Here is a 72089-nt window from a genome sequence, read left to right as displayed (position 1 = left end):
GAATACTATACTTTTTCTACGACCAAATTAACAAATGGAACACACAAACGAAACAAGCAACTTTTTTATTAAACGTTAATTTAAACATACAAACTAAATGAACATACCAAATAGGAATATATATATATTTCTCAGGATACAAACTGTTGGTGGCTTCAGGTCCATATTTGAAAAATACAACGAATTATTCCACTGCAATGACGTTTTCTTTCACGTCGGATGCGAAACTGATGAACGTCAAAATACCAACTTGATCTAGAGCTAAATATGTCCAAAAAATTCAAGCCGTGTTTAAAGAAACTTCGAGCGTGTTTAATATGGCGAACAATCGTTTTTAAAGTGACGTTTTATACACTATTTATCAGTGCAAAATGTGACACTTTAGAGAAGGAAGTAGAAAAAAGTATTTTTTAAATTTCATTAAAAAAAGTTGACTATTTTTCATTGATTTTAGTGTTAGAAGTATCACTTTTTTTCACTTAGTGAAAAAAAGTTATGATGTCAGCAACTTTTTTTAACTGCTTGGTTTTAATCCATGAATGAACGATATACCTACGTATTCTACAGAGAAGTGATTTATCAAAATGAAAATTGAAATAACGATTAGAACAATTAGTAACATTAAACCCACCTTTCTTTAGTCCACTAGTAATTTCAGCATCTTCATCTGAATCACTCATTTTGACTTTTATTGAGATTGACATCAAACTGACAAATTAATTTTACAACAATAAACATATAATGTTTCCTTAGTTACCACAACCGGCCACCGTACCTGACCAAAATGGAAGCACAAATTACAGTTAAAATAGGTTTGGATTTATGAAATTTAAAAATTTTTTATAGACAACTCGTGTTAGCCTGCTTTTTTTTCATGCGTGTGGATTATTTAACTCGTCTACGACTCGTTTAATAAACTTCCACACTTATGAAAAAAAGTTGCACTTCTAACACTCGTTGTCTAAATAACTATTTTAACACTAGTAAAAAAAAAACTTTTAACACTATAGTTATTTTTTATTTATTTATAAATGTTAAAGTGGCTCTATTTGCCGCTTTTTCAATATCTGCGGGAAATCTGTCGTCGATATCGGCATCGTTAACGTCGTTTTCTTTGCATTCCATGTTTACGAATGCAATAATGTGGAATTGAAAGTGTTTTACAAAACGTAATGAAAACTTTTTTGACGTTTCTAATAAACAAATGTCAATACAAGACTAGCTACCTGATTTTTGCCGCAGAAATTAAAATAAACATCAAAAATACGACTGCGTTTTTTAATGCAATGCAAACCAGTTGTACATATAAAAAATACATGTATGATGGACGTGTTAAAAGTTATTTTATTTTGTTCGTGGGGTTGGTCAACTCGCTGCGCTCGTTTCCCAATCTACCCCACTTACAAAATAAAATCTCACTTTTAACACATCATAAATAACTATTTTGTTCGACACTGTCAGAATTTGAGAATTTTCTCCTATGTGAACGGATTTTGATAAATGTGACAACTTGTCAAAACGAAACGTGAAGCTAATTTTAAAGGTTTTAAGCGATTTGGAGCCTTTAAGGGGCTCGTCGAACAACGTTGTATTCAACTCGTTCGTGTGTAAATTGGGCCTTTTTTGGCACTCGTGGGCCTATAAAACGCTCGTTCCACTCGCGTTTTAAAATGGCCTACGCGTGCCAAAAAAGACCCAATTTACACACAAACTCGTCAAATAAACTATGTACTAATTTTTTGTTCGACACTGTCAGAATTTGAGAATTTTCTCCTGTGTGAACGGATTTTGATAAATGTCAACTTGTCAAAACGAAACGTCAAGATAATTTTAAAGATTTAAAGCGATTTGGAGCCTTTAAGGGGCTCGTCGACCAAAAAAACGTTGTATTCTACTCGTTCGTGTGTAAATTGGACCTTTTTTGGCACTCGTGGGCCTTTAAAACGCTCGTTACACTCGCGTTTTAAAATGGTCCACTCGTGCCAAAAAAGGCCCAATTTACACACAAACTCGTAAAATAAACTACTCTCGTGTCAAAAATAAATTACTCCCCAGTGGCGGCTTGTAACATTTTTGGCTGGGTAGGCAGACATTTTAATACTTCCCTCCACCAATGTTATTATTGTTATTACATATTATATTTTTTTGCGCGATTGTACTCTATTTGGTTGTTTACCACGTCTGTTTCCAAGATGGTAAGCTCTGTTTACTCGTTGCTAACGATAAACTCGATGGTAAGTAATTTTTGGTGTTCTAGAACGGTAAGTAAAGTTTATTCAAAATTAATCGATTATTATAATAATTTTTATGTAGACAGAAGTTGAAGACAAGATGTGGGGGCACTTTCTGGAAACTCACACGGCTCTTGTAGTCGACTTTCCTTGCTGCTGCAATGAAATAACATTAGCAAATTTGCCGCGACATTGGCATTGTCCAAATTTTCATACCCCGCATTTTCCTTGTCTTCTTGATTACAAATTGAGATCGTTGGTTTCGAAAATTCTTCATTTATGTAGACGGAAGTTGAAGACAAGATGTTAGCACTTTCTGGAAACTAACACGGCTCTTGTAGTCGGCCTACCTTGCCGCTGCAATGAAACAATTTTAGTAACAGACTTGCCGCGATATTAGAATTGTCAAAATGTTCATACCCCGGATTTTCCTTGTCTTCTTGATTTCATATTGAGTTCGCTGGTTTCGAAAATTCTTGATTTATGTAGACAGAAGTTAAAGACAAAATGTTAGCACTTTCGGGAAACTCACACGGCTCTTGTGGTCGGCATTCCTTGCTGCTGCAATGAAATAATATTAGCGAACTTGCCGCGACATCAAAATTTTCATACCACAAATTTTCCTTGTCTTCTTAATTACACGTTGAGGTCGTTAGTTTCAAAAATTCTTTATTTGTGACGCACCCCACATTCAAAGTTTCTTCTACAATATCCACTTCGTCTTCGGAATCACTAATATCACTCATTTTACTGCTTGTTTTTCAACACAACTGGCGATATTTGCGCACAAAAACTGCAGTGGCGGTAGTTGTTTGCAGATTGCCTTAGAAACGCGATACAAAAATCGACATTGTGGCAACACGATGTGAAGGGCGTCGTATCGCATTGCATTCTAGTTAGGAATGTAATAAATATTCAATCGCGCAAAAAATTTCATAAGCATGACGAACGTTAATGACAATGTACGGATCGAAGACAATTGTCTGAGATCCGTACATTGTCATTACCGTTCTTTATACTTAATATACTATTTTTTATGTTTGTCGTAATTGCTGGAAAGGAATTTATATGTTGGTCACTGCTAATTGCAGTGTCCAGCAAGAACCTACGGGAAGGTCCAGAAAATCTCTTGCCGGGAAAGGAATTAGGAAGCGTTATTTGTTATTATGGAAGTGATGAGTGTTAGTATAGTCAACAAAAATAACAAGATTTTCACAAATATAAAACAAAAAATAAATTCTCAATAAAATAAATAAAACAAATTCTCAATAAAGTAAATAAAATAAATTCTAAATAAAATAAAAAAAAATGACGTTACATTTTTTTATAAATTAAATCGATTCTTCTGTCTTTGGCTTCGGCGAAATGATCAATTACCTGGTCAAAAAATGTAGCCGTTTTACGCAATGATTTTATTAATTCTTTTTCTATCGAAATTTGACCGAGATTATTTAGTCGAGATTGATCAATTGTGTTGCGAGTTAAACTTTTAATACGTTTAAAGGTGCAAATCCACGATGAGATATTTTCATGCAATTTTGGTCACATGATACAAAAATTTCACGAACAACTAAATTTCATTGTGGAAACACTCGTGAGAGACATGAAACACTGAAACATAGCACGAGATATTGTCTAAATTAGTGTTAAAAAAAACTAATTTTCCAGCTGTGTTCAAAACAGAGTTTATGCGTAAAAAGTTGTTACGAATTTGTTTCACAGATTACTCATTTTGCAGCAAATAATTTAGATACATTGCATGCATTGTTATCTTATTTAAAATTCTTTTATTTCTGAACTATTAGGTAAAATACAATAAAAATTCAAATACGTATGTATGTACAAACCCCGGTGTAGGTACGTCTGCATCCTAGGGATCAGTCTTCTCTGGAAAAATTTACTTAAACTATTTTAAAGTAAGTTTTCAATAAAACGAATTTAAATGTTATTAATTTTATTTTTTAAACAATGAATCATGGGGTACCCGGTACCCTCCTAATTTTTTTGTTTTTATTTATAGAAGTGGCTATTATGGAAGTGGGTGCGTCAAGCTTAAAGAGGGGGTGAATAAGGTGAATAAATAATTTAAGCACATCCTAAATAATAACAATTAAAATATCTGCAATAAATTCAACAATGTAACACAATTACCATTAAAGAAAATTTAAAAAATGTACTCAAAATAATTGTAACTAAATAAGATGCTCAAAATTTATTTCGACCATTAACTTCCACACACCTTTCAGTTCTGGAATAAAAACTCCCTGAAGTTGCAGTTGCAGGATCATTTCATATGGATGAAATTTCAAAGACTTTAAAGTTCTAATAATCGTGCTTTGTGAGACATTCAGTGTAGCCGCTACTGCTCTTGTGCTTGTGTGTGGATTTTCAGTTACCTAATCAACAACGGCATTTTGAAAGTTAATATTTTTGGGGAGTGCATCCCTTACTCGTGGCAATTTTTTACACTGCCAGTATCTTCAAACAGCTTTACAATTCATCTGATATTCATTTCGGAAAATTTATCATTTTCTTGACGGGCCTGAAGAATTCGTGACACTCTCCATACGTAAAAATAATATTACTTTTCTCTTGCTGTGAGAACAACATCTTGTATAAAAGATTATTTCAAAGATTTCACAAACTTTTTTACTTTGACGTTGTCAAATAATAAATTAATTATGTTTTTTTTTTGTAAATCAGTAAGCCGTGAAGTACTTTTTTACGTAAATACACATTGGTGAATGAAGTCTGGAAATTGTCTTTATTTAACATTAATTTATTGGTCAATAATAAGCACTAGGATGATTATTAGGCAGAAAATCTACACAGAAACATTTGATATGCATGTTAAAAGTTATAATGTTAGAAAATGCTGAAAATAAATTTTTTTCATTAATTTTTTTCTTGAATATTCCTTTTCTGTCCAGATCCTTGTTAATTTTTGTAGTGCCTATGTAAAGAGGGCAATACAGCCTTTATTAAGACTAAATATCATTGAGCAGTCATTTAAAATAACGAAGATATTCAAATATAAAGTTTAAGCAGACGCACCCTGTATGTTTCAGTGTTTCATGTCTCTCACGAGTGTTTCCACAATGAAATTTAGTTGTTCGTGAAATTTTTGTATCATGAGACCAAAATTGCATGAAAATATCTCATCGTGGATTTGCACCTTAAGAACGGAAAAACTTCTTTCTACCGACGCGGATGTAGCTGGAATTGTTAAAATTAAACTGATTAACTTAAATATTTCTGGAATATCTTCCTGAAGAGAATTGTCAGTTATAAATTTTAGTTTTTCTCGAATTTCTACAGTCGCCTAAAATTCCAGGATCGGAATATAAAACACGTATAGTCCAATTTTTACCCTTTTGAGGTGACGTCACGATTTCCTTCGTCGCTTTCTCTTTATTGAAACGACAGAAACAGAAAAAAACAATTTGAATTAAATCGATTTTAATGGAAAAATTGCTTTTATTGGTACTACTCGTTGACTTTTAGTGTTGTACATTTTCTTTAACAATGACTACCCTGCAAAACTGACCTGCTTAGGTGAATTTGTTCGATTTTACGAATAGAGTTGTAACCCACTAACAGTGGCAATAAAGATCCCTTAATAGATCTTATTGTTAAGATATTGGGACATTATTTCGTAAATTATGAAGTAAATATGAATTTGAATATCAAAATGCGTTGATTTCAATAATACCATTATGCTAAAATTAATTAAACATGGTAAAATTGTGTGAAAATAGCTATGTGTGCATATGCCACAAGGTTGAATAAATTAAACAACTAATAATTGAGAAAATGCCAAAATTTGACCTAATTAACTTATACATTTCATTTTCCGATATTATGTGCCCTATGAATAATAAATTAGGTCTGCAAAATATGAAAACGAAATTATAATTTTTAAGGTCAATTTTGCCACCGGCGGTAAAAGATGAATCACCCTGTATATGAAAACCGATAAATCTGAATAAAACCGCAGGCACTACTTTCCGTTTTTAAACACTGTCAAAGTGTTTGCAAGTTGTGGCACTGCCGTTCTGACACTAGTAATTTTTACTTTAACGTTGGCGCAAAAATTTGAAATTTCACATTTGAACTTAAGTTTAATAAATTTTTGACTTTTTCATTTTGGTTCGTATACCACCCGCACTACGTCTGCTTGGTTACAAAGTTGCCTAGTCTAAGTCACTTATGGCTAACTTCACACATGTGACACGTCACAGATAGTGGTTTCATGCCAACTTACCTAACGTCGAAGCAAAAATTCACTACATATTCACTAGAATTGGGTAAAATTAGTAGTGTTGTGAGCTGGTTATTTACTTGGATATTAACTGGTCAACTAACCGGTCAATAACGTCAAGATTTTTTCATTTTTTACCAACCGGTAAATTATTTTGAATTTGCCGCGCAAAAATTAGAATTAGAACAGAACACTTTACCCTCACGATGGTTTGATTAACGGGATTAACCTTAGATATTCAAATAATGAAGAACAAAGCGACGACGATACAATCCATGAAGAGGAATTTGAAGAATTATTGATTCAAATGTCTGATGATACTGAAGATGTTTGATGAAAGACTTTTTATGGTTTTTTATTATTTTTTGTCTGTGTTCTATTTTGAATATACAGTGCATTTTTTTAACTATTGCCATATGGAATTGCATGGTAAAACTTATACCCCCTGTTAACTTTTGTTCTGATGAAAAATATTTAAACCATTTTTGGGAAAAAGTTGGAAGATTTTTAAACTATCTAATAGATTAGGTACAATTCAATATCCTCCTAAATTGTCGAAAAAGTTGTGAAAAAAGTATTTTAGTAAAAGTGTCTTCTTGCTACTATCATTTTTAGCTGAATACTTTCGTTTAAAAAATAAATAGCGAGACCTGCTCGAGGCTATGATTAAAGTAAATAGGTAATAAATAAAAAATAAATTAAAATATAAAACCTAATTTTTGTTCCCATTTAGCCTAGGTACTATTGCGGGCAAAAAAAGTGGGACATCAAATTTCTGTCAGTTTTGAAAAATTCGATGTAGTTCAAGCTTTATTGTCATTTTTTTGACACTATTCCAGCTGACAGTTTAAAAATTTATTTTATACTCCTATTTTCCTTTTCGAAATGCCTTCTTCTTTTGATAAAGGTAGAGTTTGATTGCAACTTTGCATTAAATAAATATTCACTACGTGCTTACTTACAATCATTCCCTACAACCTACAATACTTAATGACAACGTCAATCAATTCAAAGTAGGGTTAGAATCAGGTAAGGGTTATTTCACATTAAAAGTCAAGACAATGACGTTGATGTCCCACTTTTTTTGCCCGCAATAGTACTCCGTTTCTTGTCAAATTATTTACGTTAATTAATTTCAACTTTGAAGAGTAAAATTAGTCAAATGAAACTGCTTGGGTTGTTCATGTATGCATTACGTAGTCTTATTAATGATTTATTACTAAAATAAAAATTAGCACCAAAGCTGCATTGGATCATAAGTTAACAGAGGGCATACATTTTACCATGCAATTCCCTATGGCAACAGTTAGAAAAAACGCACTGCATATTCATTATATTTTATAGTCTTTTACATTATTAATATAAAAAAGCTCTTACTCTTATTTTACTTTCTACCCTTTCCCTCATTCATTTCAACTTGGAAAAATTCGATTCCTGAAATGGGCAGAGAGGTACCTATACTGCTATTTAAATGGTAGATAACAAGATAAGATTTTAATTTTCTAAATAATTGTTTCTTAAGAATATAAAAAAAAAAGTAGAAGTTATTTGGAAATAGTCTGCCTGTGCTTAATTAAATATAAAAACATAACCTCACAAAATATAATAGAATGTCGAAAATTGATTATTTTTGGAATTCATCCAGCTATAACAAGATATGGTATGTATGTGAAGTACGAAACAAAACAAACAGTATACTGCTATTGAATTTGATATTTATTGTTTACTATAATGACTGGTTAATTAACCAGTAAAAAATCCGGTCAATTTAGCTAAAATACAGGGTGGTCCAACACTTACCATTTTTGCGATTACGCGGTTTCTAATTATCGAAAAAATTTTACGCTTGGCTAGGAAGAGACACACATTATGGAACTATAAGCCTGTGCCATTATTTTATTTATTATCAATTGGGTTTTGCGTCAAGAGGCGATAAAGTGAAATTAATCAAAATTCAAAAAAAAATTTTAATCTAAATAGGTTCAAACTAATACAGAAAACAGAAATCTGAAAATAAAAAAAATTAAAACGCATCACATTGCCGATTTATTTGCAATTAAAGAAGGTGCCCCACAACTGACAGGAATTTATGACGCAGTTACACTAAGTGCCTAATCACAAACCAAACCAGAAGTAAGATTTACAATACCCCATTGCCAAACTGCAGGTACTTACCCTGTCAGGGCCGAACTCGACTATTTTAAGCCTAGCAATTTCGGCAAACATTCTGAAGAAATTTTCAAATAAATTACGCAATGAAGTTGAAATTATTCAATACTCAGTTTTCTAAAATATCTATTTTTCATTTAAAGAAAAATCCTTTACTTGCTGCGAATCGTTTCTATCATAAACTGCAATTTCACCCTTACTGACCTGAAAAATGGTTTCGGGGGAGCCGACAGCCCTGCGTCAAAAAGATTTATTGGGGGGCCATCACATTACGAGCTGTCCTATTCAGCTCTACCATAAACGGTCTTGGATTCCAGCTTTCTTTAACTTGATATTTGATCGCAATTTTCACTATTACCTAATTATAATTCAAAGTCGGAAATGGATCAATCAAAAAGGTGAGGAGTTCTGTAACTAGTAGAGCAAAAAAAAGCTTTCAATATTTGGACCAATTTGATATTAAATCGCTATAAAGTTAGCTCCATCACAAAAATTTAATTGAAAAAATTGATCATGCTCAATCATAGAATATTAATTATAGATTGTGCCTACCGAGTTTCAGAATTTTTGGACAATTATTAAACGTGTAATCGCAAAAATGCTAAGTGTTGGACCACCCTGTATAATTGACCGGTAAATTTACACACTAAAAATTAGTACCGGGTGATCAAGAAGGACTGTTTAAGTTGGCAGTACAATTAAGAAAATTTTTTAATTCGGTTATTTATAACATTGCAACTGGATATGTTTTGTTGGTTTATTTGACAAATATCTAATATAGGTATAGCATTAACAACGACAAGCCACCAACAACCGGAAGTTACTCCTGTTATACGATTTAAAATACGATCCAGTGTCACCAACTTAAACAGTCCTTCTTGATCACTCCGTATATTAAATAGAGTTGGCTCCATCCTGGTTCCTTGGAGCGTTTTTCGATTATAATTGGCTGCACTTTTATTGTCAAAATTATCATTATATATCTGCGTTTAAATAAAATTGCTCATTAACAAAATGTTTCTAGAGTGAAAATAAAATATAAATATTATGTTAACTACTTGCTTGAATTAGTTGAATTATACCTTCAGAAATTTTGTGAAAACCAGGTTGCCAACTCAAATCTAACCCTCAAACACTCCCCTAGGAACCACGATCGAGCCTACTTTCTCTTATACTCGTATACCTACATACCACTCTCGAATTGGGCACATCATGGCGGACCCATGCGGGGGAGTGCGGGTGTCATTTTTTAACCACAGCGCCTATGGTATTGGCATCTTTATTTAAGAGGTTCGTGAGCAAACCCCACCAACACTCTATCTAGAACGTAGTACAATTGCGGCCACGGAATTTTGGCCGTCACTTTCATGTCAATTAAAAAAAATGGATGTAGTCCATGCTTTATTGTCATCATGACTTTTGGAACTGACATCCAAAAATTTGTCAATGTCATTCTACTTATGGCCCCAAAAGAGGAATTTATGGGCAGCAATTTTGGGAGTCCATATTACTGGATCATTGTTTTTATTTCCCTCCACCACCCGGCGGCACGGCAATTTTGCCGGAGTACATACACTATTACGGATATTACTATCAAGTAATAGTGCAGTGCTAATCAACATAATTACCGGCGTCTCGCCTCCACATTTTGACTTTGTTGTGTTTTATTATGTTCTGTGTCAATGTTAAGAAACTTCCTCACGATATGACATGAGTATTATAATATACCTTTTTGAATTTCAACTACCAATGTGTTCCCTAAATCCAGAATTTTTAAATTTTTAAAAAGAGATTGCGGTACTATTCCCGTTGCTGAAATTATAAGTGGTAAAATCGAAATTTTTTCTAAACACCAAAGATTTGTCATAGCAACGGAGAGCTCTAAATATTTATTAATTTTTGTGTTATACATATGTCTGTGTTATATTATGTGAATTTGAAACAGCTATATCTAAAAGATATGCTTGCTTTTGTTGTTTATTTAAAATAATAATGTCTGGTCTCTTATGCTTAATAAATATGAATGTCAGTTAAAACTGTGCGATCAAAATATAATTTGTAATTGTCATTTTCTAAACAACTTGCTGGTTTATAAATGTAATGTGGTTGTGTATCCTTTTATAAATTGAATTTAACAGCTAAATTCATGTGTATAATTTTAGCGAATACATATATCATGACGTTTCTTATATTCCCTTTGAGCAAAAATGGTATAATATAATATTAATAATTTTATTAATTTTATTATTCGATCATTTTAGGACCGATCAGGTTACTGTTGAACGGCTTTTAGTAAAGAGTTTGAGTATTTAAAACAGCAATACAGGGTGCGTCTACTAAAACTTTATATCCGAATATCTTTTTTAATTAATTAATTATCAATTAAGGTAAACAATATTTAGCAATATTGTATTTCTCAATGACCTCTTGACATGTGCTTAACAAAAGTTAACGAAACCTGCAAGGATACAGAGTTATTTGAAAAAGAACCGCAGTAAATTTTTTTTTTTTGGCTTTTTCTCAGATTACGGAGTATAACATATTCAGCTGTGGCCTCTGTATCTCCCTGCATTGTTTTTATTACACTTTTACTGATGACTACGCAATAAATTAGTGTTAAAAAGAACTAATTTTCCAGCTGTGTTCAAAACAGAGTTTATGCGTAAAAAGTTGTTACGAATTTGTTTCACAGATGACTTATTTTTCAGCAAATAATTTAGATACGTCAACTTGACGGGGCATTGTTATCTTATTTAAAATTCTTTTACTACTGAACTATTCGGTAAAATACAATAAAAATTCAAATAGGTATGTGTGTACAAACTCCGGTGTAGGTACGTCTGCATCCTAGGGATCAGTCTTCTCTGGAAAAATTTACTAAACTATTTTAAACTAAGTTTTCAATAAAACGAATTCAAATGTTATTAATTTTATTTTTTCAACAATGAATCATGGGGTACCCGGTAGCCGGTACCCTCCTTATTTTTTTGTTTTTATTTATAAAAGTGGCTATTATGGAAGTGGGTGCGTCAAGCTTAAAGAGGGGGTGAAGGTGAATAAATAATTTAAGCACATACTAAATAATAACAATTAAAATACAGTGGCGGCCAAAATAAAGTAGGACAATGTTTTTTTGGCTAATGTAAATTTGCTTGCCCTTTCTATGGTTACTATGAAAATATTTATTTATTTATTATAGTAATTGAGTTGAGTAAACCGGGGTGGTTTACTCATCTCAATTTTGGCTAAATTTCTTAATAAGACTTGTCCTACTTTTTTTTGTCCGCGACTGTATCTGCAATAAATTCAACAATGTAACACAATTAGCAGCACAGAAAATTTAAAAAATGTCCTCAAAATACTTATAACTAAATTAGATGCTCAAAATTTATTTCGACCATTAACTTCCGCACACCTTTCAATTCTGGAATAAAAACTCCTCAGTGAAGTTCTTGTTGCAAGATCATTTCATATGGATGAAATTTCAAAGACTTTAAAGTTCTAATAATCGTGCTTTGTGAGACATTCAGTGTAGCCGCTACTGCTCTTGTGCTTGTGTGTGGCTTTCAGTTACCTAATCAACAACGGCCTTTTGAAAGTTAATATTTTTGGGGAGTGCATCCCTTACTCGTGGCAATTCTTTAACACTGCCAGTATCTTCAAACAGCTTTACAATCTGATATTCATTTCGGAAAATTTATCATTTTCTTGACGGGCCTGAAGAATTCTTGCTGCGGCTCGATAGCACCGGTGACACTCTCTATACGTAAAAATAATATTAATTTTCTCTTGCTGTGAGAACGACATCTTGTATAAAAGATTATTTCAAAGATTTCACGAAATTTTTACTTTGACGTTGTCAAATTATAAATTAATTATGTTTTTTTTTTGTAAATCAGTAAGCCGTGAAGTATTTTTTTACGTAAATACACACTGGTGAATGAAGTCTGGAAATTGTCTTTATTTAACATTAATTTATTCGTCGATAATAAGCACTAGGATGATTATTAGGCACATAATCTACACAGAAACATTTGATATGCATGTTAAAAGTTACAATGTTAGAAAATGCTGAAAATATTTTTTTTTCATTAATTTTTTTCTTGAATATTCCTCTTCTGTCCAGATCCTTGTTAATTTTTGTAGTGCCTATGTAAAGAGGGCAATGCAGCCTTTATTAAGACTAAATATCATTGAGCAGTCATTTAAAATAACGAAGATATTCAAATATAAAGTTTAAGCAGACCCTGTATATTGGTCCACCTCTTTAGTTTAAAATTTACAATTTAGGTTCTAAAAGTTTCATTAAATAAAATTGTTTTCCTGGGTCCTTTTTTATCTTTCGAATTAGGAAATCTTTTAATAATAGGGGTTAAAATGTTTGCTTTTCAGTTTTAGAACTTCGTAATTTATTTCGTCACTGGACACGGACTACTAACTTTAATGAAATTTAAAAATGGGTTGAAATTATCAAATTATTAATGTAATGTAATACAGGGTGAGCAACAATAACTGTTTCAGTTGGCAAAAAAAATATTACTTAAAATTTTCAAGACTGTGAATTCTACCTATTTCGGTTTGTTTTATTGACATTATTGACAGCTGGTATACATTTCAAATTTAAACGTCTTGGTTTTTGTAATCTCACTCACGGTACACAGCAAGTTAAGTGATTTTGCTGTTTTTTAACACGTATGTACTTACTACATACTACAAATGTTGTGGTCAAGTCGCTTGGTGGTTATTTTGGTTTCTGTTAATGTATGGCGTACGGCGTACCTTTATTAGTTGTCAAGTATTTCGTGAAACAGGAACTGTAGGACAAAAAAATAGAAGTGAACAGACAGTATTTTCCCCCCATAAATTCACGAGCTGTCTATTTACTCGCATTTTCTAGTTTTTTTGACCCAATGACAGTGACCGTGAAATAATACTTTTTTGTTCGCCACTGTCAGAATTTGAGAATTTTCTCCTGTGTGAACGGATTTTGATAAATGTCACAACTTGTCAAAACGAAACGTCAAGCTAATTTTAAGCGATTTGGAGCCTTTAAGGGACTCATCGAACAAAAAAAAAGTTGTATTCAACTCGTTCATGTGTAAATTGGGCCTTTTAGGCACTTGTGGGCCTTTAAAACGCTCGTTTTACTCGCGTTTTAAACTGGCCTATTCATGCCAAAAAAAGGCCCGATTTACACACAAACTCTAACGAGTTTAACAGTAAACTACTATTGTCTGTCATGGCAGTTTTCACATTTACGAGTATATTAACTTTTGCTCGTAACCTCAATAAAGAGAACGTGTCATGATTAATCTTATTCGCCAAGCTACTTGGATTGCTAACTTATTTAGAATTAAACAAAATATCAAGTTCTAGAGGTTTCTTGTATTTTGGGTTGCATATAACGAAATTTTCATCGGAAGTCTCTCGTGAATAACCCAGCAGAGGTCTTTCAATCTCTCATGGGTTGTGAGTCATATCTGCGCAAACGAGGAACATCGGTTTCAAGTACGCGCTACAAACCGACCGGAAAACATCGCCATTCGTGGAAACTTTATTATATCTGAAGTAGCAAATCTGCAGCATTTTCATTTCTCACAGCAGGCTTGATCATTAACAAACCATTGTTTTGTGTCATTATGAAATTTAACGCGTGTCTAGAATAGTCGACGTTTTCAGTTTTCATTTACCAATTCTTCACTGGTTTATCGCTCCGCCTTCGCGCAGATATTTCCAAGGTCAAAACCCATGAGAGATTGAACAACCTTCTACAATGGTGTAGTTTCAAATTCTTGAAGGATTCCATTAAATAATTCTAAAATGCCAATTTTTGTTTTTGGGAATGCAAAAGTATGTACGCGCGATCAATTATTTAGAAATTTAAATCAAAGAAGCCTATGGAATTAGGAACGTGTATCCGAATTTAGACAATAAGATGGTCTGGATGCACAGAAGTATTTTCGGTTGCATATTCAATTTAAATTTGGATTTTTTTTCCAAAATTCGGGCAGACAGGCCACAGCAGTTGCCGTTATTGAAAGCACCATTACAATCCAATGATGAATCTTTTATGTTTTAAAGTAAAAACCACTTTTGCGTTAAAATTTGATTCATATTGACAGTTGTTTGACGTTTATTAACTATGCAGTTAGCAAAAATACGAAAAATCTGGCATTGTCAAAGTCATAGCCGCCCCTTATCTAAGTAATTGTTGATTGCACGGTATGTACTAAGGCATATTAAATGGCAAATAAATGAATCAAAATGGAATACCTAGACCTACCATTTTTTAGTGAACCGAAAAACTATAGACCGTAAAATTTACAATGATAAAATTCTACGCTAAAATGTCTACTATTCAATGGTAGGGTAACAAAAATCATCATATGTTACTTTGGCAGTCACGCAGCATCTCGCCCTCCTGTAGAGATAAATGTACAACATGAAATAAATGGAAAGGATCAGTTGAGCCGCCGCATGTGTCATCTATGGGGCGTGACGCGCGCCGTGACGCATGTCGTCGATCCGCTATCTACCTGAATCTGTCTCACTAATGACGATCTAAATAGAAATCGTCTTATCTAGATTATAATCAAGCTCAATCAGAGCATATCTAGTGATCTATGGGATCTGTGTGCCAAAACATTGCCTTAAATTAATTAACATGGAGATGTTACGTCTAAACTCGTTTAAATTGTACCTATTATTTTCAAACTATACTGAATAATTTTTTTCAGGTATAATTTTAATATACCATTATTCACAATGGCGAATAACTGTATGAGGTCACAAAGACTGCCTTAATATTTTTTCTTTATTTTTAATTGAAGTTTATAAAACTTAATGATCTATCAGTAGTTAATTTAAATGTTGAACTTCATCAAACATCTTTTTTTTATATTCTTGTAATTAAAAGAAATGAGAATACTATGGTAGGTATCAGTGCCGACACAATGGCTCAATTGGAAGGCTAAAATAGTATATTAAATGACAAGTTTCATAAGACCAGTCTTGAAGCACGAATTCAAGATTAAAAAACGAGTGGCGTAGCCACGAGTTATTTTAAAGAATGAGTAATTCAAGGTCTTATGAACCGAGTTTTTTATACTATTTTTTGTAATTTGCCCTTTTTAAGTCGTTTTTAAACAAAAATGTTTACTTTCCTCGATTTAGGCTTTTTGTGGCGGTTGGTAATGTCTTAATTTTAAAAGTGAAAATTGGATCAAGTCTTCAAAGTCGCCTTTTGTTTTATTCAAATTCTGTCACAAAACACGAATATGGAAGATAATCTTTCATGTACGCCCGCTGAAATACGTGAAATTGCCAAAAATACGGTCGCGAATTTGTTGCCTGATAAATCCTGATAAATAATTCTTTGCACATTTTGTAATTTAAACTGACACGCATGACGGATCAAGCTTTGCCAACGTAAAAATTTTTGTAAAATGTTCCGTGAAATAATGGCTATAAGGACATCCCAGATGATGACGTCGCGTTCGTTAATATGTCTATTAGAGAATGAAAATGGAGGCAAATTACAAAAATACATTTATGCACTAACTAAAATGATATACAGTCGGTTGCAAAAAAATCGAGTCCATACATCATAAAAATCAAGAGTACTGAATTTTCTTATTTTTAACACATGGAAATCCGTCTTTCTGACTTTTAATGGTATGCTTTTTCAAATAAGTTATGTCTGACACAAGGAATGAAAAGTTTTGACATTTTGCTTGTCTCGGTAACGTCAAAATTTACAACAAGAAGAATGAATTAAACTATAGAAAATTTGATGTACTCGAATTTTTTGCAACCTATTGTAGATACCTACATATACTGACGATCTATGGGAAAAGAATTTTTTTGTAGTTACGAGTATATACAGGGTAACTAACGAAGAACCTTTGATGCTGTATCTTGCTTATTTTATCCGATTTGAATAAATGACACATCAAGTGAAATCGTTTTGAAAGCACTTCGATACCAACTAAATTTAAAAAAATTGCACTGTAGATTTTTGTTATTGTTATTATTGCAGAGATTTGTTTTCTGAATACAAAAATGCAAAGAACTATACCCATACATTAAACAAAAGTCAAGAAATTAAAGAGTAAATGTACAAAATTTAAAAATCAAGTGATCAAAGTAAACAAAAGAAAAGTTTATTCTAAATGCTCGAAATGACTAAGTTAGCTCTGGTAAAGTGAAATTAAATATGTAAAAAACTAAAAAACATAGTTTTTATTCGAAATTTTAAAGTTAGTTTAATTATAGTAAAAATAATGTAAGAAGTCCCGCGGCAAAAATGCGAAGTAATGAATGTTTCTATGGTAATTAAATGAGGAAACATTTTGAAACTACATTCAAAAGAATAAATCTACGTTTAAGAGGTTGTCATTTCTTTAAACATTTCATACCAAATCAAACTCTAAATGTCATTTTTGTAGGACGTCGAAATGTAAGACACTTTAAAAATGTATATGTTCAAGATAGACATTGGGTAGTATGAATAAGAATAAGCATTTGCTTATACTATACACGGTGTCCCAAAAATGGCGTACAAACTACTTACTACCATATCCAGGATGTTTAAATGTACACGAAAAAAATATGGAAAAAATTTTTCAGACAAAAAAATTCATTATTATTATTTTTATTATTAACGGTAATACAATGTAAACAAAGATGTACTCGTACATCATTATCTTGCAATATTACCGTAGTGGATTTAAAATATTTTTTTCGATTTCCAAAACTTCTAAATTCACTATTGTGCAGGATTAGATATTGGTAGTGAGTAATCTTGTACTTTGTGATAATATGTACGATTAGAGGTAGCTGTCATGACAATTTAATACATATGTATATTTCAAAATAATTTTCCTGTTAAGTGCCACTTTCAAGGACCGCCAAATCAACAATTAAGTCCAATAGAATTTTTTAAACATTCTTCTGACGTTTACGGTAGTCTCTTCTACACCGTAGTGCACCGTTAGTACGCCATTTTTGGGACACCCTGTATATTTGTCTTTTTCTATCTAATAGAGTCCATGTATTTCTGTCTCTTACTAATACAAGTAAAAGCATTTCTGTTATTAAAAAGTCTTTTTCAACACAGAGGAAGACTTAACATTAAAATCAAAGAAAATGCAGAAAAAATATGTTCCTTTTTTTTTTAAATCAAATTATAATTGAATATAAAACTATTCTATTAACTATGCGCCGTTTTCTGTACATAATTCAACCCTGTATCAAAGTTTAAGCTTCTGAACACCCATGCCTGATACATAACTGTTGGGAAATTTTTCATTAAATTTTGTAATTATGTGACAAAGACCGGTCCAACATTGGATTAAATAAATTCTTTGTTCTAAAGACAACATTTTGAAACAGTAATAAGTTGTTTGCCAAAAAACCAGGCCAATTGTAATAAAATTTATAACTTAAAAATTAATTCCAATTAAGTCCAAATTTTAATAAAAAATGTTAATTTAAGAATACAGTGTATCAATACTGAGATTTTAATAACGGAAATGGGGGTTTCAGATGAAGCAAAAAATGTTATTCCTCTGAAGTATTTACGTAAAATCAAAAATAAAAATGTTTTTCCTCTTGTAAACTCAATCCGGGGACATACTGTATATAAATGTAAATTCACAACCGATGAAAAAATTGAGCTTCTTTTAATTATTATTATTCTTCATCAACCTTTTTCACCTAATTTTATAATCATTACTTATCTAATAATAAACACGATAGTGGCATACCTACTGGTAAATTGTATTAAAAAAAAACATATTAATGAAAAGTTTACAAACATTAATTTTATTAAACAAATTTTGTTTATTTCTGAAGCAGATATTTCTGATTTATCAAACATCTACTTATTATCTTGCTTAGCACTTTCAACATTTTGTAAATTTAGCCTTTCGTTGACAGAAAATTTAATGTTTTTCTATGAAATTATAACACAAGTTAAACAAATGTGTCGATATTTTGTTTCAAAAACCTAAAAAAATCCTATTATGTAAATAAATTTAAGCAATACCTATGGCAATCGTTATTACATACTTAAAAGAATTCGTGTTAAACTTGTTTTTTGGTGACAATAATATACAGACTGATTCACATAACTTTCCGACCCTAAAGACGGATTTATAGTTCCGTAACATGTACGTATGGTATAACATATCAAAATATTATCCTACTGAATCAAATGTATTCATTTATAGATCCGTTAACACAACATAAGTCAGTATCCGTTTACATATGAATTGGCCAATTTCAATTATTATGTTATGTACAGTCGATGGACAAATAAAACTGGGACAAAAATGACAATCACATAAGTCAAAATTTACAAATTTGCATCGTTTAATTACGGCTTTATCACAAATAGGTTAACTTTGGTATGACATATTGAATACACTGACAAATATATTGACAATTCAATGGTCTGATTTACATAGACTAAATTTTAAGTGTCCCAGTTTTATTTGTCCACCGACCGTACCATGAAAGTTACGGAATTTTAATATTTTTCCATAGAAACAGTTACGTGTAGGTACGCTGTCAATAAATTCAATTTAAAAACATTATTGAAAAGAAAAGGTGGAAAATATGAAGAAAATTCTAATCATACAATGTGTTGAAAGGTTCAAGGCACTGTACGATAAGTCTTCCAAAGGCTTTGAGGACGGTGCAACGAAGGAAATGATTTGGAGTATAGCTGATTTATCCGTGTTTTTGTAACGCGTTTTTTTTTCGTGGTTTCTTTCTTTTTTCTTTATTACGACCTATCTCATGTACTATTGCGGGCAAAAAAAGTGGGACATCAACGTCATTGTCTTGACTTTTAATGTGAAATAACCCTTACCTGATTCTAACCCTACTTTGAATTGATTGACGTTGTCATTAAGTATTGCAGGTTGTAGGGAACGATTGTAAGTAAGCACGTAGTGAATATTTATTTAATGCAAAGTTCCAATCAAAATCTACCTTTATCAAAAGAGGAGGGCATTTGGAAAAGGAAAATAGGAGTATGAAATAAATTTTTAAACTGTCAGCTGGAATAGTGTCCAAAAAATGACAATAAAGCTTGAACTACATCGAATTTTTCAAAACTGACAGAAATTTGATGTTCCACTTTTTTTGCCCGCAATAGTACATTGTTGCTGGATCTCTTATATCTGGTTTGTCCTTTTTAAATTGGAAGTAGCATCGTTTAATGGAAATTTTGGAAATTATTTTGGCAATGCGGTGGCCAGAAAATGTCGAACAGACACTGACAGAAAAAAAAAGTTGCATCCGCTGCATCACTGAATCAGTTAGTCCAGGATGAAAAGAAAAAATCATAGCCAACTCAGTCTCAAAAAGATCGTGAATGCCTAATATGTATTGCCGCGAGCAAAAAATTCTGGTCGTCAATGTCATTTTATAATTTGGTTAAATTGTCACAAATTAAAAATTTTTCCCTGCCTGATTACGCCCACGTCAACAAAATGACAAAAAAAAAGACAATTAATATCATACGACATGATGATATAGGCCGTGCCAAACCCAAATAACCACCACCTGTTGAATTATGTTGGTGAAAACAAAATTACACTAAGTGTATAATGGCAATTTTGATATTACTAGGATGCTAGACCAATCAAATCTAAGTGTACAACGTTGCCGGTTGATTTTTTGAGTAGAATGCAGTGTTGGTGGTTATTTGGCTTTGGCAAAGACTATAGGTTATGATATTTACGACCGTTTTACAATGGAGCATTTTCTGTTGTGTCAAAGCATGACTTTGACGACCAGTTTTTTCTGGTTGTTTTTTCAAAATTTGGTTAGATTGTCACAAATTTAAAAAAAATTCCTGTCTGATTATGCCCATGTCAACAAAGTGTCAAAAAAATGAGGAAAAAATTACAGTTAATGTCACACAACCTAGGTCATGATATTTACGAACGTTTCAAACCGTTTGACGTTTTGACGACCAGTTTTTTTTGCTGTCGACAGTACATATTACCTCAAATATATTATTTATTTCTACATGGAACTTTTTTCAGAGTTAAATTGTCTATAATATTTTTTATAATAAACCAAAATTGGATTAAAATCTATCATAACGGACTGGATAAAAAATGTTTCTTTTTGAGCTAAGTGTGTGTGTTGGAAAATAATATTCTCGAATATCTTCAAACATGCAATTTCCGAATGGTGTTAAATCACTAAGAGAACTCACAAGACGGATATTTAACACTCACAGGCGGTTCTGTCCTTTGTCGGTATTGGCCCAGGTGTAAACACTCAGGCACGGGTCATCATGAAGTCTATAAACGATGGATAACTGTCACTTATGAATAACATATTGACATCAAGGAATGTAGAGGCATTCCACGACTGATAGATGCCTGCAAAAAGTAATTTACAGTAAATTTTACAATATGTAATTGTTAGATATTACCAAATATATCACCATAAAAATATGTTTATAAGTTTATATCTACGTACGAGGACTTATGTATGGTTATACAGTGTGGAACAAAATGATTTTCATTTAGTTACCTTTGCATTACCCTTGTAAAAATACGATGTGCCGCTCTACGAAAAAAAGGAAGGCAATACTCCAACCTCAAAATATACATCAAAATTCCAAATGTGATTTATTTCGAAGGGATGAGATCGGAAATACGCCTCAGTAATGACAGTGTTTTCTTGCATGGTATACATTTTAATCGTTTGTTAATGCAATTCAATAAATTGTAATAGTTGTCAATTTGATTGATGATATTTATTGACACAACTACATAGCCATGTAGAGTAGAGCGAGTAGTAGAGAGTAGAGTAGTAGAGAGAGAGTAGAGCGGTACAGGAAAATTTACATTTGAAAAAATTCCAAAGCTAACTAGATGATAATCATTTTGTTCCACACCGTATAAAGTTAAAAAAAAATATAGTCAAGAGCGGCCCTGAAAAACAAAATCATTGAAAACGTGCGACGTATTTTTACATTATTGCATATAACCGCATATTAAGATTCGAATAACTTAACTTTGAATTGGCGAATTGCAGATAAGACCGTACTTTGGGGAAAGTGATTCATTCTCGAACCAAAATCATTTTTGACTTTGCGTAAATTGTTGAAACACATGTTGCTTAGTCCTAATTGTAATTGCATCAGTATTTTATAAAAACATATTAGCGTAATGTGAGAATATCATGTAGAATAATTCGGTTAGATTTCTTCAGAATAAACGTTTTGGGCATACTTGAATATTTTTTGCATAAGTAAAAGAAAGTACAGTTGGGAGCACGGAATTTCGCACACCAATTTCTATGTCATTTAAAAAAAACTATCTAGTCTAAGCTTTATTGTCATTATAATCAATCATGACATATGTGATCATGACTGACGTTTCACCTAAACTGTTACGAAAATGCCGCCAGTATCTCATTTTAAAAAATTAAGATAATCACTGTCCAATGTGTGCGAAATTCCGTGCTCGCCACTGTACCTCTAATTATTATTTATAAGTAATAGCTAATTGTATCTCACGTAACGTTTTGTAAAGTTTTGATAGTTTATTTGTTTTATTTTTTAATTGCATTTCAAAACTCGCAACGGCTGCTTGTAGTTGCATTTAGAAAATGTAAAAAAAATATATAAAATGTAATTTCGTAATACATACGTAATTGAATTTTATTTAGAATGTCACTAAAAATTAAAAAATGTTGTTACAGAACATTTTAGACCATGTAGGTGCAGGAATGTTAAGTTATGTGCAATTAATTATTGACAGAGAATTATTAAGTCTCTCCAACTCTTACGGTTCTCTTCATATCAGAAAGTCCAGTTAGTACCTCTGTAAACCTATCCAAAATTTAAATGCAGATTGAACAAAAAATAAAAATATAATCAACCAATAGCCTATAACATATGCGTTTATAGGCGTTGAGTGTGGTATGGACGGTGCTCATTGGTTAAGCTTTGCGTCAGAACATCTTAAGGCACGATTGACTCAAATATCTCATCTTTCTTTACCTCATACACCAAAAAGAGACGGACTGCACACGTAGAATTCACATCTTCAATCTTCAACAAGTGCGTGGTTTAAAGAAACAGCTCTGGGGTTTTCAAAGCACTCTTTGATTTGTGTTCTAGTAGAAGGTGTCAGTGCATGCAATCCGAACAGGACTTTATTGTTTTATAATTGTTTGTCGTCAGGTGGCCGAGATTCATTCATAAATTTCTCGTACGAATATCAGTGACTGATATTATCTCTTTTTCAAATGTTATCCACAAACTCGATGTCGCGGAGTTCATCTGTTTCTATTAACTCGTCAACTGCGACGAGCGTCGCGGCGGCCGCCGTTTCAGTTCTTCAAGATAACAAAGGAACTTCGCAACCTTCTGTGATCAATAATAGTTCTTCCAATCCACAACAACTCGATAAAAGTGAAATAAATGATGCTGTTACAAAAGTATTGCAAGGTTATGATTGGACACTGGTTCCTATCGCATCAAAGTAAGTATTTTTTAACGTTTTTTTTTTTTTACGAGGACGGTAGTTAAATATGCAACATTAGGCAATTATTTGTGTAACTTTAGATATCCAAGTTTAAATGGTAAAATCTATAATATTTGTATGAGCTTATCGATAGCATTATAAGTGTGACAACAAGAAAAAAAAACGTTAGAGGTACATATATTTAAAATGTTATGAAACTAAGTTCTGAACCGTATTATATTTATTTGTCGGAACGAAATCATAATCTAAACTACAAGTAAAATATAGGTGTTCCAAAAATCAACAAAACAATAATCTTGCCAGAAATTAATTGTTTGTCTAAAGCAAATAGAACTTGTGTATAAAATATTAACAACATTTGAGTACCGTTATTGTTGACAAGAATTTACATAAACATTTTCAAAAGACAAAATATAAAAAGCAGTATGAATTATAAATGGTTATATATATTTAAACTAAATATGTATGTAACTCATGTTTAAGTCCTAATTAAATACATAATTTATAAAATACATACTTCTATTTATTAGGTGTTCAATGTACACTGCTGAGCAGAAAAATCGCGTACATTTTAAAAATCAAGCCATCAAATTTTCAAGTACTTTTTGCTTTGTAAATGTAGATTTTGACATTATATTTATAAATAGGTTTATAAACTCTCAGTAAGATTGTCACTATTTTATTTGTTATTAGGAAAATAAAACAAATAAAATTTTTCTGTACAGCAGTGTACAATTGGTGGAAAATGTAAATTTATGAATTATCAGTAATCACGTAGTAATTAAATGGAATGCTCGTAAGTAGAAAAACAATATTGCTAAAATTTTTGGTGGAAATTAAGAACATATTATCTATTCAACTCCCTTATAGAAAGTCAAAATCAGCTTTTGTTTACATTTTTGTATATCGATTGTTAAACAACTTAGTCAAGTTTACAGGGTATATAAAATTAAATCATTATTAATTTAACTGCAAATGTAATTTAGAGAAAAAAAAACCAATTTAAACAATTCTCAAATGCTCTGTTCCTCTATGAATTATTTTATTTCAGTAGAAATATTATATTATACTTTAAATAATTTAATGTAAATAGTACAAATTGGGGTAAATATTTGTACCAAAATCAGTGTCGTATACTGAATAAATAATTAACTGAACGCAGGTAGAAATTTTATAGTTTATAATTCAAAAAAGGAAACAGACTGTTTATATTTCACATAACTTGTTTACTTATGCCGTCGGTTGAAGAAATTATCTTAAATAGATTATACCCTACACTCCTGTGTCTTTTGAAAATCCAAAATAAGTTCGAAAGACATATCTATAGGCGTTAGAAATAATTTATTAGGATAATTTCTTAAAGTGCAATATTATTTTTTCTTAAAAATGAAATTATGCTGGAATAAAAAACATTCGAAATAATTTACCACATAATACAGGATGTATTACAAAGTACAAACATATCTGATAATCTTAGAACAACAATTAAGTAACACATGCAAAAAAGTATTTTTTTAAACCATTCAAATCGCATACAAAATATCAACGTAACGTTGATTAACATAGTTCATATTGCTAATCCTTCTGTTGTGAATTACAAGATAGGTACTAATTTAGATTATAATGCATCGATGTAGTAATAATAAATACTCCTAATATTTTATAAAATATGTACATATATAAATTTATCCGGACAAAGGTAATGTTTAATTTCATTCGACGGCGATGTGTCTAAACAAATACTGTTACAAAATCAAATGTGAAAATTTGATCGAATACTTTAATTTGAGACAAAGATTAGACAACATTAACAAGTACCTAACAACACTAAGATTTTTTAGATTAATAAGTTGCTGATAATAAAATAAATACATATCACAATCAAATTAATCAGTCATACTTTTTACAGTGAAGAATTTTTACATGTGTTTTCGAATGTGAACTAAGATGCAGTTTCGTGGTAGTAAATTTAAAAGTGTTTGAAAGTTCCGCCGCAAACAAAAAGATTTTAAAGGCGGTTAATTAAGGTACAGATGTTAATGAGCCTTAACCGACGGTACCTTTTATCTTTTGTAAAGTGTATTAACAGATTTTATGTAATTGCAAACATAATATGGCTCTGTTTGTTAGAAATATTTATTTGAAAATATATCTGTTTTATTTTCCTCTCATATGCTGTAAATTGCTTTTTAAATGAAAATTAATTCTGTTATTCCAAAATTGATAGGTTAATAAAATAAAAATATTTAAAAATATAATATTGATTCTTTATCTATGATTTGTTTAATACAATCTTTTATGTGTATAGAGCATTGGTAAATAATTGTTCATATTCTCTGTAAAACATTTAGTTTTAGTTTTTGGAAATACCTACTGTTTTCTCTTGTATTTTAAGAAAATAATATACATATTTCATAAAGAATTGTGCACTTCAAATATAGTTTTCATATACCGGGTGTATTATGAAAAACCTTTGGTGCTATAACTTCCTTATTTTTTATTCGATTTTAACAAATGATACGTCACACAAAATCGTTTTAGAAACACTATAGCCCGACATGCTATGATTTTTTTTAACGTTATATTTTTTGACAGACCGCAGCTAACTTTGTTTTTTTAAGTTGCACTGTATATTTTTTTATCTTTATTCTGATAGATGTTTATCTTCTGAATACATAAAAATTAAAATAAAAAAATCAAAAATTTGTTTTTAATAAGAAAAAATAGAATTTCCAAAAATCAAGTAACCATAACTTTACTATAGCAAATGTTTGAAATTACCTCCATTCTCTCTAAGGCACATTCGACACCTTCCACTGACGCCCATTGCGGCGTTTAATAAAAATTCTGGTGGTATTTGTTCACATACTGCTACGATTCTTTTTATTAAATCATCTCTGTTATTGGCCGGAGTCAAATATAGGTACATTGTCTTGAATGTCCATAGCTGTCGTAGTCACTTAGCAAAATTAGAATGCACTTTTGTTACTGTATAATGTGATTGCTTAATTTTAAAAAAATACATCATTTTTTAATTTCTTCTTTTTGTTTCTATGCATGAGCATGGTTGTTTACATTTTCATATTTAAAATGAAAATCTCTATAAAACTGAGCAAAAAAAGTTAATAGTGCTATTTGAAAAAAAAAGTTGACTATCATTTGTCAAAAACAGAACTCAAGAACAAATATTGGATCAATTCAAATTGTAGCCCATTTAAAACGATTGTATTTGACATATCATTTATTAAAATCGGATAAAAAATAAGGAAGTTATAGCACCAAAGGTTTTTCATAATACACCCGGTATAATCTATTAAGAGCCGTTTTAATTTCCGGAAATTATTTCGACCTGTCGAGTTCTTTTTGCGTATTAACCACGAACGCCAGTGAGTGGTGATTACGCTAAAAAAAACGAGACAGGGAGAAATAATAATTTCTGGAAATCAAAACGGCTCGAAATAAAGTCGACTCAAGTTGCAAAAAACCACTTCTCATTTGCAACAGCATTTTTTCAATATTTTTAAACCAAATAAAGGCACAAAAAGGCCAGAAAATCATAGTTTGGATTGAATATTTTCCATATAAGTACAGTTTTAAAGTAATTTCAAACGACTAATGCCATAAAATTGCTGTTGCAAATCCAAATTGGTTTTTTGCAACTTGAGTCAACATTAGATTCAGCTAGAAAATCACATAAATAATAGTAGTTTTTTGTTCGACACTGTCAGAATTTGAGAATTTTCTCCTGTGTGAACGGATTTTGATAAATTTGACAACTTGTCAAAACGAAACGTCAAGCTAATTTTAAAGATTTTTAGCGATTTGGAGCCTTTAACGGGCTCGTCGAACAAAAAAACGTTGTATTCAACTCGTTCTTGTGTAATTTTGGCTTTTTTTGGCACTCGTGGACCTTTAAAACTCTCGTTTCACTCATGCCAAAAAAAGCCAAAATTACACACGAACTCGTTAAATAAATAACGTTTATTTGACGAGTTTGTGTGTAAATTGGGCCTTTTTTGGCACGCGTGGGCCATTTTAAAACGCGTTTTAAAATGGCCCACGCGTGCCAAAAAAGGCCCAATTTACACACGAACGAGTTGAATACAACGTTTCTTTGTTCGACGAGCCCCTTAAAGGCTCCAAATCGCTTAAAACCTTTAAAATTAAGTATGTATGTCAAATGTGTGAAAATTGCTTTTTATAAATTTTTAAATTGTTGTTAGTTTGTTAGAGTTGCCTTTTTCTATAAATTTACGAATAAAAGTTTGAGTTGTGTTTGTAGTAATTCAGTAATTGGTAATGCTTGCCTAATAAATAAGGCACATTAAAATCTCTGAAAAACACATCGATAAAATCCAGCTATCAGCATGGGTTTTGTTACAGGTTTCTAAGTACTCGTAACAACAATTAAAGGATAGGTTGACAATATGACAATTTAGCCAAAATTGTGCTCACTACTTGTACGCTTTTTTTTTTGAATAGAAGTGTACATATTTCTTTTTCTTGAAATGAAAACTTCGCTAATATGGCCCATGTTCAACAAATGCAGGTAAGGTGTTAATTAGCATTTACACTTGACGAAGCACTGTCGTAAAGTTTAATGAAATTAAAGTTAAGTGGATGTATACCGCAAACTCTTAAAAACATATATTAACAGTAACTGTGTTTTAATTAGTGGTACACTTAAATGATTCAAAAAGTAAATATGTTTTTGTTTTAAGAATTGTCGCAATTTAACTACAAAGCGATAAAACTTTTTACTTAAAAGTACAGTACTTAACACGGTTTAATTAGTAACTGAGATGATCAGAAAATTATAGGTAGGTACGAGAGAAATTTCGACAAAAAGGATTCGTTATTGAACATCAACAAAAATTTCTGAATAGTCCTACATAATATGTTATGTATTTAATAATGTTTGTCTTTTCTTGTTTGAGATATGAGATTAAAAATTGAAATAAAGCGATATTGCAAAATATTGTTACAACATTATTTTAATACATATATGAAACTGCCCTAAAAAAACTGAATTAATTAAGTTTTAAGAAGAATACAAAAATACATTTATGTACTTAGTGCATAATATTTTTAATCGATGTACGTAGTGTGTACTACTAAATAAACTGAATACTGTACTGATATGTACTGATACACGAAAAACACTGCTGACAGATAACTCTAATACTGACTTTTAATTACAGAGCAGCATCAGATAAAAGAAAATTACACGTAAAGAGACCCATGAATGCGTTCATGGTATGGGCCCAGGCTGCCAGAAGAAAATTAGCTGATCAGTATCCACAACTGCACAATGCGGAACTTTCCAAAACACTTGGCAAGTTATGGAGGTGGGTTTAGTTTAGATGTTATTCATATATTCTATTAATAATACAATTGAAATAATGTGATTTTTGAACACTATAAAATGTGCTTGAGTGGTGATGGGCAACATGTTGCCCACAAAAAATACTTCTTTACTACTTACCACATTAACAATGATGTAGTACACGACTTTTAAATCGTGCATTAAATGGTTAAAATAAATGTAAAAGAAAAAACGCAAAAACGAGACAAGATACATACATTTAAAAGCTTCTTAAGAACAGACGAAAAACAATTTGCTCCGTAATTCTCCCTTTATAATAATTATTTCTAGTTACAGTACTCATCGTAACTAGTTACTAAATGCTAATAACTGTTGTAGAATTAAATAAATAAATAGGTCAATTATTCGGTGTTATATATAAAAATCTCTTAATTCATCCAACATTTACTATTTTAGTTTTTATAATTAAAATTTTTTACCAACGTTTTTAATATTCATATCAATAAAGGTCAAGATATAAATTACCCTGGCCAGACCAGATGCGTCCTGTTTGACGGTCAATGATCGACTCTAGTTGACTTTCCGTTGACTTATCTCTTACAATATCCTCTACTTTATTACGATAACAACTCATTCATATAGTGTGTTATATTTTATGAATGAAATTCTATTACTCGATATGCATAATATTTCTGGAAAATAGGTTTAACAACAAATAGTAAATATGTTTATTTAATATATCTGATACTGTTAGTTGCAATAACATAATATTGCTACTATTTCTTCTAACTGTTAGGTAACAATATATTTGATATACATACATGATAGGTACGTTATTCTTCTATTTAATTTTAAAATAATGGAAGAAGCGTCTGCTTAAGCATGATTTTTACAACATGACATTTAGGTAAAATGTTACAATTTATAAATGTCAAAGAATCGAGTAAACATGAATTAGAAATAGAGTCTTAACTTTTATTTCTGCGGTTGTCGCAAATGTTTTTAAATTAAAAAGACAATTTTTTAAACATCAATTTATTTATAACAGGTGTAAATAAATATTAACTTTAATGTTTTTAAGCACAATTAATAGTAAAGCGATTTGCAACTCACGTAATAAATTGAAATGTAACTTACTATAATATATAGATATACATAATAATCTTAAAATCCATGATACACCAACGGCTAAGATATACCTACGTTGTTTCAAATTTATCAAGGAAGGAATAAATATAATTGAAACCTGATGCGCTCCAGATATTAATTAAATTAGATTCAGTTCTTCAATTCTTAGAACTGTTTGCTTACTTGATATTTGCAAACACATGAAAAAGATAAACAACTTAGTGACTAATAATACTTCATAGCTGCAAAATGAACAGTTTATCAATACTGCAAGTAGCGGCTTCTCGAAGGAGGCAGGGTTTTCCCCATAAAATTCACGTGTGTTTTTCAATTTCACATAATGATATAGCCATGATTCAATTTTGAAATAATCTTTACAAGCAGCGTTTTTTTTAGTATCATTTATTGTGGTTAATTTTAATAGTCATAACATTTTCATATGTTATGTAAAATTTATGTTTAGTGTTTGTTTAGAATTTACATTGTGTTTTTGTGTTATACTTATACATAATATATTTATGTACCTATACAGTGTGTCAAAAAAGTCTGGAAACACCCAAATGAAAACGTAACGCATAACTTTTTGAAAAAAATCTAAAGACAAGTCAATTAGTGTTTTAAAAAAGCTTTCTGCTGATAGTGCCTGTTCGGTGTTTTCGATAACCTTGAAAAAGTTATTGTTATTAAAAAAAATTGCTGAAATAATAGAAAACGTCCAAAACGAATTTTATTATTGTTTATCGTCTTATAACCAATTAGGTTTTTTCAGGAAATTTCTTATGTAAATTGAAATTTTTTTTGACCGTCGGGTAGACAATTAAAAGATCAATTAAAAACGGAAGTAAAAATGTGACGTTGTCATTTAAAAAAACCTCTCATCACATCATAACTAAAGAGTTATGATGACCTGGAAAGCCAGGTCATCAAAAACAGCAAACAGATACCATCAATAGGAAGCTTTTTGAAAACGCTAGTTTACCTGTTTTTGCGTTTTTCTGTAAAATCATTCGTTTCTATTTTATTGGGGTGTTTACAGACTTTTTGAACACTGTATATTTTTTGTATACAGGGTCTATCAGAACTGGCGGACCAAAATAATACGGTGAATTCATCATCTTCTGGGAATAATAGGAAAAATCTATCTTAAATAGTGATTAGGAAAGAAGCAATTTAAACTGACCAATCCTGTTGTTGATGTTAGGTTACCTATAAATTAGTTTTCCTGCTTTATTTGTAACTATGGATGCATTTCAAATGGTGTATATGCATTGTTGGGTATCCGCATTGTTTGTGCAATGACGGACAAGCATATCAAAATATTCTGAAGAAGTAAACATTAAGCGTTTTTAATGACTTTTGTAATTGTCAGAAATAATTTATTATGACATAATATTCAATTATTATGTCTTTGTAACAATCAAATTTGTTTCGATAGTTCCTAATACATATAATTTTTTATATCTACACGCGATTGGTCCAATGAGGATGGATTTTTTAAAATATTTTTCTTATTACATATTCCCAGAAGATGATGATTTCACCGTATTATTTTGGTCCGCCAGTTCTGATAGACCCTGTATACATATTATATTGTTTCTATAGGTTTTCTATATTTTCACAAGAGAATTAATTTTTTTATTTTATATTTTATTTTACTACCGGAAAGTCCGGTTGTAACTAACCCAGAAAATGTATCAAAATAAGTTCGCTATAAGAGGTAAATTAAAGTAAAGTAAAGTACAGTGTGCCCATTTTATCGGTTCCCGCCTTAAAACTACAAAATAGGCAACACAATTTACTTTTCGGAGATTGCTATGTTTAAAAAAAATGTTTTTGAAAATTTTCAAAAGGTTGCATTGAATATTACCGTCATGGATGACATCAGTCATCAAATACTTCAAAAATTTGAAAATAGAAGAACTCTAGTTTAAACTATTAGGTTATGCGTTATGTCACTTTGTGGCATATTAAATGTTTCACTTTGGCTAACTATGTTTCTTATTTTAAAAAATAAATAATTTCCACCAAGATATCTGTGCAATGTATTATATGTTGCCTATTGCTAAACCGTAAGGCGGGAAGAGATAAAATGGGCACCCTGTATTAATACATATATTCATATTTCTACACATTAATTTGCGAAAAAAAAAGTTAGGTACTTTGCTACTAAGTAATACTTATTCTATATTGAACGAAAAGGATTTGAAGTTATTTTGTTTACTTTACATCCAATTAAAATATGCATTTTTTAATACGAGTATTGGGTGTTTTTTTAAGTTTCGCCTCGTAGTAGGCGTTGAAGGGCCGATTGTGAACGCACCACTCGTGCAAAACCTAGATTTAAACAGCTAATCCGTGATTCGTAACCTGTATGGTGGGTTCACAATCGACTCAAAGATTTTTCATAATACACCCGGTTTATATAATCCGAGCTTAAGTTATAACCGAGAGTTCGTTACAAACGGGTTCGCTATAACCGGGCTTTACTTACAATGAACATTTATTTAAAAGGTATACTTGATGGTTTTGAGAATACCTCTTTTGGCAAGAGATAAATAACTCTACACCTCTTCGTTGGTTCTTGCTGGCCAATGATTTGTATTATGAGCTACAGTTTTTTTTTTTTTTAATGTTAATACACATCTTACTTTTATCAACAGTAATTACATAAGTGTTGGTAATTTTTTGATAGTTTTAACTACTTAGATGTACGAATCTTTGTTGCTATAGAAATCTTAATACATATGTAGTAACAAAGATGAGTGCTAATCTAGTTAAAATTATCAAAAAAATTACCATCACGAATGTAATTCGGCGTGATTATTTTTTAAACTATAGCGAAATCTGAATGGTACTCCATAATGGCGATGGTGCTGAATTTTTAATGTTTATATTAAGACAAATGGCTGCGCTACCTTAACAACGAAAAAATTGTCGCGGTAATTAGCTACTAACAAATAGTCAGTTCATTACGATTGGCTGACAGGACTGTTTAAAAAATAATCAGATAGAAAAATGGAAAAATTATAATTCCGTAGTTACAAGTATTGTTATTGGAAATATTAAAATTACCATGGGGTTACTACTAGGGCATCTTTTTCCACGTAGCCAAAAAAAAAGAACCATTGTACATTTTATTGGCAAAGTAGAGTATTTGTAATGCATATACAAATGTTTAAAATGACTAACATGTAGGTACTTGTTATAATTTGAAGAAGTGGTTTGAATATTAATTTTGGAGATTAATAATAAATTTGTCTATTTTTTCTTGATGATTTAGTCGGTTATGAATTTAATAATTTTACGATGTAATTCATTTTTAAACACCTTGTATTTGTGACACATTTTTTATAAATTAACACCCCTCAAAAAAAAACATTATTTACAGTGCATAAAAAATACCTCTCACATTGTGACTGGCCTTCCGAGCATAAACACAACGAGCCTTCACTGAATACTGCATATTTGAGTAGCAACAAAATACTGTTTTCTTGTATTATATCGGGTGTTTTTTAAAATTTCACCTCATAGTAGGCGTTGAAGAGTCATTTGTGAACGCACTATGCAGGCTGCGGATCACAGATCAGCTGTTTAAATCTTACGTTTTACACGAGTGGTGCGTTCACAGTCGACTCTTCAACGCCTACTACGAGGTGGAATTTAAAAAAGCACGGGATATTGTATTATAATAATTAATGAGTGATTGAATTAGAAGTTGAACGTGTTTTATATTGACAGTGGCCGTACCGTGTGTCGCACTCAATATGAAGACAATTTGATATTTTCCTAATAATTAGGAGTAGAAATTTAAATTATTGCATAGTCGTAAAACTTCATGAGCTGCACTTTTGACGTACTCAATTCAATTGTAAGTTGCAAATCCAACCAACAACACCCTCGCGAATAGGTCCAATTTTCGATATTTTGCTTCCCGTTGGACATATCGCAAGAAGTTCTTTAGAATTCAATTATGAGTGTCAACGCAAAATTTGTATTTTCATTTTTTAGTGATATTCAATAGTTCATTGCTTAAAATCATTTGCGTTTCACTGTCCATTCTGAATAACTTTTTCAACTCCTTATTTTGCTTTCCATCGCAAAGCAAAATATGGGGAACTGACTCTACTTTCGCAGATGGTGGATTTGCAACTTGCAGTCGAGCTGAGTACCTCAAAAGATTCATCACATGAAATTCTACGATTGAGCAAAAATTCAAATTTATATTCCCAAAAATATGACTTATCCTTTATAATGAAAGTGTAAGTTGTTCATAAAGTAAAAGCAAAAAAAACTAAGCGAATGATTGTGTACAGTCACTACAGTGCTTCCCGTTAGGCATATTTTATTAGTTCAGTACATTAACAACATATTGCTGTAGGGGAAGGTGGGGTAAGATGACGAAGTTAACAAAAAATTAAATTTTGGCCAAGAAAACGTTAATATAATTAATTAAAAAGACAGTAACATGTTGCGTTGATATATTACTCTTAAATTCCACATGATTTTAAAGTAAACATAAGTTCCAATATTACTAAAAATGAATATAAACAAAAAATTGTATTTTAGTCATCTTACCCCATAGTGCGGGTAAGATGACGAACATAATGGAGTAAGATGGGGCCTTCATACATAAATCAGAAACAAACTCTCCTTTGCCACCATGATTGAAGCAGTCTTCGTGACACCATTTTTTTTCGCTTACTTTGAATAGGACGATTAATAGTTGATAAGGGCTTAAAGTCCCAAAGTGAGGTGTTAGATTTTGAGTTTAAGCCGCTAGGGCCTGCTTCTTGAGGAAAATAGTTTGTACTTTATAGATGGAAGTGTTGCAACTCTTGAAGATGATGAAGATGCTTCGTCATTATTATTATTAAATAAAATAATGTATTTAGAGATTCGTCATCTTACCCCGGTCATCTTACCCCACCACACGTTATAGAAATTTTTCAAATTTATATAAAAACCATTCAAAGATTTATACAATTTAAACAGAATACGTTATTGTCACTGATATTATGTAACCTACAAGAGAAATCAAATTGTTTTTACTTGTGATTTTCCAATTAAAAAAAAAAATACTAAACACAGAGTAAATTTTATAATGAAACATACAGTTCCAAAGAACGGCCTCTAAATAAATAAATGCGAACTGCATCAGAATCTTACCGGCTGATATTAAATCACCTACAAACCTCTAGATGGGAGTGTAAAAAAATGTTTTTAAATTTGTAATGGTTTGTCTGTAGTAATCATTCGTCATCTTACCCCGTTCGTCATCTTACCCCAACTTCCCCTACCTACTGTTATTGTTCTCCTTTTTTTTAATAATCGTGTCTGTAAAAATTTACAACACTGATTAAAAACTTTTCACAAAGCAAGTTGGTATTATCAAACTATTAATTTCATCAAATACTTTAATACAAAAATAACAGTAATAACAATAAAATATTTAGTCCAAATAATATGTTGATTAGAGTTGGAGTAATTTATAGGGTGTAGGCGCCCTAAAAATTTGTTACGGGCCGGTTTCACCAACGTGAGTTAAATTTTACTACAGATTAAAATATACGAAAACATTGTTATAACAAAAGGTAACTAAAGTAACGAAGCAGTTTAACTTAATTTAAACTGGCGTTGGTGAAATACATACATCGAATATTAGATTAAGTTTTGATATATTCTTAAGAATGTAAACCATTCTTAACGATATTGCATTATTAAAACTATGAACTACCTACTCATGACAATATATTTAGCTTTTAATTTAATTTTTGTAGTAGATTATTTACGAGCGCATTATGACCCACTAAATTCACTGTTTAAGTCTCGATTGTCATTTAACTGTATTTTGAGAATTTTTGAATTGAAGTGTGCTAGTCAAGTGTTTCCTTCAAATACGTACATTTTATCTGTTCACGATTGTTTCAAATTCGGACTGTCTATCTGACATATTAGTTAGCAATATTGTGATTTGGCGTAATAAATCTATTTTAGGTTATAATTGAATTACACTAAATCAATTAGGGAATTGACAACAAGACGAATATTTAATAACGAAACGTCATATGACAGGACCTGACGCCAATCTAACAAAAAAATATCGTGGCCTCCTACGTGTTTAAAACAATCGTGAACGGTATATATGTAGTTATTTTATTTTTTAATTTGTCATTATATCTACCCTTCTTTATTTTTCGTATTTTTATTTCGGTTAGGCAAGTCAGTAAACAAAATAAGTCCTGAAATTCATATCTCTATTAATCATTATGCCGTAACTTTTCAAACTGTCTACCTAGTATTACGAGTACTTTACCGTGTCAGTTAAAATTGCAAAGTTCTCAAGATAAGTTTCGAACGTGAATTCAAGTGAAATCTTCCAAGATTGTATGACAAACCCCTGGGTGGAGCGTGTCGTGAAGACGGCGTGTGTGCGCGCAATCAGCGCAACCAAACTCGACGGGTGGCACAGTCAAAGTCGCCGCCGATGCTGCGTAATGTGCCACGGATATTAATTTGGTCGATCGTCTCGATAGACGCATACTGGTTCGAATCATTACCGACAATGACTGGGACGAAGTACAAAGTTCCCAAATGGTTGGTCACCACATTTCCTTTACATTTTTGTCACTTTGCGTAAACAGAACTTTTTGATATCACTGATCATAAACCCTGTCCTGTTCACGTATCGAAGATCAACCACCTGTTGATTTATGTCGGTTAAACAATGATCGCATACATACCGGGTGTTATGGAAGTCCACGTTATAAATTTAATCACCAATAGAACTCTTTAAATGTATCTTTTTTTTATCTAATATTTTTTTACTGTTTTTATTCGAGTAATTTTTTCTTCGTGCTTCATTATCAATGGATGTGTAAGGACATGAGCGGGTATGAATTTAAGGGGTCAAATTATAAGTATACAGGGTGATTCATATAGTTTCATAAATATTTTAACCAGTGGCAGATTCCGGTCTCCAAAGGCTCTTGACAATAAAATTTTGAGTCATACATCAAAAATTGGCACAAATTACCATATATCGGTTTTTTCACTATTAGTAAATGCCATTACATGCTAATTTATTCCATTTTACGTCCAATGTATAACAAATATCATAAATGTCTTAATAGAAGCAAACAATTGTTGCTATAGAGAAAATATTAGTATTATAAAGGTCGCTTTAGTTTCATTTTGACAACAATGCCCGACAGTTTGTTTCAACGTAAAATATTTTAATTTATCTGCAGTTCTTAAAAGGTGATAGTAGATACACTCTTCAATATGCTTTATCTTCAACAATTTTAACATTAGAACCTAGACATTTTTGTAAGAGTGTCTAGGAGTTGGAAGCTACCACCAGTTAAAGTTTGTATGATACTATGTGAATCACCATGTATAATTGTAACTCTGTTTTGAAGAACTTCTGGAAAAAAATGATAAATTAAAAAAATGTTTATTTTAACGAGTCCTATTGGTGGTTAAATTTATTACGTGGACTTCCATAACACCCTGTATATTAAATGAAGACGATACATGTTAGCACAACTGAAGCGACACCTTAATTTTGCCAAATGGACGCATATGCAGAAAAATAATAGGAGTTTAAACTTAATGTAATGGGTGTTCATTTAATATTCTGGTAGCATCACCTATGGAAATCTTTTGTTTTGAAAAACGGATGTCGCAACGTTAAAATACAACATAACCTCATTATAAAATAACAGCATGACACGAATTACAATAAAAAAGTAACACAATTACAATTCACACACAAATTAATCAATTTATTAAATGAGGTGCTGGAAACGTCTACCTTCTTCTTTTTGTAACAATTTGTGACACGTTCCTACTTTCCTACGCAAGGTTCAGTCTGTTGCGTTGCGATAACTGACGTATTGAAGTGTGGGGAGGGAGCATTTTGCATTATTTCTCTTGCAGTTTCAATAACTGAAGGAGTGCGTTTTAACGGCCAGCCTGTGGTTTTTCTTCGGTAAACGCCTTCAGTTTCATGAAACAAATTTACACACCGGCTCAGGTTGTCTTCGAAGGTTTTCCGGTCAATAATAACATTGGGAAATTCGGCGATATGTAACTCTTCTAAGCAGTTACATATCCATGAACCATTCACTTTCAAACCATTGCGAAAATAACTTTTAATCAAAAATCTTTTCTGCTCTAACGTGAACACCAGCAAACAGTAAACCTCTCTGAACGTAAATGTCAAAATATGACAGTTCTGCTTTAATTTTACTAACCAGAAGTTCAAACAACGACATGCCTTAACAAAAAAATTTTGTGATAAAGTACCCTTGATAAGATTTTTATTTAGACACTTTATTATATTGGGTGCCTCAAAATTAAAAAAGATTTTGACTACATATTTGTCTTTTACTAAAACTAGTGATATAATAATTCGGAATGATGGTGATCAGGTTTGCAATTATTTACTTCATTATTTACATTATTTCTCCAAGAAGCGGTTTTATGTCGGTTTTACCTCAAATAACATAATGGCAACATGGCCATCTTTGTTCTTTCTTATTTCCATGGATACAAAAAAAAATATGTATTTGCAAATTATTGGGATAAGTCCAATGTTTTTAAATGTTGCCACATTTCGTGTAACAAATAGGTCGATATCTTCTACAAAAAAGAAACTTGATTTTTTTAAAAACATTTTTATCTGATATTTTAATGTCTACTTAACACCTACGTTGTTCCGCGATTTTTGGGGTACCCTGTATACCGGGTGTTATGGATGTCAGCGTAATAAATTCAACCACCAATTAGACTTGTTAAAACAATCAGTTCTTCCGGTTAATTCGAATCGTCATCAGACTCTCCAAGGTGTATAATCAGTGGTTCCACAGTCACTTCAATACGTACATTCAATTCCCACATATTCTCATGTTTAGTTTCCGTATCCCCCAACCGCACGTTCATCGCAGACATGTTTGTAGATGTTCAAAATCATGTTTTTTTCGAATACGGATAAGGGCGATTTACTTTTTCGTTGAACATAATTTGTTCTGTGCAAAATAGTTGTTTATTTAACGAGTTTGTGTGTAAATTGGGCCTTGGGCCTTTTTTGGCATGAGTGGGCCAGTTTAAAACGGGAGTGAAACGAAAAAAGGCCCAATTTACACACGAACGAGTTGAATACAACGTTTTTTTGTTCGACGAGCCCCTTAAAGGCTCCAAATCGCTTAAAACCTTTAAAATTAGCTTGACGTTTCGTTTTGACAAGTTGTGACATTTATCAAAATCGGTTCGCACAGGAGAAAATTCTCAAATTCTGACAGTGTTGAACAAAAAAAACCTTTCCTGATTAAAAATTTGTTATGTTTCTTTAATATTCGTTAGATGTTAGTTGTTAGATCTTCAAACAAATAGTGAAAATTATAACTATCATCAATTTTGTTCGTAATAGGTATTTGGTTACTCGGGATATGAAGTAGATATCGAGGACGGATGATTTTACGTTTACCTTAAATGCTCTATTGACTTGAAGAAATATTGATGACCCTTTCAAGGCGTCTGTAGTACATACAGTATGGAAACTACTTATGGAATAAATTCAGTAATTTCAAAACTAATGAAATTTGTCGAAAATGCTGAAACAGGTCAATTTTTATTTCTCATAATGTTTATGTAAAATCGCAGGTTATTTTTAATAGACCAAACAATTTAGAAGACTTACGGCTGAGAATTCGCGCTGAAATGGAACAAGTAAGCGCTGACATTATTGAGCGCAGTGTACACTTGCTTTCAAAACTATCGCGTACACATTCAAAATCAAGTAACAACGATTTTGCAGAATTTAAGCAGTGTGAACGGGTAATTCTCAGATTAGGTTAAAGATAACATTGACAGCAACTAGAAAAAATTATGATCGGTCTTCTACTCACGGTCCCTTCTTATTCTCACCTCTTCTTTACTTGAAGAACAGTGCTTTTATTTAGCCCATTATGAGTAGCAACCCTTCTTATGGACTACTCCTCTTCTAATTTGGAAAGCATCAAAACTTTGTCTTGCTCTGTCAGTCGAGGCATTTTGACTTTTCAAAAGTTTAAATGTCAGAGTTGATTAATTACTACCCTGATTTAATACAGCGAAAAGTAGGTGTACGGGAAAGTTTTGAAAGCAAGTGTACAAAGTGTCGGTGAGTGCCAGGGAGGTACTATTAACAGCAAGGAGCACTATTTGAAAAAAGCGGAAATGCCGCGTAAATGCCCACTGCAATAAAGTGGTACTAAATGCAGAGCGCAACATATGCCTTCCCAGTGGCGTTTTTCACTCACTTTGCAATCCTGCAGAATTACAAAAAGTTCAACAATGACAAACAGATAATAACAACAAAGACAATAAAACAATAGCCAAAGACGAAGGAAATTCAGGCCTGAACCACTCACACGTAAAGCCGAAACTAAAATGGCTGAAATGCCCAAACTCTTCCCGTTGTTGACGGCGTGACATTGACAGTCGCATCATTGACAAATAAAATTTGACATTACAAATAAATTAAACACGCTGGTCAATCTGCTCGAAAGCCTAAAAAAAGTTAATTATTTAGAGCCAAATGGAGGGCACTTCGGGCATTTCCTTTATTCAATTTTTAGATAATTGTTCTGCATTTCAGGTTTAATTTATTTTTTACCATGAATTTTTACTTTCATAATCTACCATTTTGTCGCTATTAATGTTACGTCAGATATCTATCAAATAAACCAACAAAACATATCCGATTGCAGTGTTGCAAATAGCCGAATAAAATAAATGTTCATAATTACATGCAGTCCTTCTTGATCATTCTGTATAAGATTCCGCCTAATAAAACACATTATTTCATATTTGCAAATATGTATTAGGCATTTATGTATAACGAATTTATATGTCAGTTTACAATTCAAGCCGTAACAAGGCTTTCATAGGTACTCGTACTTACTCGTATGTGTTATTGCGCCTGCGATAGATTTTATATTATTATTATCAATACGAGTATACGTATAAAAAATAATCTTAATTAAAAGTAGGTAATTCATTATGATTACATTACCTACTACCTAGTTTTAAATTAAATTTTTTTACAATTTACTTCATTGCACCTCACAATTTTTGTTATTCTTAGCCAATGATAAAAGAAAACATCATTTTAAACTGGCGAATTAAACGTAGCTATTAGCTAGTGAACAACAGTTAAGCAAATAAATAAGTACATTAAACGATATTATTTAAATATTAAATTAAACAATATTAAACAATATCAGCACTACCAGCTTCACGAAGACTTAAAAAAAATCGGAGAAAATATTCCTGTAAGTACTTAAAATGGATAATTTCCTCATTGTAGCGGCAGGTTTCTAAAAAAACTAACCTATGTTACCAGGTGAAATAATATTTTTAGTTTATTTTAGAATGTACTTGCAAAGAATAAGGAAAATAAGGGGAATTGGGTAAACAGAGGGTAGCAAGTTTAGTATAGTATCTTATCAGTTGCTATATCGGATATCCTGTTAAGAATTTTAGGCATATTTGTCTATAGTCGCGTTATCATTTTTTGGTAAGAATCGCACGCTGCAGAATGTAGGTTTGTTTTTTTGTACCATTTATTTATCAAAAATACCATCCAAGTTGCCTATGAAAAACAAAAGTCAATGTCTTAGCTAAATTCTTATTTAAAATGTCATTACTGTCATTTAGTATTTTATTAACCACTAAACAGTGTCGTACATTGTAAGTTTACCAATTTTCACAGGTTGGTGTTTACTTTAAACGATAAAAAAATTACGCTTGAATCCTACTTTGTGATGGACTGATGGCCACTTGATAATTCTCTAACACATACGTATAAGACGCTAATTTTTGTTTTTCATGGGTAACTTTGATGACATTTTTTGATCATATGATATTACATATTTAAGTAATTAGCATGTATCAAATCTACGTTGTTTTCTTTGTCACAAATAACTTCAACGTTATTTTATTTCAGGCTTCTAAGCGATATCGACAAAAAACCATTTATTGAAGAAGCAGAACGACTGCGCGTAATACATAAACGTGAGCACCCTGATTATAAGTATCAGCCTCGCAGGCGAAAGCAGAATAAAGGTCCAGGAGATCCAATGTTACAATTGCCTCACGGACAAAATGTTACATTTTCGCGTTCTCTGAAACAGGAAGACTCTCCATGCAGTCCAAGAAGTCAGAGTTCTACTTCTCCATCAACTTGTTCCTCCCAACCGCATAGCCCAGCTGTTCAATCCCAAGCTCTAAGATCGTGTTTAGAACAACCGCATAATTTAGATTTTAACAGACTTTCAGAAATAGATAACACTTTCATATCAGAAGATTGTCTAGACAGCAGCGACTTAGACCAGTATTTTCCATCAGAAACAAGCCAGTCATATCAAAATAATTATCCCCAAAATTATATGAAACATTCAACGGAAGAGGAGACCAACAATAATTACAAAAATAAGCGACTATGCACTGAAAATGTCGCGCATTCTCAAACAATGGAAGCCTACGAAGAAACAACTTCATCTTCTGTCGGAAGATATCATGAGTTACAACCGAGTTCCGTGGTCAAAGCCGAAAGGTTCGTTCCGTCAAATGCTCCTGTTGTATACAGTTACCAGTCTGGTATGCCACTTGGTTCTACATCTGCTTACAACTACTCAACTAGTAGCCATCAGTATTTACCATCTTACCAGTATTTGCCACAAAGGACAGTGTTTGGAAATTCTTCATTTACAACTTACAACGCAGATAGTAATTCTGAATCTTGGGGCCACTATACATTATAATTTGACTGACCCTGTGGTTTTTCGAAAATCGTGATATTCCTCCATATTTAAACATTATTTATAATTTTATTATTTTCGCTTTTTATTTTTTAAGTTTAATCTAAGTACCTAAGTACATATATAATTTAGTGTACTATATGAGTAAATGAACAGGAATTACACATCCTTAAAAAATAACAATTTGTATGTATACATTAAAAAATTATATAAACATTTAAAATAATAAAGAACATTTTATAGAAAACCAAAGATACCTGTTACAAGCATGCAAGTATGAATAAAAAGTTGAAACGAATATTTTTTTGTAATTCGCACACTTCGGTGTTTGTACAAAGTTAGTGCCTTCAGATCTGAATATTTTTATAAGAGTAAGTGATTGTTTACTTAGAAATCTTTATATTTCAATAAATACGTTGAAAAACACTATATTAGTATTATTTCAAATCCTTTTCATAACAAATAAAAATTAGAATTAAGTACGAGTAGCATAATTAAGTGGTCGGTTCATAATGTATGCCGGTCTTAGAAGTGAAAAATATCATTGTCCGAAAGTTTTTTCTAATTTTAATTTTTTTTTTTATTATAAATAGCTTTTTTACTAGCTTCATTATTAGCACTCGGCTCCCGATATATGACAATAAATGAACTAAATGTGAAGTGAAATATCTAAAGGTGCTGTGAGATTCCACATATATTATTCTTTCCCATCATATACGACGTTATTTATATAAGGGGACAAAAATTCAATAGGGTAGATAGATGTATGAAGAAAAATTGTTGCATAATTGCTCTTATCATATTCTCATGTAACAAGCACTTATTGAAGAAATCCCCCATAAATCTACAAGAATAAAAATAATGAGTGAGAATACTGCCTTACCTAAAATCGAATGTCGAGGCATGATTAAGAAAACGATGTTCTGAAAAATCTCACTTTATTAATAAAAATCAGTTGATAGGTCGTGTCGAAATGTTTGGTTTATAAAATTTGTTGCTATAGAATTTTTGTTGGCCAAAGACAAACTTCTTCTAACGAAGTTTGACATTTACTCCGTTAATCGTATTTAAAAAGATAAGTCAAATGTTTGAAATATTACTTATGTGACTTTTAAAAACTATTCCAAAAAGCATTCAAAATTTTTTTAATTTGAGTACATAATTTGTTTTTATCATCTCAAATTCAATTTGAAAACATATTATACAAATCCTAACTCTACAATATGGTATTTATATGTGCAGTTATACATACATACGAGTATATTCATCAGTTATACAATACATATACATATTCAAATAACTTTTTTTGCCTATCGTAATGAAAGTGGCATTTTTTTACAGGCAAAATCGTAGTGAAAGTAGCACTTTTTTACACGAAAAATCGTAGTGAAAGTATGTAGTACTTTTTTGCATCATTTTATTCCATCTCCTTGGAGATGATTGTCAAAGCATACGTATTTTTTTTTTTGTAATTTTTCATAAATCCTTTTAGACAAAATTTCTCAACTTACATCGATATGCAAAAAAATAGTGTGTACAACAGGTTATGAAAGTTTCCTTTTTTCACTTATTCGTGAAAAAAAGTATGACTTTCATAACTAGTTGTACAAATAACTAATTAATACACTTAAATTAAAAAAAAAAAAATATATATACATGTGAATTTGGTGGATACAATATAACTTGACACTCTAATGACTTGCTGAGATTTACTCCAGTTATGATTTTAAAAAACATATTGCAGTGTCCCCTTTAAGAATTCCCTTAAAATAATCGACGTTTCGAGTTTTTATAAACAGCTTAACAGAAAACAAAATAATTAGGTGATTAATTGTTTGCAAAAATTCTAAAGCAGGCGAGAACACAAACCACCCTAATTTAAATTAAAATTAAAATTAAATTACCAGTAAATACCTACACAGTAAGTCTCAACTTTCAAAAATATGTAATCCTTTTGAAATAAAAAAATTAATAAAAATGGGAGACGGTGAAGGCACTGGCAAGCGTCCGCATCAGCGTCCTACCCATTCGGACAGTGCTCGCTTGTTTGTGAGCAATGCTCCGTGCAAATTGCACTTCTTTGATGATAACTTACTAAAAGCTAATTGCTCTGCGTTGATTTGTAAACTGTTTTTGCTACCATGTTTTCCGCTATGTGAAATAACTACTGATTTATTGCGTCCACAACCAGACTCGATTTAAATGTATCGTATAGGTATGTCACTCGCTTCGAACTAATTAAAATATGTATACTCGTATAATTGACATTTAAGTTAAAAACGTTACCATCCGTTTCTTTCATTTATTTCATAAATTGAAACGAGAATTCCAAGAATTTGGCCACCCCAATCTTTGATTAAGTATTCAACACTTATAAATGTAAAAAATGACTTGATGAAGTGACATGAAAGCTATAGGGTCAAGAGTGTGGGTTCACTCGAATACAGTCGAGTTCCTGGATTGTTTACATGGCGGTGTTTTGACTGATGCAAAGTTGTGAGAGATGAAATGACTTTCAGAATTATACTCGACTCGGGTTTTCATAGCGACTGACATCATGTTAAAATCAGACGTCCCCCACAAGCTATAATCCACGATAAACAACAACAAAAAATCCCGAGTGGACCTCTTGATTGTTATTACCGGCGCGATTACATTAACCATTTAGGAGTTACACGTGAAATATTAGATCTGACGTTAACAGACCGACCCAATTTGTAAAAGTAAAATTTATAGCGATGTTACAACTTTTTATTGCTTTTGGAACACTAAATCATTACAAGGAATCTGAATCTTTTTCTTTTTTGTTGACTTTCGGCGTAGAGAGAGCAGCTGATCGTCGCACGTGTGTTTAGTAACGATAGTAAATAAAATTATCAATGTTAAAATGCTTTACTCAGCTTTACAAAGTTAAAGAAAGAAATTTGTTATTGCTGATATTTCCTTCCATTGTGTGTATATTTTATTAAGATTATCTATCGTCGGCTTTACGCATATGAGAACACATTTTTATAGTTGTGAGCGCTTTAACGATTTTAAGGGTTTTTATAAACTTTCTTAAGTAGTGCCCTTTAATGTGGATTCCAGATACAGCAATTACTTGTCAAACTTGTTAACGACATTTTTATGATATAAATAACAAAAGTCATGTTAATACTACTATTAAATAGTACTGGAGCAATAAACAATTACGTAATTATCAAGTGGTACTTGTTAAATGCCATTAAATTAGTTGTACACGGTAACTCATTCAATCGTAGGAACTTCCTTCCGAACAGTTTCTACATATTCCGGTTTTAAAAAAATAACTGGGCTACACACACTTGTCTGACGAGATATATGAGCTTTTGTTTAAATAGGGGTGTAGCGTAGCTATCACTCCAAGGTGACCATATTTATTTTCTCAGAAACCATATCAAATTCACGTCGGCTCAATGTTACGACTCTTCAAAATTATGACAATTTGACGCCACTGACTGACACCAATTTAAACGTAACAATGTGCAGAAATCTTAAAACATGATACCGTCCTTTTAAATGGGTTTTTAATAGGTTATGTCTCCCCCGAAAACATGTTTTATTTCTTTCTGGTACTTAAAAGAAGTTGTTTTTGTTTTCCTAAGTTAACAGATGAAAGTTTAGTCTTCGACATCTAATAGTGCAATAAAATCGGTTTCCGAAGTTGAACGCTGTAACCGTATACTCGTAGCTGTCCCGTAATTCTGGTCTCAAATTTCAAAACTAACTCCCTCTCTATAATAAATATAATATGTAGCAGGTCTAAAAAGTCTACAAGCGAACTACTCGTATGTATATTATAATTCTTAGAATGTGAAAGGTTGAATTTTGAAATGAAATATGTTTGTAAATGATTTTCTTAGCATAATTTCAGCAGAGCTTAATTAAATAAAAACTGCTATTTGTTACTGCCACCCTAATTTTTTTTAGATAAATTATTTGCTTTAATTTGTGTCCATAATGAAATCCCTATGCTTTTAATTTATTTAAGACTGTTACGTTACGGAATGTTGTACGATTGATAAACAAATTGATTACTTTTTTCGATGTGAGTCCGTCTTGCACATTCATTAAAAATTATCAAAGATAAATATCAATATCAAAGCGTAAGTAATAAAGACGGTACGTAAATATTATTATACAACAACAAAATGTTTTAAATTAATGCGTCTGGAGAAACGTGATCTGAAAGGACGGTCAGCAAATTTAAACTTTTTCTGACCGGAAGTACGTCAGATAAGACATTCTGTGAACTCGCGCCGCACATCATTCCATATAGAATTGCAGTTGCAGCTGCATTCGCTCCATTGCCACTTTTAATTATTAATTATCATGGAGTTGACAAAAATTTGTTTATTAATAGATCGGGGTTACTGTTACATTTCGGTCAGAATGCATGAATAATGATTCGAATCGATGTGAGACATAACAATAGAAATTACAATAGAAACGACAAAGTAATATACAACTTTCTATTTAATTTCTATTGAAAAATGTTCTTGAGAAGAAGAAATACAGTCTGTTTTTTAATCAAAGAACCACGACCTGTTGATTTAGGTTTGTAAATATAAAATTTTACCAAATTTAGGGAATTTAATGATATCTATTGGCTATACCAGCCAACGTCTGTCATTTTTAATGTCCTTGAAAGTACGCAAACTCGCAGCTAAAATTTGAATATGTTATTAAAAATGCCTCGCAAAGTAAGACATTTATTAAACTATCAAATTAGTTGTTATTATTTGTTATTAACTTTATTAACATGCTGCGCTACTAATACCTCTAATAACCTCAATTTTTATAAGATGAGATTTTTCACCCTATGTCAAAAGTGTACAATGTTGTCAGCTGTATCAAAATACAGCTGACAACATTGTACACTTTTGACATAGGGTGAAAAACCTCATCATATAAAAATGTTTTAATCAAAGAACCACAACACCGCAATTTACACCCAAAGGTGTTGTGGTTCTTTGATTAAAAAATAGACTATATGCCTTCTTATAAAATAATGTAGTTTTCTAGGACCAAAACTTTGTGAATTTAAAATATGTAGTTTTAATTTCAAAATCAAATATATTTTCTTCATTTTATTTACCTAGAGGTAAATTCTCGTAACTCAGATAATTTACAAATCGTTAACGAAACGGAAAATACGATGCTCCGACAATCAGTTGTCATGGTTTTGCATTTGCAAAGTCTTATCGAGCCTTACCGGGTCTCGTGATTCTCGTGAATGACCCCCTTACACTTCTGTTCACTGAAAAAGCATACACTACATTTTGCTTGTGTAAATCAGATTTATCATTACCCGATGTCACTGTCATTGTCAGTGACAGGTAATTGAAATAATTCGATTTCAGTCAGTTAAAGTGTACTTAATGCCACCTCTAATGTTACTGTTATCAACATTATATAGGTATTATTCTTTATTTTTAAGGTGAATTCTTACCTGATACCTTAATATGGGTAAACATGGAAACAAACATCAAGTAAATTTACACAGCCAAAAAATCGCAAAAATCTCTCTCAAGGCTTGTATGCTTTTTCCGTGAACAGAAGTGTACTTCTTTTAAATGCTAAATTTATTTGAAAAAGTTATTCCGTAACCGATTTGGGACTTGAAATATGATGATGAGATTCTCACAAATGAACTAGAGCAATAAAATAGAAACGTAATGTGGCATACGTCATTAAATACTGTGATGTAGTATTAAGACTGCTTCGATTTTTTAAATACGTAGGTATGAATTGGGTGATTCAAAATAATTGTGAATAAATGTGGCAACTACGTACGAAAATTTATGTAGCAACTCTGTAGGTAGGATTTTTGACAGTTGATAGACGCACAATTTTGAAAATTGTCAAGTCCAATTGTCAATGTGCAATTGTATAATAGTAGTTTATTTAATGAGTTCGTGTGTAAATTGGGCTCTTTATGGCACGAGTAGGCCAGTTTAAAACGCGAGTCAAACGAGTTGCAAAAAACCACTTGTCATTTGCAACAGCATTTTTTCAATATTTTTGAAACAAATAAAGGCACAAAGGGACCTGAAAATCATAGTTTGGATTGAATATTTACCATATAAGTACAGTTTCAAAGTAATTTCAAACGACTAATGCTAATTTGCTGTTGCAAATCCAAATTGGTTTTTTGCAACTTGAGTCAACTTTATGTTATGTATAAATTTTGTGACTTTTTGAGTGCAGCCTAATAATTTTACATCTCAGTTTGACCGAATTAGAACATTAATTGAAATTACAAGTATTCTGTATTCTGATCCTTTTTTGGTAGCAGATCTAAATGAAGTCAGAACTAAAATGACATTTGGCATATGTACTATTGGGTGATTCAAAATGATTGTGGGTAAGTATGGCAACTATGTTTGTACAAAAATTATGTGGTAACTCTGTGGGTAGGATAGACATTTTTTTGACAGCTCATAGTCGCGCAATTTTGAAAATTGTCAAATCAATGTGCAATGGTATAAAAAAAAACAAATGCACGCTTATGAAATGTTATACAAATGTCAACTCTACCCTACCCACACAGTTGCCACATTAATTTTCGTACATAGTTACCATACTTATCGACAATGATTTTGAATCACCCAATATTTCGATAATTAAATTTTGGACGTAATTTTTCTGGCACAAAAAAAAACCTCTAAATTATGCTTTATTGAAATTGTCACATGAATGGTGAAATTGTTGTCAAATTTGTCTACAATTTGTCCATATGCCACCCGTTTTAAATATTAATTATTAATTAAAACTTCGTTCTATTCCATTTGTCTGATTTTTAAAACTTCTTGAATGTTTTGTCGGCAAATCTGACATTAATATTTTGAAAATTGACACAAAAATCAAAATTAAAGGTATTAAAACATAAGGATAGTTTTAGAATGTATGACAGCACCATGACATTAGCGTTCAAAATTAAATGATCGTCACCGTATTGTTTTCAAAAGTCAAAAGTAGTTTTGTTTAAGTTTAACGATTTTTACAGTTTGTCAGTTGAGGACTAACTTTATAAACTATCACTTGTCAATGTTTATATTTAGTGAATTATTTAAAAAACAGGTTTCACAAAAAAGTTCCTGACAGAATTTTATAGTCGAATTGGGAATGAAGAAAATGGTGACTGGATTTACCATACACAACCTTGTTTGCAGGAATTTCGACAAAACCATTCTCCATCACCGTTGTTAGTATCTGTGTACAGGTCGCACAACGTAGCGTGATACTTGAGAAGCGCAGAAAAACCGAAAATCCCCCGACGGCTTCGTTTACAGTGGGTCTCTCCCCCCTACTTTCCACAATTTCACTGCGCATCCATTTCCCAAGTATCAAGCTACATTTTGCGACCTGTACATACAATAGCTACTCCGTACGTTCTCAGAAGTTTAGCATTCCATACTCGCCCCATTTCTTTTCTTTTGTTGATCATATTGCATTATTCTTTAATATAGAAAAAAAAATTGTAACCGAGTCAGCCTTGGAAATATCCGTGATGGAACTGCACCGATATAATTATCAAATGATATTGGGATGAGTTTTGGTATTGATAAGTGTAAAACGCAATTAATATGTCGCGGTCATTACGAAAATTTAGAATACATATATAACTCAATAAGGAGAAATCATTAAAAATTTAAATAATGGAGAATTTTATAAATATTTAGGTATTAATCAATCAAATCATATTCAACACTCAATTATAAAAGAAAATTTAGAAAAGCAATTTTATTTAAGATTAAATCTCTTTTAAAATCAAAATTAAACGGTAATAATTTAATTAAAGCAGTTAATACATCCAAAACTATTTTACAGAATATAAACATTAAAACCAGAGTTCTTCTTACCAAATTTAGTAAACGTCACCCCAAATCTGCTGTTGAAAGATTTAATTTACCACGCGAAAACGGTGGTAGGTGTTTTTCAAATCTAGAAATACTGCAACACAATCAAATTGCTTCACTAAAAAATTATTTCCTTAATAGAGCTCGTGATAACACCTTTTTCAATGCTTTGGTTTCAGCCGATAATAAAGGTTACATACGTTTAAATTTAAGTGATAATATGATTTCAGATATTGTTAAACCAAATATACCTGACACTATAGCAAGTACATATAAAACAGAAGTCTTTACATGGGAGATACTTTAAAGAACTGGAACAACCAGAAATTAATATTCAGGCTTCTTATGCATGGCTTAAGAAATCAAATATTCACCCTGAGACGGGGGGTTTTATATTTGCAATACAAGATCGTGTTCTAAATACATACAAGAAATTATAAAAAACACATATGCGGTTTTCAATCGATCATTGATAAATGTAGGATTTGCGGAACTGAAGGGGAAACAATTGAACACATCATTTCTTCTTGCACCGGTTTGGCTGAAAGCGAATATAAGAAACGTCATGATATATTCGCTAAAATTATACACATGAATTTAGCTGTTAAATTCAATTTATTAAAGAACATACAACCACATTATAGTTATAAACCAGAAAGTTGTTTGGAAAATGACAATTACAAATTATATTTTGATCGAACAGTTTTAACTGACATTCATATTAAATATAACAGACCAGACATTATTATTTTAAATAAACAACAAAAGCAAGCATATCATTTAGATATAGCTGTTCCAAATTCACACAATATAACACAGACATATAACACAAAAATTAATAAATAAACTAGGCAAAAATGAATAGGGAATTTTTCCTTTTATGAATTTTTTATAAATACCGTTTAAAATTTGCAATGAAATGTGTTACAAATATATTAATATATACATTAAATGTAATGTTTCAAGTACTTGTAACATTTTAAATTTATCTTGTGTTTAAGAATACTTGGGAGGATTGGGGCAATTATTTTGCTTTCCAAGAAAAAGTGTGGAATTCCCTATTCATTTTTGTCTAGTTTATTTAGAACTCTCCGTTGCTATGAGAAATCTTTGGTGTTTAGAAAAAAAATACCGCAATTTCTTTTTAAAAATTTAAAAATTCTGGATTTAGGTAACACATTGGTAGTTGAAATTCAAAAAGGTATATTATTATACTCATGTCATATCGTGAGGAAGTTCCTTAACATTGACACAGAACATAATATACAACAAAGTCAAAATGTGGAGGCGAGACGCCGGTAATTATGTTGATTAGTACTGCACTATTACTTGATAGTAATATCCGTAACAGTGTATGTACTCCAGCAAAATTGCCGTGCCGCCGGGTGGTGGAGGGAATTTGAAAATAAAATAATAGATTGATGAATGTAAAGGTTAATTAAGTCAAGGCGAGTAATACTTGAGGTATCACAAATACAAGTAATCATTTTTAGCAAAAAGATTAGAGTGTCAATATGTTTTCTTGTAGTGATTGAACTTTCACTTACAATATTTATTAGTCGTGCTCTGTTTTCGCAGTGTTCAACAGGAGAGTACATTTTGAGTTAATACAATTTACAATACGTGTTCCATAGGATCAATTCTGTACAACTTAACTTTTCAATAAAACAAAAAAATTAGTAATTTGTACATAGTTTGTATAAGGCTTAAATTTTGCTAAAAAATTAATATTACATAATTACATTAGAAACATTTACCTCTAAATCATGAATTGCCGCTACCACATGACTTCTTAAGATAAATGCTGTCTTTACAACAGTATTTTTAGTTGTTTTTTAACTACCAATGTTAAATTTAATGTTCACCTCAAGTTTTAACTTGTATTTATATTATGTAGATTAATTTTATTACAGCCACTAAAAACTCGACGTACGCAACGAATTTTATTACAACACTTCAGTTAAGTCAAGAGTTTTGCCACACAGATCTTGCTTTTAATCACGCGGTGGCCTGAGAAGGGTTCTAAGAGAAATAAGATAATGTTACATAAAATATACTTAACCATTTATTAACAAATGAAGATTATTCCATATTTTATTTGTATAAGTTTAAAGTTGTAACTGATTTTCAATTTCAAGTTTTAATTCAATTCATATCGTCACTATTTAGGTACTTTTGGTCTACACAATCAGATAGCTTTTATCCGATTCATAAGTAGTAACCGTTCACTAAACCTGAATGTCTCGTTATTCGCGGATACCTATTTATTTAAAAACTAAACAATTTGAAAATTTAATAATCAGAATAAAATTACGATATATGTATATTTTAGATCCAAACGTTTTTTAATTTTCTTAAAAATATATTTTTTTGGCGTCCGCGCACAGGTTTTTTCATTCATTTGCGTTCATAAAATATGATATTTTTGAATTGGTGCAGAAGCGTTAAAAAAAGTGCAGTAGCGTGTCATTTTTAAGGAAAGTATTGTAGTGTCCTCTGTACGCTATCCTTTGACATTTGTTCCGATCAACTGTCAAACCTGCGTTTCGTCCATCGAGAGATTTTAAATTGTATTATTTTTTAGTAACACGATATTGTTTCTTTTCGTCATAGATACTATTATTCGTATCCCACCTCCACCCGGCGGCACGGCAATTTTGCCGGAGTACATACACTATTACGGATAATACTATCAAGTAATAGTGCAGTGCTTATCAACATAATTACCGGCGTCTCGCCTCCACATTTTGACTTTTTTGTGTTTTATGTTCTGTGTCAATGTTAAGGAATTTCCTCACGATGTGACATGAGTATAATAATATACCTTTTTGAATTTCAACCACCAATGTGTTCTCTAAGTCCAAAATTTTTATATTTTTAAAAAGAGATTGCGGTACTATTCCTGTTGCTGAAATTATAAATGGTAAAATCGAAATTTTTTCTAAACACCAAAGATTTCTCATAGCAACGGATAGTTCTAAATATTTATTAATTTTTGTATTATATGTTTGTGTTATATTGTGTGAATTTGGAACAGCTATATCTAAAAGATATGCTTGCTTTTGTTGTTTATTTAAAATAATAATGTCTGGTCTGTTATGGTGAATGTGAATGTCAGTTAAAACTGTGCGATCAAAATATAATTTGTAATTGTCATTTTCTAAACAACTTTCTGGTTTATAAATGTAATGTGGTTGTGTATCCTTTAATAAATTGAATTTAACTGCTAAATTCATGTGTATAATTTTTGCGAATATATCATGACGTTTTTTATATTCGCTTTGAGCCAAAACGGTGCAAGAAGAAATGATGTGTTCAATGGTTTCCCCTTCAGTTCCGCAAATCCTACATTTATCGATGATCGATTGTAAACCGCATATGTGTTTTTTATAATTTCTTGTATTTATAACACGATCTTGTATTGCAAATATAAAACCCTCAGTCTCAGGATGAATATTTGATTTTTTAAGCCATGCATGAGAAGCTTGAATATTAATTTCTGGTTGTTCTAGTTCTTTAAAATATCTCCCATGTAAAGACTTTTGTTTTATATTTGCTATAGTGTCAGGTATATTTGGCTCAACAATATCTGAAATTATATTATCACTTAAATTTAAAGGTGTGTAACCTTTATCCGCTGAAACCAAAGCATTAAAAAAATTGTTATCACGAGCTCTGTTGAGAAAATAATTTTTATTATTATTCATTTCATGCTCAACAGGAAAATCCCAAATAAAGAGCACGTATAATTCGACCTATACAAATTAAATATCCGACAAATCCAACGATTTTAACACTTCAATGCTACAGGTGAACAGATCAACGAGATCACCGACAGAGCTGGAAATATTGAGCATGTTGTTCAAAGGAGAAAATTTAAGAAAATCCGTTCTTGGAGATAAATAGAATAAGTTTTTACTACGAGTAGTAATAGAATGCTTACCAACACAAAAATTAATCTGACTGAGCAGAGAACAGCAGATACACATTATGAAAAACAACTCATAACTCCCTTGGGATATTTCAAATTTTTTCGCCCTCCCCATTGTTTACAACAAACTCATGAGAACGAAACTATAGCAACCATATACATTCACGCAATTTTCCCTGCAAAACATCTTTAAAGCTTGTTTGACACGATGCTAAATTTTGTAGAAAATTTGTTAGAAAATGAGAGACCCTCGACAGGACCAATGAACGATCAGGATCATAGTCTGTCTTTGTCAGATCCTGACCGTTCATTGGTCCTCTCTCATTTTCTAACAAATTTTCTACAAAATTTAGCATCGTGTCATACAGCCTTAAGAAAGTTTCAACTTTTAAGTACAGACACTAAAAAATAAAATATTGTATGTACCACGGGAGATATTCATGTTTGTCACCTCGGAAAAATCATGTAAATATCTCCCTTAATGCATAAATATCTATTTTCGCGCAATCGTGTTGTTATAGCTACTTACAATAATTGTTATTGACACAATCTGAAAGTTGAACTTAACAACCCTAATGCTGTAAGTAAATAACGACACCGATACCTACTGAGGTAAGTCATTAATGACACTAATGACATTAATGTCTTCAAAATATTCTTGTCAAAAAAATTACTTCGAGGACATTTTTTTTCGTATAAGCGATTGTGCGAAAAACGTTATAGGATATACGGTTAGGAAGTGCCATAACAGAATCTCGAAAGTTGAAAAATCTCGACTTCGTCTCGATTTTTCAAACTCTTTCTCGATTCTGTTAAAATGCACTTCCTAACCTTACATCCCAATATATGTACTATAAATTAATTAATTAACCCAACACTACAAAATGCACTAGAATACGTTAATTAGAGCATAATTTCAGGGCAAAAATATTACTGCTTGAAGGATATAATTTCAAATTTTACGTGCGCTACGTACTACTTTCTTTAAGTAGAATTTAGTGATTTTTATGTCAACTAATCTCTTGCTGGACAAACTATACCTACTTGTCATTATTCATTCAAGATAACATGTTTTTTTTATAATTAGGTACACTTCTGTTCACTGAAAAACCATACACTTACATTTTGCTTGTGTAAATCAGATTTACGAGTGTCATTGTCAGTGGCAGATAATTGAAATAATTCGATTTCAGTTGAAGTAAAAGTGTACTTAAGGCCCCCTCAATAAAGTATTATTATTTATGTTTAAAGTTTATTGTGGTTTCTTTAAGTCTGGTATAATGAAAATTCGTTTGTAAATTCTTACCTGATAACTTAATATGGGTAAACATGGAAACAAATATCAAGTAAATTTACATAGCCAAGACTTGTAAACTTTTTCCGTGAACAGAAGTGTATAATGGAAAGTGACGAAGAAGACAGCATGAACTTTACTTGAAATTAATATTGCCCAAAGCTGTACTTTTAATATTATCATTAACAAATAAATTATGATACAGATATCGTTGTCACATTAAATTTAAACTTACGGGTGCCAACAATTTTTTGTATGCAACTCGTTAGTAAAGGTAATATGAAATACAGGATTATTATAAATGATTGTAGTCGAAGCAGGTCATGCCCATGTTATGAAATTTTTGCCGCTTTAATGTGAACTGTCAATTTTTGTCGCTGTCACTGTCATTTTTTAGGTGAAAAGTGCGGTGATGAAAATTTTATTTTTTTTTAAATTAGCGATTGAATCCAAAAATATTTAGTTGTTTTGCACACAATTTATTCGCATCACATTTATATTATAATAACCTTGTATAATTTACACTTTAGGTTTAGGCAATTCTATTTACCTACGAAAGGACGCACATCGCCATTAGTGACGATTTTCGATTAAATTAATTTAATATTGCTTTTTCTCAAAAAATACCTAAACTATTTTATACAGTGCCATTTTTTAACGCTAGCCATAGGGATTTACATGCTAAAAAGTTTACGGTCTGTTAATAAGCTTTTTAGTAGGAATTTTCAAGTGAAATTTGGCAGAATATTAGATTAGTATTTTATAAATCAGTTTCAGTTTGGTCCATCGTACAAAACGAAATAACCACTGAATTAGAGCAAAAATAAATTTATTAAGGCCCGGTTGTACAAATTTGATTGGTTGATTCAAATAAAATGTTAAATATCCTCCAATCAGATCACTTGACATTATGTTAACTTTAACAACGACTTGACATCGTTATATACAACCGGGCCTAAATTTGCCACGTGGCTTGCCAAGTAGGCTATGACAAAATGTCATAATGTAAACACAACAAACGTCAAACAGTAATAATTTTCAATGGACACCTTTTCAAATAAAGATGTGACTGAATGGGATAGACTTTGAAAAATGTGCAGTTTTATTTCATAAACATAAAACATAGGAAATCATAATCACATCAAAATAAATAAAATTCTGCTTCAACAAATTAAACTACTGTAATTATTTTTGAATTTTCATTTCACAAATTGTTCAAACTGTTTTCCATACGCTGCAAGACAGTCAGTAACCAAAACTATCAAAAAAATTTCGTGGAACATTTTGTACCTGTCTAACGGTTATAAAACGGCAGGCTTCAGTTATTCTATTTTTCAGTTCCTCCAGGGTTTCAAGGTTATTTCTAACGTTGTCAAATAATTTCAAACTGAGATTTATTTATTAAATATTACTCTAATATTCTGCCAAATTTTACTTAAAAATTTCTGCTAAAAAGCTTATTAACAGACCCTAAACTTTTTAGAATCTAAATCCATATGGCCAGCGTTAAAAAAAACGTATTTTTGATTTTGAGAAAACGAACATTTATGTAAAATTATTGTTCAAAATTTGACAGCATTAAATTGTGCTGAAAAACTAGATCCTCAGGATTATTTTAGAAGTACATAATTGATCTTTTTCAGAAGTGATTATCATTTTCCAGAAATCCTCTCCCACAGTATACATATGGTATGCAGATCATTTGGATTAAATCTGGAAGAGACATGGGGAGAATCATGGGACATCAGGAAAACGGGAGGAAATATGTATAGAGAGATGCCAGGAAGATATACAGGGAGAGTCATGGCGATAGGGCGTGGATTTGGCAGATATTCTACATATTGAGGAGATCCTTTCCCACGAAAATTTTCTAATGATCAACGCTTCCCTCGATGTAGTCGTTTACTTGTTAATTTTAATATTTAACATTTATTTATAATAAAAATACATAACAGGCATTTTTACTACTTACAATTACGTATATCGACTCGTTAATAAATGAATTGTGTGAAGAAAACATAATACATTTTTCAATACAACATATGATAAATCGTTTATTTATAATGATTATTATTGAAAAGGAACTGAACACTTGGCGAATAATTCTATAATGATACGGGATATTGACGGTTGTTCAACGCCACAAATGAATTCACTCCTCTTCAGCACCTTTCACGGTCGAAGATGGAAAGCCCATTTGATTAGCCATATTGTTAACTAAATCAACTTACATTTAGTAAAAAAGATATTGTATTGTTCGGTTTGACAAATTAATAGTGAACAATAATTTGTGATTTATTATTAATATGATTTATCTTAGTTTTTCAAAATAAAATGTCCATTTCAATAACTTGCATTCAATATAATTGCAACAGGTATTCGAAAGATATACAAAAACTATAGTAAAAAGAATTTACAAGTTTATAGGCTACTAACTATGGGCCTGATGGCTTCACACGGATGGATTTCTCTTAACAGAAAAACAATATGTATTTTCATAGTAATTAAAAATTCACCTGGGGGAACCACTATTATTAATTAATTGCAGATTAATAAATCATAACCGTTTCCAATTTTCCCCGTGGAACAACCAAATACATCACCACATTCACTCACTATACGAGTATTACAGACCATGAAGTAATTTTGATGTCCACATCAATATATCGGATGTATCAAAAAGGTCCGACACCAAAGAAAGGATACAATTTAGGGTAGTGGACCATGAAGAATTTTTTTTTGTTTGCATTTAGTCTTTCGTTAAGGCGCAAGAGCTTTTGGAAGTCACAACTAAATTACCTGTAAAACTAAAATGATCCTGTTATTGATGCGGGAATATAATTGTATGTGTCAACTTTCAAATGTGCCCTCAACAGATATTCAAAAATTCCTTTCACGAATACGTTTGAAATCCGTTTCTTCGTCAGTGTTAAATATGATGAAACTTGGTGTGGGGGAGTAGTTTTCAAACGCGGCAACATTGCTAACATATCATAGTAACGAAAAAAAAAACACCTTTATAAAATAAATGTCAATGAAATTGCGACAATTTTCAAATTGTTTTCAAAATGAGTTTTACCGCAGGTGAATATTGTAACATGTATTTAGCTCTTGGTGTCGCAGAAAATAACGCGGCATTTAGCTGCACAGACATACGCCATGCGTTTTCCTAACGGAAGGCATCCCAGTACGACTGACAGAAAAAAAATGTAACCCTAACAACTACATACGGTATTTTTAGTTTCCTATTGCGTTGTTGCCATTTTTATTTTCACTTTCTCAGAGTTTTTTCTTTAACTGAAAGTTAAGTTAAGAAAATTCTTGCTTTAAAGTATTGTTTAATTTATTTATTATTAAAATCAAGCTTATTTCTTTTTTTTTAAATTAATTTGCTTATTTTTGTATGTATACCCTACTTATAAACTAGATTTTCATAATCCAGAAAAATAAGTTCTATCAAATAATAATCTAATCGAAATCGTAGCTTCCCAAGTTTTTAATTTTGAAGTTAGATTCTTTTGCCTCTCTTTCTCGAATCTGGAGTCTCACTAATAATCTTCAAAGTACTAAAAAGAAAATTTTATATCTAAATATGCATGCACCAAAAATGTTTATTACATTTTGTGTTTGTGATACAAGCGGTTGGACAAATAACATAGAACGAGTATTTGCCATACTTCACAGGCACATTGCAAAATTCGCATGACAATGATCACCATATATGCAGCTGCATATCTATCAAGCTAAACTATTTGCTCTTCATTTTCATGTTTATTGCAAGAGGTAACTACATACAGGCATCAAAATATGGGAATCAATTTGAAATTGAAACAAATGGTCATTTCAGCTTAAATGGCAACAAACAATGAATATTAGTTGAAATTAACTGATTTAGAAAATTTCGAATCTTATTAATCTAATTTTATTAATTAATTAATCAACAAATTGTTTCATTATGCAGACAAGTAATTTTGAACTGCATTCTAAAACTGTTCTAGGTGCAATATATTTTAGAAGTATGAGATATAATACAAACATTTTTCATTATAATAATAGAACTTGCTTGTGCCAGGGACAGAAAGACTGATCACTGTCATGTGCATTTCATAAGTTTTACTTTTTTATTTATAATACAAAAACAAACAGACAAATGTCATATTAACATTCTCAATTATAGAAAATTTGAAAAGTTTACATATACCTGACAAAGAATTTGCAGGGAATTTTTTAAAAGTTAACAATTATTTTCAGCGTATCTGTTTGCTCCAATGTTTTTTTGATAGGTCACTCAGTCCTTACAGCTGACGAATCTATCTAAATAAGAGCTTGCTGCGCAACAGATAAAGAAGCAATGCGTTAACGATTTTATGTTTAATGAGGAAGCAGGTGATTCATCGGCAGTTTTACCCAATACGTTTGAACGTTTTTTTTTTTATTTCCTAACATATTAGGTGTTAAAACAAACTACAGCCACTTGCTGGATTTTAGTATTACTAGTACATAATTACAGTAATTTCTGACTCCATTTTTTGGTGCCCCTATTAGGCTTGGATAAAAAAAAATAGTTATACTTATAGGTAATAAAGAGATTATAAAATTATAAATGAAAAAAATTATAAAATAATGAAATCTGAGTTTGTCGAAAATTTGTATGCATAACTAACCACTTTAAAAAGAAGGGAAAGATGTTTTACGGTGTGAGTTTAGCAACAACACCGCCCTAATGTTATTAAACATAATTTGCAGCAACGTTTTTATGTACCTACATAGATTGATACTACTAATAAAGGATAATAACGCCTGGATAATCTAAGAATTGTCTTAAAAGGATAGTATTTTTTGTTGGACGCATGCATGCATGCAGTTTATCGAAATGTCTTGACTGAAGGTAAATATTTATAGTGCATACGTTTAATGGAGCAATCGAAGGAAGTTAAGTACGTAAATCTGGCCATAAAATGAATTAACTTGACAAGTGTCGCCTCTCCGTGTTTTATGCTCTCTTGTTGCTTCCATTGATGATTGAAAGGGAAATACTTCGAATTTTATAGCCCTAACTGTGTCAGGTTTTGAAATGTTTGTTTTAAAAATGTGATTCATGACTTATTACACAAACAAATTTTCGCCATTTATTTTGCAATGATATGTTTAAAACATACAATACTTAAATCTCAGTAATTTACACATATCTGTTAATGATAAACTTTAATTTTTTTAAAAATCAACAAAATCCTTGTCACAGGTTCACAGGTACCTTTCTGTACAATTTTTGTTTTTATTTGAATTTTAACTAAATATAAAGTGGCAAGATGATCAGAATAAATTTGTATTTGTATTAAGGTAAGTACTTACATTTGAGCTACTACTGTTGAATATTTTCTTTAAAAGGCCACAAGTATAGAATAGTTGCACTGGATTACTTTTTAAATTAAGACCTCTATTAAAAAATAACTTACTTATGAACTTTTAATTAAAAAGTGTAGTTTTTAATAACTGCACTTTATAGTATGTTACTGAAAAATAATCCGGCAAAATTACCGAACGTTTCCAAGAAACACAAAATTTTATATTTTATATTAAGACACTGGCTAAATAATAATTCAGAGCCTAAAATAGGTATAAAATATTTTCTTTTCAGAACGAATGTACCTATTGTGTTTATTTCTTAAATTTTGGCAAATATGTTTAGTTCCAAACACAAAAATGTATTCATGAAACACCACAAAAGTGTTTCTGGTGTTAATCTTGTAAAAGATTGTCGGAATATGTGCAGCAAAGAATGTCAAGAGGCGTTAATTCACTGTATAATACAAGATTTGATCCTTAAGGTACTCTTATGGTTAGATTACTCGATGGTGCGCTGACATACTTAGTCCAGGTCAATAATTAGAAAAATAAATAAATGCGTCGACTTTAACAAACACTTAATTAATCAATGTTAATTTTGCAAATAACAATAATTTAGTTAACGTTCATTAATTCTTTAACATTTCAACAAGATGCATAAAAAAGCTCAAATCAAACTTTTCTCTTAAATCCTTCTGGATGTCGAGTTACGTAAGAAAGCAGCTGTACATTGTCATTTTAACTAAATTGTCAGAGATGTTTTAAAAGGCTTATCCGTATCTGGTTACAAAAGCGCCGCGATGCGCGATGTAACGAATAGATTGATCCCCAGTGAGTAAAATAAACATGTGCGAAGTAATTTTTTTATTAAATCAGTTCATCTACGTTTTCATTTGTTTAACTTGTGTTTGTTTTGTTACAAACATTTATTAAACACCTTCCAAAGAGTTTTTATTTAGTTCCTTTATAAAATTGGGGACGAGCCAATATAAAATATGTCCTTCTAAATAGCAATTAATGAAAGTCAGAATATGTAATCATAAAAGAATCAAATAGCAAAACGAATTGATTAAGCCTAATGAAATATGACATTACAGTTTTTAGTTAAATGACTTGCATTTTTCTTAAAAAAATTTGTTGTGTGTGCTTGAAAGTATATAATATACACGTATCTTATATAAATGCATGTAAAGCATCTCAAGTAAATTCTTCAATGACAACTTGCGTTTTATCCAATATGCAAATTATTTAAAAATGGGAATAATCAAGGAATTCGATACAATTACGTAATTTCGTTATATCTTCTCCAAAAACGCACACATAAAAATATTGTTCATACTGCGACATCGAGTCTTACACAACTAGGCCATGTAAAGTCAGGGTGGGTGGTGATAGGTCCATTTTTGTTAAAAAAAAAGAGGGACGGTATAAATCTGCAGAATCGATGATTAATGAACAAAATCAGCTTTCACAATGATCTCAGAATCAAATATATCTGTCAAATCACTGTGAAAACCAGTTTCGTCTCGCTGACGTCGCCGTGACTCGGTGAATTCTTCTTGTAGAGACCTAGAGATCTTCACCGATGGTCTTTGAAGTGGTAAAATTCTTAATGGCTTTCAAAATCAATAAACTGACCATTTTGGAGTTGGTTAGTTTTGATATTGCGAACACCCACACACACAGAAAAACTAAGTAAAATACATGGTAGAATTCTGCAAAGATTGTAGTCGTAAAACTCCGTACCGTTCAAAAGCAAACAATTTAAACTGAAGCAAAAGCAGGAAGCGCGCTTGACATTTATCTCACATATTGCCAAATTTATCAAATACGTCAAATAAAATATTAGATAAGAACATAAAAATTTACGAAGCGCATTCTAACCCGCATGAGTTAAGTTTGAAATATGCAATCAATATGTATAGAACAACGAAAATGTTTAGGAATAATGAAAATAATGAAAAGAAAAACTTACTTACAACAAATTGTAAGTACAAAGTTCAGTGGAAGTTACAGCAGATTGTAATAACAAATACTCACAATTAAAGTACTATTGTAGGCAACAGTGTTTCAAACTAGAGAACATACTTCACTGCTATAATGTGTAACTTCATTCTAAAAAAAATTATTTCAAAGTAAGCACAGTGTATTACACCACTCATTGAATAAGCAAGCGAACTATGAATGAAATAACCACTTTATCAATATAACAACCAAAATTAACATTACTATTATCATGTCTTGAAGTCATCATGTTATTTTGGTTGCAAGAAACTAGATTAACAATCACGTTTCAAAACGATGATTAAAAAATTGTGCGAATTTTTCATGAATAAACTTGCATACATGATTATAATAATTTATTTGGATAAGTATTTTTAATGTGAAAACTTAAACGGTAACGCTTGGATTTTCTGATGAAAAATATTCTAAATGATTTAAAACAAACACTCTTGTCAATCAACCATCACTAATGTGAACCAGACATCCTTTTAGTGTCAGGAAATGGGATGGGCATTTCAGAGATCAGCACAGAATTGTGTGTTTTAATAAAATTTTACCTAAAACGATACCAAACTCACAAACCGTGACCTTATTCGAGAATAAATTTAGGAAAGATCTAGTTAATCCATTGACATAAACAAAAAAAAACTAACGTAAAAAGAGAAAAATTTCGATGGCCCCCACTAGAATAACATGCCGACATGAAACAGTATCATGTTTCTATAGACCAAATCACCAATTAGGCTGCGAACGGTGAAACACATGTTAGAAATCAGACGCTAATGCGTAAACATATTTGCGAATATAAATTTTAATTCGTTGTTAATAATATAAATTGTGTTAGACAAATATTTAAAAAATTAAATAGAACAGCAATGAGAATCATGCATGACAGGAAGTATCAGATAAGTTTGTTGATAACCTTTAACATTAAATTACTTATTAAAATTATACCATATTATTGTCCCCAGAATCTTGTACAATTTAGAAAAAAATTATTATCAAAAGTTGGCTGTGACAATAACAGGAAATATAAGACATAATTTACAATAACAAGAATGAAAATGGATTAAATTTAGAAATATGTTATCTAAATTTATTATTAAACTATAATTGTAACAAATATCTCGTAACTGTCAGATATTACGAAACTGAAGTAAAAATAAATTGATGAATAAATATGAAGTTACTCACCTTCACTTGATAATAGGTAGGAAGATATTTAATGTACTGTAATCATGAGTGAGTACCTACTCTTGTTGGAAACAAATATAAATGGGAAAATGAAATTTTTAGATATCATAAAACGTTGTATTAATGCGTAAAAAACGTTTAAAAAAAAGTAATAAAAACAAAAAGATGCAGTAGAAAATGGATAAATTATAAACTTCATTCTGCAGCGGCATCTATTAAATATCCGTCAAAGTTTGAACTGTATGCTTGAAGCGCCATCTCTTCGCGGGTAACCAAATCAGAGTCCATCTGGATGTCGTATGTCATTATGAAATTCTATAGCGAACGTGCTTCACTGTAACTTTGGCGTCCGTCGACGAGATGGCGCTCAAAGCAGGATAAAACAAAATATCGCTCTACATCGCTTACTTTAACCACGAAGTGCACCTAAGTTTCTTAACAATATAACGATACGACTTTTATGCAAAACCAGAGACCGAAGTAATTCCTCAACAGGAAGTAATATTATATAATAAAAAAAAAAAAGTCACGCCTGAGGTACCATATGTAGGAACAATGCGCAAGCATTCGTGAGAAAGTTCGAATGCGGTCATAGGAATGTAAACAAGCGGCCACCAATGCATTCTTGCTCTTGACCTTACTGCTTATTACAGGCTATGACGTAAGATCTGCATTACTCGGTGCAGCAATTCTTTGAATTGTTTTGCTGGTTTTTTTCATTGGAACTATGGTATTGAAAAAAATATGCGAAGATTTAAACGTTTCTAGTACCTACCTACTTTATAGAATGATTTTTCCTGTATTAACTGATTAGTCATGGAAACTAAAAATAGCAAATATTGCACGACTAAAAAATCCAAGTAATTTAAAATTTGATCACCACCTGAATCACTATGCATCTGATCTAATTGTGAAGCAATTTCCTAACAAAATAATTCAGGAACTACCTGCCTGAATTATACATAGGTATGTACATACTAATATGTAATAATAAATAATTAGTTTGGAATGTGATGTTGCACAAACTGCAAGGAAAACAAATAGTGTAAGGATATGTGGGCAAATGTCATCGGCATTCTTTTTTATGTGTTAACGCGTAATCGATTTGAAAAGTACATACCTACTATTAGGTATTTTGACACAATCAACAACAAAATGTATTACAACACTTTTCGAAACTGTCTGTACCACCAAAGTCGTACTCGTTTAGAAATGATTTGTTTTGTATAACCGATTCACTTGGTTTTTTCTTTTAATGTGCGGTAAGCAGACAACAATATTTGAAGTTTCTGGTGGAGTTGCTGACAACGTCAACGTTAACATACGCTGAAATTAATAGTAACAATTAACTAATAAAAATAACAAGACAAAGACAAAAAGTGTCTGTACTTACGAGTATATGATTGTATAGGTAGGTACTTAAGTACATAGATTAGACAAACTAGTGTAATGAACTAATTTGCATATGGGCAGATCGTCAGCCTAATTGTTTAATTTTAAATTAAATTTCAATTTCAAAATTTTCATGCATTAGCAATCAAAGTAAACATACACATGTTTTTTTTTTTTGTTACAAATTTGCAACATAGGACTCAACAGCCGTTCATAATTTTAAGATCATATCATCAAGAGATAGGTAACAGAGAAACCATCCTTAATATTTTTTATATTACATGATACAATCCCACAAAATTGTTCTGAAAGAAAATATTTAGAATTTTTTTTGTATATCTACAACGTGTTTCACATAAGAGTGAAAGAGAGCATGACGATCTCAAATACACCCAATATTCGACAAGGTGTAACAAATCATGTTTTGACATCCCTGAATTTTTTAAAATTTCCCCTTTCTTGTGTTAGTTAGGGAGTCAGGGGTGTCCAAAACTACAATCAATTTTTAATTTTTAATGAATCTAGTTCGCATTGTGAAATGTATTTATGCACCGAAAATTTTACAACGATTCTTTTGTTGCGTTCATCGATAACTTTGGTGGCCGTTCTTAATATTTAAAACACTGAAAATCCACTAATATTTTCTCGATACACTCTGTCCAGACGGTAAAATAGACTCAGTCATAGTTCCCGAAAACTGAATTATAACAACGTTGAAGTGGTTGTCTTTCTTGCAACCCAGGTTTCATACGCGTTAGTAAATCTTTCAAGAAATGGATTCTAGTTAATGATGGTTAAATTTTCCACAGAGATCACTTGCTGTTAAAGAGCTCGGAGTTATTACAACAGCTCTGGGGTGTTCGGTGCTCGCAAGGTTCTTTGTTAAGTTTAAAATCTCTGAATTACCTCTGAATCACTTCATATGAGGGTCCAGATCCGCCCAATGTTTCATTCATTATACACGAGTCCTTTTCAGTGACTATTTCATTCACCTGTCATTTATTAAAAATGGACCAATAAAAACACAATTTTACACATGTGTTACCATGGTTTCAAAAAATTGGACCGAATATTCCCAGTCCCACTCGTGGAAATTGTATCGGTAATACCACTAGTGATCCCAGCAATAATTTTTAACAAATGAATGCAGCGTTTTAGTATTAGGGATGGGATTTTTTTATCGAGGCAATAGCCGAGATCAAACATGCCGTCGTACACACAGAAAAATTTTCTGCTTTACGTTAATAAACATTCCTGTTTTTACTTGTGGTGTATGATTTAGTTGCACACACATCCATTTGTTACTCTATATTAAGAAAATTTACACGGAACACAGCTTTACTCCTTAGAAGAAATGAGAAAAAATTACGACAATTTCCTGCAACCAAACCATTTATTTGCAATATCGTTATTATACACAACTAATACTTCCTTGTGTGAAGAAAATCAAAAAGATTTGTTTGAATGCTGTAAGACATTTGTTTGCGTTTAATAACATTTTTTTATGGGAATGAGCTGAGGAATGATTTTGTTTCAAACAAATCAAAAAGGATATAAATGAAAGAACAATTTAGTTACCATTATTAAATTTTATTCATAAGAATAGAATTACGTTCTTCCGATATCGGGTATCGACGAACGTGCTTTTGTAGTAAATTTTTGTAAGGATGACAATGCATTTAACATATTGGCATTTCGACTGTGCCAACGTCTAATGTGTGTGTGTTCTTGTGAATTGTGGAATTTAGTAAAAATAATCAAAATGGAAAAGCAATATTGGGACCTAGCTAGATTCCTTATTGAAAAGTGTAACCTAGAACATTTGGTGCAAGTCTTCACAGGTGAGTACCTACTTTTACCTATTATTGCGCAACATTACATATCGAACCCTGCAGCAGGATTGTTTCTAAGGCAGTACTAAATTAAAATAGAATAAATCACAAAGGCTAATGGATTTTAGTATTTTTATCATATTTTCACGTTTTTAGCTTTAGTAATGGGCAGCAGCTTGTAACCACCTGATCCTGATAGAGTTATCACTTATCAGTTCTCACCCATCCCGTTCCTACAGATGAATTTCATATTTTTGTTCCTCGCTCTAAGTCTGTGCACTATGGCGTTCGCGCCACAGAAGTTATCTAAAAATGTAGGTTCAGGGTGTAATTTGGCGCGCATTGTTGATATTAATTTCTGAGGACTAAGTTATCCAATTTTTATAATGGTCATTGCATGTTCAAAAGTTTTTGAAATTTTTTAAGAATAAATAAACAAAATATCTAATTGTTCCATAATGTCACTAAACTGGGTAATTTCCACACTCTTTTAAAACATGGTTAACCCCAAGCTAAGCATGTGAGATTTTATTTTATTAGAGTTAATTTCTGCCAAAAATTAAATATCCACTTGGTTACTTCCACTAATTGTCGCAAACTTTTTGAAATAACTGGGTCCATTATTGAGTAATCTTACCATACATAAATAAGTATTAATTACACACATTACCTCATTCTAAATTTCTAAATTTATGAATTAAAAAAATACTGGATTGAATAATCAATTCTCCTTCTTTATCTCATCAATAATATTCTATAAAATTTTGATGGTTATTGTATATTAGTGAGTCTATTTGCACAGTTGTTACTTTCAATATAAAGAACTAATCATTCTCTCTTTATCTATCCTTATGCACTTTCTGTGTGAATGTTCTGTATATAGGAACTAAGTAAATGTGAAAATATGTAGATACCTCGTAGCATTATTAATGAAAAATTTATTATTATAAAAAATGTTCATTGTAGAAAACCAAATTACTCTAGAGGAGTTGGAACAACTAACAGGAAATGATGAATTATTTTCGACAATTGTACCGTCAATAGGTGAACGATTAAGAATAAAGAGACATTGGCATCATAATATACATAATGCACAACCGTTACATGTAAGCTTATTTCGTTTAATTTTTTTGGTTTAAATGAGTATACTTATTATGCTTACTATTTTTGTGTGTTTATCTTTCTTGTGAATCACATGATCACGTGCACCATAGAATAATACGTTCCTGTTCAACAGGGCGATTATCAGCGACCGTCAGAGGATACACCTGACATTACAGATTCAGAAGTTTCCACCATCACCATACCATCAACATCAAATTTATCTGCAAACAGTTACGAGTATGTCAATGACAGATTGAACGCTGAAATAGAATTTGACAACGATACCGAAAATGTTCAATCGGCAACAAATCAACCTCTCCCGAACACAATATTGAATGCTGAGATATTAATACTAGAAAGTAATAATGAACATGAACAATCAGATCAACCTCTCCCTAAAAAAATGAAGCTTGGAGATAATACTTTCCATCAGTGCATGGTGGATTTTGACCTAAAGAAATTACTTGCTAAAACTGTTACTGGCCAAGCCATAATGGCGTCATACAATGACAGAGGGTTGAGTCCTAAGTGCCAAGGGTATTTAACGAACATAGTCATCTGTAACTTTTTTGATATCGATATAAAGTTAGTACTTATAATTACGTAAGTGGTAAACAGTGGGTGTGTTACAATGATTATTTTTCTCCACCAGCGTCCGCCTCACGAATGACATATTGTCACAAGTCGCCAATGCGATAGTGGATTTATTTCCAAAAGAATGCAAAGAAGTGTACTTTTCTGCTCCAGTTCCTAAAAGGTACTCCAAAACCAATACAGCTGGCATAGCAAGAGGTAAACTGGTAGACAAAAATCGAAACATGTTACAATTTTTAAGAAAATGCAAAATGCTATCCAAAAAGGATACCTCTGAAGACGATAATGGAGGAAGTGGAGATGAATCTCATGTTGGTATGTAGACCTATGCATATTAGGTACCCCCATTTCCGCGTGGGGAAGGGGCTTATACCATAATGAGTGGAAATGGGGTAACATTATCTAGGTATATTTATAAAACGAATTACATTGTAGATTTGGATGATGTAATGAGAAGCGCAGATTGGCTCAAAAACAATTGCGAGCCATTTGAAAGTGTTTTAGCGCACTGGAAAAAATCATTCCAACTAAGAAAAAAGTTTTCTTCTCCTAACTCCAATAACGACCCCATTACGATATCATCGATTTATGACGACTGGCCTATTTTAAAATTATCCACGGGATATTTACTGGTAATGCTTTAAATTATAAAATAACTGGTAGGGAACCCATTATTTCACAAGTTTGCGCAACAAAACCTAACGTTGAAATTTTTTAAACGAATAATTATGGGGCACCCCTGCACACGTTTTCATAATTAGGTTCCCTTGTTTTTTTCAGATAGAAAGTGATTTCGAAGAACTATATAAAGACAAAGTTTGCATGCTTTTCGAACATTGGCCATCAACATTTGAAAGCGTGTTAGAAGTATCAAAAAACAAGAAGCCGACCAACGGCATACTGTTTGAATTGCTGAATGGCGGAAAGCTTAAAAAGGGTAATTCATAATTATCTTGGCGCGTTCTATATAAATAAAGTGCGATATGATTTCTGTAGATTCCGAAGATGTCATTAAGTTTTTAGTGTTGTTCGAAACAGTTTCGAACAATGCTAGCAAAGTGGTAAAGAAAGGAGGAAAAACTTATTGGAAACCTACGGTGGCAGAATCTCAGGAGGGTTTCATTCTTCACGTTAAGGTATATCATTCTGTTTATATTGAAACAAGTATATTAGTAATAGCAATTGCAGGCTCCAAGTAACATTCACGATGCCATTGAGGCGAAAAGGACTAAAATGGCCAGCTTTGGGATGACCGTCCAACCATACATCATCATCGTCGGCCCAACATTTTACGACATCCAGACTGTTCATCTCTACATCCATGACACTTTATATACAGTGCCAACTCTGCTGAAAGCCGTTGACGTATGTTTCAAGTCTTTTATAGTTTTTGACTTACAATATCCGTTGGAGGCTGAACATATATGGTTTCTTATCCAGTGGATCATTTACGATATTCATTTAAAAAGTGATAAAAAACTGCCCCAGATCTTCCAACTCCACAATCAAATTAAAAATCAAAAATCAGTATAGGATCACAATGTTACGTTGCACTTTATGTCGAAAAACCTTTTTGAAATGCAATATTTTTATTTTTCATCTGAAAGTACAACATCCTTTGCAGCAAAATTATTTATGTGGTTATCAATATTGTTTACGTAAATTTTCCAATGTATTCAGTTTGAAGAAACATATGAACAGCAGTAATCATTTGGTTGTAGCCTCAAACCATATTAAGACAAGGAACGTTTGCGTGGACAGTGACTTAAGTAATCGAAGTAATGTATCTCAAAATGACAAAGATGATAATGCTGCCATTTCTGATTTTGATGAAATAAACACTAAAGATATACCAGTTCAACTTACAGACACAGATCTGACTCGATGTCTCTTAAAATTTATTGGATCCTTATATTGTAATCCCTCCATAACAAGAAATCTTGTCCAGGAGATAATCTCGCATAGTTCTGAATTAATTGATGACATACTAAACTATATTAAGATTGAGTTAACAAAAGCCTTGGATTCCAACCTTCATGGAATAATACAGCCGATATTTAACTTCAGTGTATTTGAAAACTTTAAAACAGAATATAAACGTTTTAAATACATGGAATCTGAAAAATACCTAATACAGCCAAAGTCTGTTGTTATTGGTGAAATGCCGGACAGTCGTAGAAATCCGGAAAATACAATTATCATGAGCTCAAGAAAATGTGAGGCGCAAGTAATTCCTATGCGAAAATGCTTAAAAAAATTTTTGGAACTTCCTGGCGTTTTTACCGTCATTCAATCATTTATTGTCAGTGAATCAAATAAGGATCAGGAATTGTCTAGCATTTTTTGTGGGAGCTTGTGGAAAAATCTACAACACACTTTTGGTGAAAAAATTGTTTTGCCGATTTTACTGTACTATGACGATTTTGAATCGAATAATCCTTTAGGTTCTAAAGCTGGTATACATAAAATAGGTGCCTTATACTATACAATTGCTGGCATTCCACCTTCTTTTTCTTCAACGTTAAATAATATTTTTCTTTGTCAATTAATGTACAGCTCTGATAGGTCAATGTTTGGAAATAGAAAGGCATTTAATTCATTACTTGAGGAATTACAGTTTCTAGAATCGAATGGTGTTACTTTACAACTTCCAGAAGGTAATTTGCGAGTTTACTTTTGTTTGTTTGCTGTATTAGGAGATAATCTGGGACTTAACTCTTTGCTCGGATTTACTGAATCTTTTAGCAGCCATTATTTTTGTCGTAAATGTCGAAGCAGCAAAGCTGAAACTCAGGTGGCCATTTTTGAAAATTATTCCACTTTGAGGAATCAACAAAATTATAAGCTTGACGTCGTTAACAAAGAATTTGGGGTTCAAGGTTCCTGTATTTTTAACAGTTTAAAAAACTATCACAATGTTGAAAATATCACATTTGACTTAATGCATGACATTTATGAGGGTATTTGTAGATATGATATGGCGAAAATTATAAAACAACTTATATCAAAAAAATATATCTCACTAAATTGCTTAAATCACCGATTGAAATACTTCCAATATAACAGCAATGTTGACAT

General features: G+C 31.5%; 2 protein-coding genes and 1 long non-coding RNA gene across 5 annotated transcripts in view; 2 read left to right on the top strand and 1 right to left on the bottom strand.

The window, feature by feature from the left end:
• Positions 1–2266: 2266 nt before the first annotated feature.
• LOC138135159 (uncharacterized) lies at positions 2267–4239 on the bottom strand. Of its 3 annotated transcripts, XR_011160879.1 has the most exons (4): positions 2844–4239; positions 2652–2792; positions 2448–2588; positions 2267–2384 (listed from the first exon to the last, which is right to left on the bottom strand). It is a non-coding gene; the product is annotated as an uncharacterized lncRNA (long non-coding RNA). The 3 variants fall into 3 exon arrangements; XR_011160878.1 differs by having other exon boundaries at positions 2267–2387; positions 2652–4239; XR_011160877.1 differs by having other exon boundaries at positions 2652–3169.
• An 18522-nt stretch (positions 4240–22761) lies between these two features.
• On the top strand, positions 22762–42866 carry LOC138132116 (transcription factor Sox-9-B-like). Its single transcript, XM_069049507.1, has 3 exons — positions 22762–23180; positions 28385–28531; positions 41627–42866. Exons 1-3 carry the CDS (start codon positions 22945–22947, stop codon positions 42441–42443), a joined length of 1200 nt encoding a protein of 399 aa, XP_068905608.1. The 5' UTR covers positions 22762–22944; the 3' UTR covers positions 42444–42866.
• Positions 42867–66699: 23833 nt separating this feature from the next.
• Positions 66700–72089, top strand: part of LOC138134198 (uncharacterized) — a 6434-nt gene continuing 1044 nt past the window's right edge. Inside the window, exons 1-7 of the mRNA XM_069052325.1 lie at positions 66700–68419; positions 68551–69002; positions 69070–69326; positions 69447–69643; positions 69792–69948; positions 70008–70147; positions 70200–72089. The exon at positions 70200–72089 is cut by the window's right edge and continues 1044 nt beyond it. Coding sequence (XP_068908426.1) covers positions 68267–68419; positions 68551–69002; positions 69070–69326; positions 69447–69643; positions 69792–69948; positions 70008–70147; positions 70200–70544 — 1701 coding nt within the window. The 5' untranslated portion in view covers positions 66700–68266 and the 3' untranslated portion in view covers positions 70545–72089. The remainder of the gene's footprint in view (positions 68420–68550; positions 69003–69069; positions 69327–69446; positions 69644–69791; positions 69949–70007; positions 70148–70199) is intronic.

The sequence above is a fragment of the Tenebrio molitor genome, chromosome 1, assembly GCF_963966145.1.
Source record: "Tenebrio molitor chromosome 1, icTenMoli1.1, whole genome shotgun sequence".
Classification (NCBI taxonomy): Eukaryota; Metazoa; Arthropoda; class Insecta; order Coleoptera; family Tenebrionidae; genus Tenebrio; species Tenebrio molitor.
The sequence above is the reverse complement of the archived record's forward strand: the minus strand, read 5'-3'. Positions and strand labels throughout refer to the sequence as shown.

What these genes read in the sequence shown, in the direction of transcription:
- LOC138132116 (XM_069049507.1), top strand. Translation starts at nt 22,945, where the DNA reads ATGTTATCCACAAACTCGATGTCGCGGAGTTCATCTGTTTCTATTAAC. An exon ending in CTGGTTCCTATCGCATCAAA is followed by an intron (nt 23,181 to 28,384) that starts GTAAGTATTTTT and finishes TTTTAATTACAG; the next exon opens with AGCAGCATCAGATAAAAGAA. An exon ending in ACACTTGGCAAGTTATGGAG is followed by an intron (nt 28,532 to 41,626) that starts GTGGGTTTAGTT and finishes ATTTTATTTCAG; the next exon opens with GCTTCTAAGCGATATCGACA.